The 72,089-nt window shown below is 41.0% G+C and overlaps 1 protein-coding gene across 1 annotated transcript; it reads left to right on the top strand.

Moving 5' to 3' along the window:
• The first annotated feature begins 44,694 nt into the window (after positions 1-44,694).
• Positions 44,695-71,382, top strand: LOC139307872 (astacin-like metalloendopeptidase). The gene is made up of 11 exons (XM_070931223.1): positions 44,695-44,766; positions 44,890-44,914; positions 50,361-50,501; positions 52,740-52,857; positions 53,712-53,890; positions 56,535-56,616; positions 58,287-58,414; positions 61,640-61,755; positions 65,717-65,942; positions 66,667-66,785; positions 71,155-71,382. Exons 1-11 carry the CDS (start codon positions 44,695-44,697, stop codon positions 71,380-71,382), a joined length of 1,434 nt encoding a protein of 477 aa, XP_070787324.1.
• The last annotated feature ends 707 nt before the right edge of the window (positions 71,383-72,089 follow it).

Below are 72,089 nucleotides of genomic sequence, written 5' to 3'. Positions count from 1 at the left end.
CAAATGTAACTTAAATAATGCCAAAACATGTGACACACCTATGCAAACTGATTTTCTTAGAAACAATGATGAATCTTCCCCTGAGTTTAAAGACAACACATTTTACAGATCAGTTATAGGTTCACTCCTTTATATATCTAATTGGACTAGGCCAGATATTGCATTACCTCTCAATTTATTGTCTAGATATGTTAGCAAACCAACCTTGTATCATTGGGAAGCTGTCAAAAGAATTTTAAGATATCTGAAAAGTACATTAGATTTTTGTTTAATATTGGAACCCAATAATGACAAAGAACCAAAAATTACTTGTTATGCTGATGCAGATTGGGCTGGTGATACATCATGCAGAAAGAGTACCTCTGGTTATGTTTTTCTATTGAACGATTGTCCAGTTTACTGGTATACTGGTAAACAAGAACTGGTAGCCACCTCTACCACAGAAGCAGAATATGTTTGCTTGTCTAAAGCTGCAAATAACCTTGTATGGTTCAATGATTTGATCACAGATGTTTGGAAGAAACCTACTTTACCATTTATTATGCATGAAGATAATAAAGCGGCCATTGAAATTTCTAGATCCGATGCAATTGGACAAAGGTCCAGGCATATTGATATAAAATTTAAACACGTGAGACAACTATCTCAAGACGGATTCATCAAAGCAATACATTGTGATACTTCTGAACAATTAGCTGACATATTAACAAAACCCTTACCTTCTAAACAACACAAATATTTAACTTCTAAATTATATGTATTATATTGTCCTGAATCTGAATGTAACTGGCGTTGTATAACGAACCGGCATTTAGAGGGGGATTTGTCAGATGTAAATGCCTTATTCTCTAATGTGTAAATAATGTATATATGGAACATCAGGGGTTAACTTATTACTTGAGCTTTAATGTATTCATATTTTACCACTCCCATTCCTGGCTCCGCCCCTTGTATATAAAAGGAGCCATCCTCCCCATTTTCCTTGCTTCTATCTTGAATATTCAGCGAATATAGAATGCCTATTATGATTAAAGAGAATTATATTTAAACCTATAACTTCTATTATCTTTATTGAGTCTGATCCTGAAAATATTGCAACACTCTTATTAGTGTGCCAAATGGAGTCTAACGCAGCAGACTCCTCTGGCCTGCCTAAAGAATTATACTTGTCTATCAGCTGAAGATTGAAAAAGATGGAATGAATTTCCGCAATTAATACAATTGTAAGTAAGTAAGGTGAAAATTGTCTTCCATGTTTGCTGTCGATATAATACTTTACTATAACTATGGCATTCTTCAATAAAATCTGAATGGGTCAGTTTACCATTCTGGTCATTGCTTGCAATTAGCCAGCCAGTTTTAACAATTTTTAATTTTTGAAAGGGAATTTTTGAAAGGTTAAAATCTGGGTTGAAATAGACAAAGAGGTGCTACTGTCAAGTCCATGATGCCAGATCTTGGTTGCATCAATTTTCCATCATAAACTCTGGAGCATTTTTTCAAATAATAGTGAAACGGCAAGCACAAATTTAGCACCTACAAGTGCTAAAGTGCAAGTGACTAATGCACAATGCTGTGTATGGTCTACTGCAGGGGTGGGTTCTAATTTTTTTTACTATCGGTTCTGAGGGCGTGGCTTATTTTGTGGGTGTGGCTTGATGGTCATGTGACAATTCTTTAGGATTTAGCAGAGGTACTGGTCTAACAGGCTTTTAACTGCTTGCAGAGCTGTACCGGTCTACCCATTTGTTTTTGGAGGCACTGGTCTACCCATTTATTTTTGCAGGCACCCATCTACTCATTTGTTTTTGGAGGCACTGGTCTACCACCACACTGCCTTTTAACACTGATCAGCTGTAGGGCAGCCCTTTGAAGCCACGTGGCAAGAGTTTAAACAGTTATTTTCCTTCTAGCCAATCAGCTAGGACTTAGGAGGCAGCAATAGATTAGGGGTGGAACCAAATAAAAGGTAAGAATAATGCAGGGGGGCAGGGGGCCCAGCTCCCAAACAAAGAACTGGTTCGATGATGTCATATTGTCACCGCTACCAGCTCGGAGGAACCGGGAGGAACCCATCACTGGTCTACTGAAAACATATACTACAGATTAAATCACATAGTAAACAGGAGTGTAGTGTATCCTAAATAACCCACTAAATCCAAGATACCATACCAGTGGTGAAATCCAAAAATTTTTACTACCGGTTCTGTGGGCATGGCTTGGTGGGCATGGTGTGGTGTTGCTTGGTGGGCATGGCTTGGTGGGCGTGGCAGGGGAAGGATCCTGCAAAATCTCCATTCCCACCCCACTCCTGTGGGAAGGATATTGCAAAATCTCTATTCCCACCCCACTGTGGGGCCAGTTACCGGTTCTCCAGAACCTGTCAGAACCTGCTGGATTTCACCCCTGTACCATACCCCCTTTCCCCCCACCATAAAAAAAAAGCTCCCAGAAAGAACTTGATGATTCACATGCTGGTTTGGACTCTTAATGGATTTCTTCTTATGAACAGAACAATTCTTTTAACTAATCATAAGAATTTCAACACAGTGACCTTAGGCACATTAGTATCAGGTAGACCTGATGGATAGCATGGGCAATTTTGTTTAAATGCAATGACACATCTATGCCCCATGCCAATCTGAAGAAAATAATAATAAGTTTTACTAACTTTGTTGAAAGTCACTTTGTGATTCAAGCAGTCTTGTGACTCAATCAGTCTTGAGATTTAACCAGTCACAAGACCAACCAACCGCCTAGGACCTATATAAACAAACACAACACTTCACCCCAAAAAACCCGTCTGAAGATGTTACCTAGTTTGGCAATGAAATGTCCATAAACCAAACAGCAAGCTCGGAGGACAAACCTCTGCCTAAATCTATAACCCAAGTTACAAGTATTCTCTACAATTTCTAGTCAGTTTGGTGTAGTAGTTAAGGCACCAGGCTAGAAACCAAAAGACCAGGAATTCTAGTCCTGCCGTGGTTATTAAGCCAGCTGGATGACCTTGGGCCAGTCACTTTCTCTCAGTCTAGCAAGGAGACAATGGCAAACCACTGTCTGAAAATGAAAACCCTGGCCAAAAAAACCCAGCAGGCACTTGGCTAGGCAGTTCTCTGAAAATTGGACAAAATTGAACAGAAGAAAAAAAAAATTACTACTTTGTGCCTTTTAAAAAACTAGTGAAGTAGAAAATGTAAAGTACTTAATCTCAATTTAAGCAACATCTTTTAATGTCCATTAATAAGTATCTTCAAGCTTGTTCTTTTCGGGTCTAACTGAGAATAGCAGTAACTTTAAACATTTCCACATGCTCCCTTTACTGTTTTCTTGACTTAGCAGTATAATCTATGGGATGATACACATTGTTAGTCTTGAAATGGACCATACCGAGAAGCAGAAGAAGTAGGATTGTAGAAGCATAAGCAGCACTGCAGATGTCAAGGAAACAGGGAGGGCATCTCTCAGATGCCACCAAACAGAGCAAGTTGTGTTCTTTCCACAACAGTTGGTAAAAGTCCCTTTCTCACTAAACTGCTGTATACCACAACCATCACTGCCTTCTTCACTAATTATAAAATTTCCTGAGAAATATCCCACGTCCCACAGGGCAAGTTAAAATTTAAAAACAATATACAAGTGGTCCTTGACTTATGGCCATAATTGAACTCAAAATTTATGTTGTTAAGCGACACAGTTGTTAAGTGAGTTTTGCCACATTTCATGACCTTTCTTGTCACAGTTGAATCACTGCAGTTGTTAAGTTAGTAACACAGCTGTTAAGGGAATCTGGCTTCCCATTGACTATGCTTCTCAGAACGTCGCAAAAAGTGATCACATGACCATGGGACACTACAACTGTCGTAAATATGAGTCAGATGACTGGCATCTGAATTTTGATCATGTGACTCTGGGGATTCTGCAATGGTCGTAAGTGTGAAAAACAGTTGTAAGTCACTTTTTTCAATGCCATTGTAACTTTGAATGGTTACTAAATAAACTGTTGTAAGTTGAGAACTTACATTGTAGTGTAAAATGTAAATTAAACCCATTGGAAAGCTATAGGACAAAGGTAAGTGTTGAAAATGGTGATATAAAGGAACATTATCTGACACTTCCATACTGGATTCTCCAAATTTGTCAAAGCCATGATGGCTGGGAAGCATGGAACTGCAGTTGATGATTGATTTGGGAACAGGGACATAAAAGTGGAGAAGTAAGAAATAAAGTGATCAAAGCATTAGTAACTTTGCCACATTAGGTTTTTGATTTGTACATGCCATTCATTTTTCATCACATATAACACTCACCCATTCTTTTGTGATTAATTCCAACAATTTTATGCCTCCACAATTTTAATATAAAAGAAAACCAAAAAAAGGGGGTGGGAGTGGATAAATTTATTCACAGCCAGTATGAGAGAAAGCAGAGGGAAGAACCCATTTACTTCCTTCATCTTTGCCCTTTGAAATGAATTAATTATGAAAGAGAAAAAAAATCACATTTTAATGCCTTACACTTTAAACTCAGGCGAGTTGGAAATGTAAGCTCAACAATCTTTTAAAGAAATGCCAATCTATTATTCTAAGCATAACTGTCTTCATATCTTAAAGGCAGCTATGATGGTTAGACTTGCAATGGTCTACTTGGCTTCTGCTGCCCTCTATCGGCCATTTTGCATGATGGTCAGTGAGCTGAAAAAGAAGGGAAAACTCCGATGAAATTCAAAGGTGCTTTTTCAAAAGGCAACTGGACTGTTTTTTCTTTGAAGAGGAAGAAGAAGCTTCTTGGATGAGAAGTGAAATATTTTCTTCTTCTTCCTCAAGGAAAAAAAATCCAGTTGCCTTTTGAAAAAGCACCTTTGAGATAACTATGATCTGGATGACAGAATCTCCACAGACATCAGGGACGGAAAATTTTTACCATCAATTTATTATTTAAAATTGAAACTTTAAAGAGGTAGCTCACACTGCATTACAAGTCATCAGTTACTTTCTTAAAGTCTGATAGTGAAGTTGATAATAAAGCTATCAATAAAAGGAGAAAAACATATCCATTTAAACAAGCTGTTGCTGGGGGTGGAAGAAAGGATCTGGAGCCCAGATTGCCAAATTTCACTTTTGGGTGACCGACAACAGTGACTTGGTTGTTAAAGATGAGGAGGAGAGGACATAGCAGTGAGAAAATGTTCCTCAGAATTCATCATTGCTAAAAATCCAGCTTTTCTGGCTGAGACACCTGGACACAACTTAATCAATGTAACACACAAATCCAGAGATATCATGACTATAACTAAGACTTATCATTGAAAATAGTTTAGGCCTATGGCCTTCAAGAAATGAAATTTATGGACATAATATAGATCGTCTTGCCATTTTTCATCTACAGATAGATCAAAGAAATCAGAAGGAGATGCTTCCTCATTCTCATACTCAAATTATCCTCCTTCAGACATATTTTGCAAAGACTGAGTTCTACGAACAAGACTCTAATTATGGAAAAGATAAAAGAAAAGAGAAAAAGAGGTGGACCAGCAGCAAGGTGGATGGATTCAGTTACACTCACAATGCATATTTATTTTATTTTATTTATTTGTCAAACAATTTGTCAAACAAAAACGAGAACAAAAATAAGAGAACAAAAATACAATGACAGGTATGATAGGCACATTAGTGCACTTATGTACACTTATGTACACTCTACTGACCACTTAAGTATGAAGTAAGGTTCACGGAAATCAATTTGTGACTGAAACTGTGAAAATTTGTAGCTGAGACAATTGACTCAGGTAGGGCATTCCAGACTTTGACAACTCTATTACAGAAATCACATTTTACAGTCAAGTTTAGAACAATTTACATTGAATGTAAAGTGATTGTTCGCGCGCGTATTATTGCGATTAAAACATAAAAAGTCATTTACAGGTAAAACATTACTACGTATAATTTTGTATGCAATACCTAGCTCTGACTGCAAGTGACACAGTTCTAAGTTATCCAAACAGAGAATTTCGAGCATAGTAGCATAAGGAATTCTACTGTGTACAGAAGAGTGCAAGACTTTTCTCATGAAGTACTTCTCAACCCGCTCGATTGTATTGAAGTCTGATATATGGTGGGCATTCTAAACAGTTGAACAATACTCTAAAATTGGTCTAAAAAGGGTATGCCATTGGAAGAGCTGAAGGAGCATCATGGAGAAAATACATGTATGTGGTGGCTAAGACCCAAAGGTGCTTTTTCAGGAGGAAACTAGACTTTCTTTTTTTTTTCTTTTGAAGACATTTCACTTCTCATCCAGGAAGTTTCTTCAGTTCTGACAGGATAGTGGGGAATGGAAGGATTTATATTCCTTGCAGACAGCTGATAATTTGCATCCTTTTAGAAGGTCATTGAAGCACTTGGAGGTTTATCTGTGTCCTTAGGGTCACCTGAGTAGTGCTCCTGGTTCCTGTATGTTATGTCCTTATAAGGACATCCGCCCTGATTGGCTGCCAGCCATCGGGCGGGAGATTTGAATCCCTGTCTAGGGGCGGTGCGTCTGCCGGGAGCGAATATAAGGAGAGCTCCGGCAGCGCGCCAGCAGTCTTCTTCTTGTTACATTGTTCAATAAAGTTGTTACATGTATCGAGCTGGTCACGTCTTCATTTCCTGCGCCTGATCTAACACTGGCGACGAAGGACTGAGAAGAGAACCTGAGAAAGACTCACGGCACGATCGCCCACCGAGCTGAAGTCACTACAACACAGCGACTTACAGAATGGCAACTCCGCAAGCCCCGATGACCGCGCTGAACCCATTCGACCCATCCCGAGAGAAGTGGAGGTCGTACATGGTCCGATTCCGGCAGTTCCTGCGAGGTAATGGCTACCAGAACCTCGACGATGAGCGGAAAAGAGCCCTCTTCCTGGCTCACTGCGGATCGGATGTCCTGGAGATGGCGATCGACCTCGTGGCACCCAGGGACATTGAGGAGATGTCCTGGAACGACCTGCAGGAAGTCCTACAGGAGCACTACGCACCCACAGGCACCCCAATCGCAAACAGATTCACCTTCCAGCAAAGAAACCAGTGGGAAGGTGAATCCATCAAAGAATTCGTGGCAGCGCTCCGCCAAATCGCTGCCAACTGTGAGTTTGACAACGTGGATAATGCTATCCGAGACCGCGTTGTGTTTGGAATGCGAGATGTGGGTCTGCAGAAAAAGTTCCTCAGCCGAAAGAGGATCCCGCTCAAAGACGTCCTCGACGAGGCAACAGCGGCTGAGACATCGGAGCAAGCAGCCGCCGCGATGATAAAGGCAAGAGGGATCCACAAGATCCACAAGTCGGGCCTGACCTCATCAGACGACTCATCCACACACTCTGAGTCTGATGAGGAAAGAACCGTCCACAAGGTTTCCCGCACCCCCAAACGGGAAAACCCACAGCATGGCGACCGGGGAGAACGATGCGGCAGCTGCAAAGGCGACCACCCCAGGGCAACCTGCAGATGGAGGGACGCAACCTGCTGCCGATGCCTGAAGAGAGGGCACATCGCCGAGGCCTGCAGAGCCACAGATCCAGCCCCGGAACCATCCAGACCACGATTCCGGGAGAATCGCAAAGACAACCAGAGGACATCCAAACGGTCCTCAAACCAGTCCCGGCGCGGAGAGGAAGAATACCCCCGAAATAGAACAGTGCACCAGACCACCATCGCTCACACAAGCAACGAGGGAACCACCAAGTTCCACGTGACGCTGCTAGCAGAGGGGTCACCGTGCAAGATGGAGGTAGACTCCAGATCCGCCTACTCCATCATGGACTGGCAGCACCTACAGCAGCTGAAGCCATCCTACAAAAAGGCACAGCTGAAAACCCCAAAGTCGAGGCTTGTGGACTTCAACGGGAACCCCATTGGAATCCTGGGCAGAGCCACCATCCACGTGAAGTACAACGACTTCAACGGAGAGCTGCCCGTCACCATCGTGGAGCACAGCCGACCGAACCTGCTTGGTGTGGAGTGGTTTAAGCTGCTGGGGCTTTCCATCGAGGGCATCCACGAAATCCACAGGGACGAACTCGACACCATCATCGAAGAGTTCAAGGAAGTCTTCGATGGTAAGCTGGGGAAATTTGTGGGGAGGCCAATCTCTTTTAATCTGGATAAGGGAATCACCCCAATTAGGCTCAAGCCCCGCCGAGTTCCATTTGCCCTGCGGCCTAAAGTAGACGAACAGCTGGATAAGCTGATCGCCCAGGGCGTCCTGGAACCGATCGATCATGCCTCATGGGAGACTCCCATTGTGACCCCACTGAAGCATGATGGGTCTTTGCGCATCTGCGCCGACTACCGTTGTACCATCAACAAGGCGTTGGCACAGAGCGCATACCCAGTCCCAGTGGTGCAACATCTGCTGCATTCCCTGGGAACTGGCTCAATTTTTGCGAAACTGGACCTGGCCCAGGTGTACCAGCAACTGCCAGTGGATGAAAAAACGGCGGAGGCACAAACAATTGTCACACACAGGGGGGCATTCAAATGCAACCGTCTCCAATTTGGAGTCAGCGCTGCCCCCGGCATTTTCCAATCAATGATGGAACGCCTTCTCCAAGGCGTTCCAGGGGTGGTGCCATACTTTGACGATGTGCTCATCTCCAGTGGCTCAAGAGCTCAACTCCTTGAAAGGCTCAGGCTTGTCCTGCAGCGGTTCAAGGCCAAGGGCTTGAGGGTCAGGCGGGACAAGTGCATCATAGGAGTACAGGAAGTCGAGTTCCTGGGCTATCTCATTGATAGCACTGGCATCCACCCCACCAAATCAAAAGTAGAAGCAATCCATGAAGCTCCAAGCCCAAAAAACAAAACGGAGCTCCAGGCTTTCCTTGGGTTGCTCAACTTCTACGCCATTTTTTTAAAACAGAAAGCCACAGTTGCTGAGCCACTTCACCGCCTGCTGGGGAAATCGGCTTCCTGGAGGTGGGGCCAGGAAGAGGAGGCAGCATTCCGGGCCATCAAAGGACTATTGACGTCCAAGAGCGTACTCATTCAATACAGCGAGATGCTCCCCATCCAGCTGACCTGTGACGCATCGCCATACGGAGTGGGGGCAGTCCTCAGCCACAAACTGCCCAACGGCACGGAAGCCCCGATCGCCTACTTCTCCAAGACGATGTCCGGCGCGGAACGGAACTACAGTCTGCTGGACAAAGAAGCCCTGGCCATCGTGGCTGGAGGAAGCGCTTCCACGAATACCTCTACGGAAGACGCTTCACCATAGTCACCGACCACAAGCCACTCCTGGGACTCCTCGCAGGCGACCAACCCACCCCGACCTTCATGTCTCCTCGGATGACGAGATGGGCCATCTTCCTAGCCGGCTACTCCTATAGGCTCGTGCACCAGCCAGGCACAGCCATAGGAAACGCCGACGCGCTCAGCAGATGCCCGTCGAAGAATCCAGTCGAAGACCCAGCCCCCACGCTCCACCTATTCCACATCGACGATGACGCCAGCTGTCCAGTCTCATCCGCAGATGTGGCCGTCCACACCCAGAAGGACCCCACACTCCGACAAGTTAAGTCCTGGATCCTCAGAGGGTGGCCATCGGAAAAGACGGAAGAGAAGTTCAGCCCGTTCGCCAGGAAGCAGAAGGAGCTGTCCACCATAAAGGGCTGTCTTCTATGGGGAGACAGGGTGCTGATCCCAAGCACTCTGCAACGGCGGACTCTAGAAACATTGCACAAAGGGCATCCGGGCATCGTCCGCATGAAGGCCCTGGCACGGAGTTACGTCTGGTGGCCCTCCATGGACAGAGACATTGAGCAATGGGTCTCCAGATGTGACCCGTGCCAAGAAGTCCGCCCAGCACCGCCGCAATCCGAAGTCGCGAGGTGGGAGACCCCCAGCAACCCCTGGTCGAGGATCCACATAGACTTCGCGGGTCTGATGCAGGGGCGACACCTCCTCATCGTGGTAGATGCCTTCTCCAAGTGGCTCGAGGTGGTACCCATGGCATCTACCACAACAGAAGCGACAATCCGAGCCCTGCGCCGCCTTTTCACCACACACGGGCTACCGGACGTGCTGGTCTCAGACAACGGCCCCCAGCTCACATCCCTGGCCATGGAGTCCTTCCTGGCAGGACTGGGCATCCGCCACGCCCTGTCCGCCCCGTACAGGCCGGCCGGAAACGGACAAGTGGAACGCATGGTCCGCCTCACCAAGGAAGCCCTCACCAAGATGGGCCCGGGGGACTGGCAAGACCGCATCGACAACTTCCTCCTCACCCAGCACATCACGCCGCATGCCACCACCCACAAGAGCCCGGCCGAACTGCTGATGGGCAGAAGACTGAGGTCACCCCTGGACCGGCTGCACCCCCAATACAGCCCGGAAGTGACCGCAACCGCCAGCCGCCCGCTTCGCGCCTTCAGCAAAGGAGATTCAGTTTTTGCGCTGAATTTCAACGGCTCTCCTAAGTGGCTGAAGGGGAAGATTGCCAGCACAACCGGCCCCAAATCCTACACCGTCGAGTTGGAAGATGGACAGGTCTGTAGACGTCACATCGACCAACTCCGGAAAAGGTGGGGGGGCACACGAAAACCAGCCTGACGAGGGAGGCCTACAACACCCAGACGAGGTAGGCCTCCAACACCCCGGCGAGGTAGGCCTACCCCACCCAGACGAGGTAGGCCGACGACACCCCGACGAGGTAGGCCTACCACACCCCGACGAGGTAGGCATACCATACCCCGGCGAGGTAGACCTACCACACCCCGACGAGGTAGGCCTACCACACCCCGGCGAGGCAGAGCAACGCCATCCCGACGAGGTCGGCCCGGCACACTACCAGGTACTGTCACATCAGCAGTTCAGCGAGGTAGACCGGGGCCAACCACACGGGGGATGGCAACACCAACCCAGCCAGGTGGGCACCCGGCTCTACAGGGCCAGGGACCACCAACCCAGGCCGCAAGTAGACCGGGACCTGCCCAAAGGAGGAGCGGAGCACCCCACCAGTGACGGCAGCCTACTCCAGCCCAGCCAAGGAGACCGCAGTTCCAGGCGAGTAGACCGGGACCCATCCAAGACGGGCACCCCTTGACCCATGGGCAAGGGTGGCACACGACTCCCCGGCGAGAGGGACCCCCGCCCATCTCAAGAGGCAGCCAGAAAACAACAACCCGACCCGGATGAACCCAGGCACCACCCGACGGTAGACCAGGGACTAGGGGGAAGGGAAAGCCGCAACAACAGCCCGGCCAGGTCGACCACCACCAACCAGATGGGGTAGACCAACGCCAGCCCGACCTAGCAGACCAACACCACCCCTGCGAGGTCGGACAACACAACACAAGCCAGCACCACCCGCAGCCAGCGGGCCGGTCCAGAGGGCACCGAGCGGAACCACCACCCACCCGGCACCAGGCTGAACCGCAACCGAACCGCAGCGCCTGGGAGACCAGGGAGGAGCAAACGATGGACTTACCGAGACTCAGACGCTCTTCCCGGGTCGGAACCGAGCCACCGAGACGAGGCGATAGAGCCACAGGCCAGGAGGAAGACCATCAGAACCAGCCATCCAAAGTTTGCGGTCCGGCCGGAGGCGCTGGGGGTGACCCCGCTCACTCGACAGCCGAACCAAGCCCGGTTCCGGAGAGGGAGCCGGGAAACGAAAGAGCCCCGTCCATCCAGGCCGGAGACGGAGAACAAGTGAGACTGCGCAGGTCAGCTAGGGTGCCGAGGCGTCCTACGTACCTGCATGATTACGTGACTTTTGTGGACGAGATTTGACGGTCCAGACTAAGGGGGGAGGAGTGTTATGTCCTTATAAGGACATCCGCCCTGATTGGCTGCCAGCCATCGGGCGGGAGATTTGAATCCCTGTCTAGGGGTGGTGCGTCTGCCGGGAGCGAATATAAGGAGAGCTCCGGCAGCGCGCCAGCAGTCTTCTTCTTGTTACATTGTTCAATAAAGTTGTTACATGTATCGAGCTGGTCACGTCTTCATTTCCTGCGCCTGATCTAACACTGGCGACGAAGGACTGAGAAGAGAACCTGAGAAAGACTCACGGCACGATCGCCCACCGAGCTGAAGTCACTACAACACAGCGACTTACAGAATGGCAACTCCGCAAGCCCCGATGACCGCGCTGAACCCATTCGACCCATCCCGAGAGAAGTGGAGGTCGTACATGGTCCGATTCCGGCAGTTCCTGCGAGGTAATGGCTACCAGAACCTCGACGATGAGCGGAAAAGAGCCCTCTTCCTGGCTCACTGCGGATCGGATGTCCTGGAGATGGCGATCGACCTCGTGGCACCCAGGGACATTGAGGAGATGTCCTGGAACGACCTGCAGGAAGTCCTACAGGAGCACTACGCACCCACAGGCACCCCAATCGCAAACAGATTCACCTTCCAGCAAAGAAACCAGTGGGAAGGTGAATCCATCAAAGAATTCGTGGCAGCGCTCCGCCAAATCGCTGCCAACTGTGAGTTTGACAACGTGGATAATGCTATCCGAGACCGCGTTGTGTTTGGAATGCGAGATGTGGGTCTGCAGAAAAAGTTCCTCAGCCGAAAGAGGATCCCGCTCAAAGACGTCCTCGACGAGGCAACAGCGGCTGAGACATCGGAGCAAGCAGCCGCCGCGATGATAAAGGCAAGAGGGATCCACAAGATCCACAAGTCGGGCCTGACCTCATCAGACGACTCATCCACACACTCTGAGTCTGATGAGGAAAGAACCGTCCACAAGGTTTCCCGCACCCCCAAACGGGAAAACCCACAGCATGGCGACCGGGGAGAACGATGCGGCAGCTGCAAAGGCGACCACCCCAGGGCAACCTGCAGATGGAGGGACGCAACCTGCTGCCGATGCCTGAAGAGAGGGCACATCGCCGAGGCCTGCAGAGCCACAGATCCAGCCCCGGAACCATCCAGACCACGATTCCGGGAGAATCGCAAAGACAACCAGAGGACATCCAAACGGTCCTCAAACCAGTCCCGGCGCGGAGAGGAAGAATACCCCCGAAATAGAACAGTGCACCAGACCACCATCGCTCACACAAGCAACGAGGGAACCACCAAGTTCCACGTGACGCTGCTAGCAGAGGGGTCACCGTGCAAGATGGAGGTAGACTCCAGATCCGCCTACTCCATCATGGACTGGCAGCACCTACAGCAGCTGAAGCCATCCTACAAAAAGGCACAGCTGAAAACCCCAAAGTCGAGGCTTGTGGACTTCAACGGGAACCCCATTGGAATCCTGGGCAGAGCCACCATCCACGTGAAGTACAACGACTTCAACGGAGAGCTGCCCGTCACCATCGTGGAGCACAGCCGACCGAACCTGCTTGGTGTGGAGTGGTTTAAGCTGCTGGGGCTTTCCATCGAGGGCATCCACGAAATCCACAGGGACGAACTCGACACCATCATCGAAGAGTTCAAGGAAGTCTTCGATGGTAAGCTGGGGAAATTTGTGGGGAGGCCAATCTCTTTTAATCTGGATAAGGGAATCACCCCAATTAGGCTCAAGCCCCGCCGAGTTCCATTTGCCCTGCGGCCTAAAGTAGACGAACAGCTGGATAAGCTGATCGCCCAGGGCGTCCTGGAACCGATCGATCATGCCTCATGGGAGACTCCCATTGTGACCCCACTGAAGCATGATGGGTCTTTGCGCATCTGCGCCGACTACCGTTGTACCATCAACAAGGCGTTGGCACAGAGCGCATACCCAGTCCCAGTGGTGCAACATCTGCTGCATTCCCTGGGAACTGGCTCAATTTTTGCGAAACTGGACCTGGCCCAGGTGTACCAGCAACTGCCAGTGGATGAAAAAACGGCGGAGGCACAAACAATTGTCACACACAGGGGGGCATTCAAATGCAACCGTCTCCAATTTGGAGTCAGCGCTGCCCCCGGCATTTTCCAATCAATGATGGAACGCCTTCTCCAAGGCGTTCCAGGGGTGGTGCCATACTTTGACGATGTGCTCATCTCCAGTGGCTCAAGAGCTCAACTCCTTGAAAGGCTCAGGCTTGTCCTGCAGCGGTTCAAGGCCAAGGGCTTGAGGGTCAGGCGGGACAAGTGCATCATAGGAGTACAGGAAGTCGAGTTCCTGGGCTATCTCATTGATAGCACTGGCATCCACCCCACCAAATCAAAAGTAGAAGCAATCCATGAAGCTCCAAGCCCAAAAAACAAAACGGAGCTCCAGGCTTTCCTTGGGTTGCTCAACTTCTACGCCATTTTTTTAAAACAGAAAGCCACAGTTGCTGAGCCACTTCACCGCCTGCTGGGGAAATCGGCTTCCTGGAGGTGGGGCCAGGAAGAGGAGGCAGCATTCCGGGCCATCAAAGGACTATTGACGTCCAAGAGCGTACTCATTCAATACAGCGAGATGCTCCCCATCCAGCTGACCTGTGACGCATCGCCATACGGAGTGGGGGCAGTCCTCAGCCACAAACTGCCCAACGGCACGGAAGCCCCGATCGCCTACTTCTCCAAGACGATGTCCGGCGCGGAACGGAACTACAGTCTGCTGGACAAAGAAGCCCTGGCCATCGTGGCTGGAGGAAGCGCTTCCACGAATACCTCTACGGAAGACGCTTCACCATAGTCACCGACCACAAGCCACTCCTGGGACTCCTCGCAGGCGACCAACCCACCCCGACCTTCATGTCTCCTCGGATGACGAGATGGGCCATCTTCCTAGCCGGCTACTCCTATAGGCTCGTGCACCAGCCAGGCACAGCCATAGGAAACGCCGACGCGCTCAGCAGATGCCCGTCGAAGAATCCAGTCGAAGACCCAGCCCCCACGCTCCACCTATTCCACATCGACGATGACGCCAGCTGTCCAGTCTCATCCGCAGATGTGGCCGTCCACACCCAGAAGGACCCCACACTCCGACAAGTTAAGTCCTGGATCCTCAGAGGGTGGCCATCGGAAAAGACGGAAGAGAAGTTCAGCCCGTTCGCCAGGAAGCAGAAGGAGCTGTCCACCATAAAGGGCTGTCTTCTATGGGGAGACAGGGTGCTGATCCCAAGCACTCTGCAACGGCGGACTCTAGAAACATTGCACAAAGGGCATCCGGGCATCGTCCGCATGAAGGCCCTGGCACGGAGTTACGTCTGGTGGCCCTCCATGGACAGAGACATTGAGCAATGGGTCTCCAGATGTGACCCGTGCCAAGAAGTCCGCCCAGCACCGCCGCAATCCGAAGTCGCGAGGTGGGAGACCCCCAGCAACCCCTGGTCGAGGATCCACATAGACTTCGCGGGTCTGATGCAGGGGCGACACCTCCTCATCGTGGTAGATGCCTTCTCCAAGTGGCTCGAGGTGGTACCCATGGCATCTACCACAACAGAAGCGACAATCCGAGCCCTGCGCCGCCTTTTCACCACACACGGGCTACCGGACGTGCTGGTCTCAGACAACGGCCCCCAGCTCACATCCCTGGCCATGGAGTCCTTCCTGGCAGGACTGGGCATCCGCCACGCCCTGTCCGCCCCGTACAGGCCGGCCGGAAACGGACAAGTGGAACGCATGGTCCGCCTCACCAAGGAAGCCCTCACCAAGATGGGCCCGGGGGACTGGCAAGACCGCATCGACAACTTCCTCCTCACCCAGCACATCACGCCGCATGCCACCACCCACAAGAGCCCGGCCGAACTGCTGATGGGCAGAAGACTGAGGTCACCCCTGGACCGGCTGCACCCCCAATACAGCCCGGAAGTGACCGCAACCGCCAGCCGCCCGCTTCGCGCCTTCAGCAAAGGAGATTCAGTTTTTGCGCTGAATTTCAACGGCTCTCCTAAGTGGCTGAAGGGGAAGATTGCCAGCACAACCGGCCCCAAATCCTACACCGTCGAGTTGGAAGATGGACAGGTCTGTAGACGTCACATCGACCAACTCCGGAAAAGGTGGGGGGGCACACGAAAACCAGCCTGACGAGGGAGGCCTACAACACCCAGACGAGGTAGGCCTCCAACACCCCGGCGAGGTAGGCCTACCCCACCCAGACGAGGTAGGCCGACGACACCCCGACGAGGTAGGCCTACCACACCCCGACGAGGTAGGCATACCATACCCCGGCGAGGTAGACCTACCACACCCCGACGAGGTAGGCCTACCACACCCCGGCGAGGCAGAGCAACGCCATCCCGACGAGGTCGGCCCGGCACACTACCAGGTACTGTCACATCAGCAGTTCAGCGAGGTAGACCGGGGCCAACCACACGGGGGATGGCAACACCAACCCAGCCAGGTGGGCACCCGGCTCTACAGGGCCAGGGACCACCAACCCAGGCCGCAAGTAGACCGGGACCTGCCCAAAGGAGGAGCGGAGCACCCCACCAGTGACGGCAGCCTACTCCAGCCCAGCCAAGGAGACCGCAGTTCCAGGCGAGTAGACCGGGACCCATCCAAGACGGGCACCCCTTGACCCATGGGCAAGGGTGGCACACGACTCCCCGGCGAGAGGGACCCCCGCCCATCTCAAGAGGCAGCCAGAAAACAACAACCCGACCCGGATGAACCCAGGCACCACCCGACGGTAGACCAGGGACTAGGGGGAAGGGAAAGCCGCAACAACAGCCCGGCCAGGTCGACCACCACCAACCAGATGGGGTAGACCAACGCCAGCCCGACCTAGCAGACCAACACCACCCCTGCGAGGTCGGACAACACAACACAAGCCAGCACCACCCGCAGCCAGCGGGCCGGTCCAGAGGGCACCGAGCGGAACCACCACCCACCCGGCACCAGGCTGAACCGCAACCGAACCGCAGCGCCTGGGAGACCAGGGAGGAGCAAACGATGGACTTACCGAGACTCAGACGCTCTTCCCGGGTCGGAACCGAGCCACCGAGACGAGGCGATAGAGCCACAGGCCAGGAGGAAGACCATCAGAACCAGCCATCCAAAGTTTGCGGTCCGGCCGGAGGCGCTGGGGGTGACCCCGCTCACTCGACAGCCGAACCAAGCCCGGTTCCGGAGAGGGAGCCGGGAAACGAAAGAGCCCCGTCCATCCAGGCCGGAGACGGAGAACAAGTGAGACTGCGCAGGTCAGCTAGGGTGCCGAGGCGTCCTACGTACCTGCATGATTACGTGACTTTTGTGGACGAGATTTGACGGTCCAGACTAAGGGGGGAGGAGTGTTATGTCCTTATAAGGACATCCGCCCTGATTGGCTGCCAGCCATCGGGCGGGAGATTTGAATCCCTGTCTAGGGGTGGTGCGTCTGCCGGGAGCGAATATAAGGAGAGCTCCGGCAGCGCACCAGCAGTCTTCTTCTTGTTACATTGTTCAATAAAGTTGTTACATGTATCGAGCTGGTCACGTCTTCATTTCCTGCGCCTGATCTAACACTGTAGTTTGCAATTTTTTTTCCTCTGGAAATCCATTCCTACTCCCACACCATTCAAAGGGTGTTCAACCCAAATTGTATAGCTAAAAGTCTGTAGAGATTCTCAAAAAGCACGTTTGGGACAACCATGACCTGGATGACTGAGAATCTCTACAGTTGACAATAACTTGATAGCACATAATCAATCAATCAATCAACCAATATTACACTTACTGAAGGTCAATGCCCTAATCCTATTCCATATTAAGAATTGCATTTGGTATTCAGTAACCATAATTTCATTTTAATTAAGCTAGCATAGCTGAACTCTAGACGTTTTTTTTCATATGAAATCTGGAATTGAAATATATCCACCTTTAGAAAAGTCCAGATTTCACATTAAAAAATTGCTGATATATGAAAAATATTTGTGGGGCTTTCTCAGGTAAAAGAAACAATACTTTCTGTCATATTGAATTATTTTAAAACGAAATGGTGGGTGGTGGACTGAATATCTTTCTCTTCCCAACTCCAGGAACAAAATTTTGCAGTTATTCAGCTTGCTTGAATATAACAAAAATCATATTCATGAGTTGCAGCTTTTCTGCTTTTCCTATAGCATTCCCTCAATTTGCTCCTGGGAGATTAAAAGACCCTTGAAGTTGTGTGGAATATATTATGGAAACTGAAGATGGAATTGGTGTAAACCCTTTTTATATTGAAAAATTTTATGTTGAAAAAAAAGAAGAGCTGACTCCAAGTTAATGGTGGCTTTAACAATTTTACTTGGTGGAACACCAGCAGAGGTGCTAAAAGTTTAACTAAGATGTTTTTCCTTATCTCACGTTCTCATACAAAGTCCTTGATATGGCAACTCTAAAGGCAGAGTAAGGAACTAAAATGCTTGACATTGCTTAAAATATTGGTTTTGATATATCTTGAAAATGAGCGTGAAGGTCAAGTACTGAGGCCAAAGATACTATATATTGGCATTGATTCTGGGAGAAGCAATATGTATACAATACTTTAAATTTGATCTGTAAACTTGAACTTCAGTGCCATATACCAGCTAGAGATCTAAAGAACTCAAGAGACCCTGTAATTAGAGCTATATATTTTTTTACCAATTTCTCAATGATTCTGAAAATTTTTATTAACTCTGTGTTAACTTTATATTTCTCTTGGATAAGACATAAGTCCTATGGAAAGGAAATTTAAAAATTTATCATCCAGAGGAAGAAGCAATTATGAAAGAGAAAGGACATCTTGAGATAGTGAAAAGTCATTCCCTTATACTAGGGGTGGGCAAATGTGACAGCTTGGTTGTCTCAGGAATTCTGGGAGTTGAAGTCCACAGGTTGTAAAAGGGCCACATTTGCCCACCCCTGCTTTATACAGTACAATGAGAACTCAAGATTTGTTTGTTTGTTTGTTTGTTTTATGGTGTTTGTACATTGAGAGCCAGGGAGTCTGCAATGTTATTACAGAGTAGTTTGGCTGCATAAGATTGCATCATCTGAGGTTTTTCTCCACCAATTTCTCCTCGCATTTGGGTAGGTCCAGCCCCGATTGGTTTCTTGCTACCACACAAAGGGCCATTAGCTTCCCACCAAACTGGTACCTATTTACAGTATCTACTTGCATTTTTGCAAGCTTCCAAATGCTAGGCTTATGTGGAGGTGAGTGATAGGAGCTCAATCCATGATACAGTGTAAGGACTCAAACCACTGGAGTACAGAGTTGACTTTTTCTGGCCAGCAAATCCAGCATCTTTAAACCACTGACCCATCATGTCTCCCAGAATTCAAGAAATAGTCATACAACCTGATCATACTGTACTGTATACACAGCTATCATACATAAGTTCTGCTGTCTCTCCGTATTCAATACCCATTTCTTACAAAGGAGTATGTAAAGTCAATTGGAAGATCATTGGGCAGTGATGGCTAGCCTTTTCTGGACCAAGTGCCCAAAGTGCACACACGGCCCCCACGTATGTGCCCCCCGTGCATGCCCCCAGTGCATGCACATACGCCCCCTCGTGCACCCAACCCCCATGCATGCGCATAACCCCTCTATATACCCCCTCCCCCCTGGTGCATGTGCGGCAGAGACCCAAAGACCAGTTGGCCAGCAGGAGGCACACACACATGCACGGCAGAGCTGAACTGGGGTAAAGCTCGAGTGCCCACAGAGAGGATGCTGTGTGCCACCTCTGGCACGCGTGGCATAGGTTCGCCATCATGGTCATAGGGAATATAAGTCTTGGGAAAACTCTTGAAGAAAGCTTTTGCTGGAATGAATGAAGCTTACTATGTCTTACTTAAGAAAGGAAATAATCTATACCATATTATATACTCATAACCTGATTTGGTCATGTTTATTTTTATAGTCTGTATAACTGAAAGGAGAGTTCTGTTCTCAGATTGCGTTGATGTTTTCATCAAAGCCCATGAAGCTTGAATTTATATTAGCAGAGAGCAGGAGCTCTATACCCCAAGCTGCCAAAAGTTGTGTTTTGACATCTGCATTATTTATTTGTACATTTATATCCCACCTTTAGAACAACATAACATCAATGAATTAAAACAAAAACAAAAACAAAGCAATAAATATGATCAGTAGTAAAATAGCTTCCACACTAGCAAACCAAAGATTCCTTAACTGGAGTTGGAAATATTGTTGCAGAAAAATACCTAGGAAGAAAATGCTTGATGCTTTTCATTGATTCTTCTCTCGCTGAGCTTTTGAGTGTTGTCTCCAAAGTTGGCTTCTGAAACTAGAACTACAGAGGAAAATGATTGAAGAGCCCTAAAGTGGGAAGATCAGCAAGTGCAGAGAATAATTCAATAACCCACCAGTTGATTTTCTCCTACAAATGTCACCACTGTCCATATCCTTTTTACCTCGGCATATATAATTTGCCAAGTTAATGGGCAGGTACACTTTCATCTCGTGCTATTTTCCTGAGACAAAAAAAACCTCTGAGGGGGCCTCACTTTTCTGCATGCAGGTACAGGTTACCAGTTTGAATAAGATGAAGAACAGTCATGGAATTTTGTAGTATTTAAAGGAATGTTACACACATATATTAGCTATAAATTTTGAGTGCATATGGCTTGCATTTTCAGAAACAGATGGACTAATGTGTCAACCAGCTTCTAGATTCATGCTTGCCACTGTGCAACAGAGCAAACCTTCCAAGAATTTTCTGTGAAACAGATTTAAAAATCACATTTCTTTCTAACATGTTTCCCCAATTGGCTCTAAAGATTATTTATTTTAGTCACTACAGCAAGAGATGAAAAAAATATGTGCATGCACATATACTAGGTGTGTATTCGTAAACAGAGGTACTGTACATTTGTGGTCATTAGCATCTTACAACAAGCAAGAGGATTATTTCTAGTGTCCAAGCAACATTCAAAATGAAGTGATTACATTATGTGAAATGGAAATATGAAGAATAAAATGTGGTGGGTGTTACTGTTTCAGCTGTTAAACAGCTGCACTAATTTATAGGAAACGTGACTTCATTTCAGATAGAAACTGGAACAAACTAGGCATCTTTCTGTCTACAAAGCACATATAGATCTTATAATTGTATGTTTAATGCTAGGCATCTGTGATCATGTTTGGACATCGAATTACCTCAGTTTCAAAAACAAATCAACCAAATTCTACCCAGGAACCAACTATCTTTGATACTCTGTGTTCTCCAGTAAAAGTACATTGTAATGTACTTTAGGTAAGTGGCTAAAGGTGCATTTTAAGTATCAAATTTAGGCAGTGTTTTGCATTTACTTATTAAGATAAAAGATCTTAATAAGATCTTTTATCTTATAAGACCTAAGTCTTAGGTCACTAAAACACATTGCACCAGCTACAAAGGCACCAAGATTTAGATCTGGTTACATTTCAGTGGGAAAAACCTGAGCTTGGAAGTTGAATTAAACTTCCTAAAAGAAGTCATGGGTAGTGACCTCCATATTGCCAGCCTTAGAACACATGGAAACAGCCATCTCATCCAGTGCTGGCTGAAGACTTCTGTGAGTTGAACTACATGCATCTTAAACTTGCCAATTTAGAAAAAACACAGATTTAGTCATTGCTACAAGTTCAGCTTGAGTGAAGGAAATATTTTTATGCAGGAAAAAAAAACTGTGTACTAAAAGCTTTGCAAGCAGAGTCAAACTAGAATCCAGAGCCTTTTAGAGCTATATGCCAGAAGAAGAAAACTTTACAATATATAAATAAAATACAGTAAGTTTGAGAGCCAAACCTGCCTTTCTTAAGGAATGTTGTGAATGCAATTTTCAGAATCATGCTAACAGTGAGGATTACAGACAAAACATAATGCAACAACCCTTGGTAAGGAGGGGTTGACTGCTGTAGGTCAACCTTTTTTGTCTGAAATTCATTTGTCTCAATGTGAACTTGTACTCATGTTATTGTTCTTCTTTGCTTTGGGAACTTCTGGTTCCAGTAGCTTCATTCTCACTCTTCTGAATCTGAAGAGAAAGAGGAGCAAATTCTCTCACAAAAGAAGTGAGAGTGCTTCCTCTCCTTTCTTCTCAATCTTCTCCAAAAATTGGAGCAATATGAATTTAATCCTTGACTAGAAAAAGGTTACAAGCAAATCAGAACTACAAAATATTATATTTTTAATTTGAAGTTTAACCGTAGAACAGTAGTTTCCCTTTTTATTTAAACTTTCTTTCATACACCCCAAATATCATTATGAAAGATACAGCCTTTGCAGTGGTGGGCTCCTGCGGTTCGCACCAGTTCTCCCGAACGGTATGTTAATTTTCTGAGCAGTTCAGAGAACTGGTTGTTGGAAGAAATCTTTTCCCACTTTACAGCGCTAATCCTGCAAGGAACGCAGGGAAGAAACATTCTATGTGCCTGTATTGCTAGCCTAATCCTTATGTTAATTGTTGCCCCTGCTGCTTTAAGTCTTTTCAGAAACTGCCTCTGGATTAAGCTTTGTGACACTGTAATAGCCTTAATGGTTCTTGGCAGTATGCCCAGACTTTCTGTCTGTAACTGAGCTTCTCCGGAGTTCCCCCCTCCCTGTGTGTGTTTTTTTTTTTTTTGGTGGTACTTTTATTCCTGGGTATTGAACAGCAATTAACAGAAGGGTTGGCATAGCCATAGAAGAAATGGCTAAGAGACAGGATGCAAGCTTGGCATTCAGTCTGATTTTTTTACTGCATTTCTGAAGGCATGTGATTTTTTTCTTAAATCTGGGTGATTACCTTAGGATATCTTGTGAGGTGAGTGAGACCAGCTGATATCTTTAAGTGGTGCAAATGAATCTAATGATTGCTTCTCCTGGGTGCTTTGTCAGTTCACTAAGCACTCTTATCTATGGGGATTCTTCAGTCATCCAGGTCATGGTTGTCCCAAAGGTGCTTTTTTCAAGAGGTAACTGGACTTTCTTGGTTTCCAGAAAGTCCAGTTGCCTCTTGAAAAAACACCTTTGGGACAGGAGTCTCTTGCATTGCTTCAGAGTGGCCAAGCTACATGATTGCTCACTGATAATAAGTGGATCCTCCTTCCAATTTGTTTTAGTTTGCTCTCATGATAATATGGCATAGTAATATGGCATCAATTGTAGAAAGTTAGCACTCACCCCTCTCCTAGAAGAATGAAATATTTTGAGAAATGTTAAAAAGAATATATTTCCCTGAATGAGAAATGGAGAAACATGTTTTTTTAGAAGGAAAAAGCAGCCCCCATCTTCCTTAATAGCCCACAGCAGATGTCAACACTTAAGAGATAAAGAGATAGATAGATATATTCATAGGCAAAAATTCCCTGCAGCAAGGTCTGAACAAAGACAGAATGGAATTAGCTCAAGATGTTAATTTGTTAATTTGTCATTTTGTAGCCCAAATATGCCCACTCACTTTCTGGAGAGCTTAAATGACCTCTGTGCTAAAGGGTTTCACTTTATGAGCAACATTTGGTTGTATTTTAACTATTTTAATTCCTCAATGTGTTCTTGCACCCTGCCTGATTTGTAACTCTGGGTTGCAGGTATTGCTGAGGAAAAGGAAGGTATTCAGACAGAATGGTTTAGCTTTCCATGACAGCTGTGACTCATTGATCTTCAGTGTGTATTCTCCCATTTCTAATCTAATGATTGGTATTTAGGACAGCTTTTTGCAAGCAAAGAAACTTTTTGTATTTTTGTACAGGTAATCCTTGACTTACAACAGTTCATTTAGTGACCATTCAAAGTTACAATGGCACTGAAAAAAGTGACTTATGTCAGAGCGTTTGCAGCGTGACTACTATTAGGAAACAACCAGGAGCAAAACACAGCTCACAGAGACTTAGGCATTTGACAGTGGTTTATATATAAGACATACAGAAAAAACTTTTGTGTTCCCCTTTCTAGTCTACAACCAGCAATACCAATGCTGATTCATCTTCATTGAATCAGCCTTACATTTCATCAGCTTTATAGTTGCATCAGCTTTACAGTTGGTCAGTTCTTAAATCTCGGTACCTTAACAATTTATGACTGTTTTTCACACTTATGACCGTTGCAATATCCCCATGGTCACGAGAGGTCGGGCAAGGCTAAGCGCCCCTTGACGTGAGTGATATCAAGTGGGCCACACCCACTCAGTCACATGACCACCCAGTCACGCCTACTCAGACTGTCATTAGGGCAGAGAACTGGTTGTTAAATTATTTGAAGCCCACCACTGAGCTTTTAGTAGGGTAGTGAGCAACTGCATACGACTGTTTTGGGCCCTTAAACCAGACTATGCTCTGGTAGATATGCTCAAGTCTGGATATATGGTTATGACTCTCCAGACAGCTGCAATATTTGCATCTTGTGCATAGGAAAACCAGAATTAGATGATGCATGATTTTAGAGGTGCTTGATGACTGACTAAAAGTTAAAAGAATGAAAGATTGGCTCATAAAGCATGATCCAGATACAGTTCCAGTGTTCCTACTTACACTGGAACTGTAGATCAGAGTAGCAGTAAGACTGAGCAACATTTAGTGATATCAGACTCTTTAGTGGTTAGATAGGGCATCACCAGGAGATCCCAGGACTGTATGGTAAACTAGCAAGTCAAGAAAGCATTTCAGGTAAAGACAATGGGCATTTTCATATTGTTGAAATAAAAAACATCACCAAGAACTAAACTCAACTTTAAAAATATTTATTTGGCTCATTGAAAAAATATTTGTATTCTGACTTCTTTGTCTGTCTATATTACATGTAACTACCCAGTTAACGTCCAGTATCAGAGATTTATAATTATCACCCCTTCTGCTTAGGAAGAAAGAACTCTATTATGCTACAGAAAATATTTTAAAAAGATAGGCACAGAAGGTAGGGTTGTGTTTTTTTAGATATTCAACTTTTTGGGGGGGGTAAATGATACAGAAATCACACTCACACATCTGCTCAGATAATCCCTCAATCCTATTTCTGGCAAATCATTTTTCTCCTCAGATTTCTAACAGCAGGTACTTGGAAATAGTCTCATATACACAGCAAGTCGTCAAGGAAGGGATTCTACATTTCTGTCAGAAATCCAAGTTGTAATTTTGAGACTTCCACTTAGGCAGGCGCAAGAGGTACAGTGAATATGGTTCACTTCAGATTTAATCAAAATATATCCAAAAATAGATACCTCAACGGACCCTATAAGATGATGTGTAAGTATCAAATCTGGAGTTGGAAACTATGATTTTGATGTTTTGAATCTACTAGTGACAAGATAAAAAAGTTGCCAAAAGAGTAAAGGTACTTACAAATAAATTTAAAAAGAGTGCTTTTCAAACTTGGCAGATTTAAAATGTGTAGTTTAATATGGTAGCTAGGGAATTTTGGGAGTCAAAGACCACAAATTTTCAAGCTGCCAAGTTTGAAAAACATTGATTTATGCAAACATTTCCATTGAAAGGAAATTTTTTAAACCTGTTTGTCTTGACTTGTACGCTTATAGGTGGAAATAAAAACTATTTATTATTGCAATGAACCCATATTGATTTTGAATTATATAAACTATTATACGCCAGTGATATATTTTAAAATGACTAGTAATGTCATTTGTTTGCACTGCAGAGTTTTATCTGCGTAGAGTTGTGGGAAAAGTTAATCTAGGGTTGCTTAAATCTAATGATTTTCAGCAATTGAATTTTCTAAAAGGTAAAGGCCAATGAATAAAGCACCCCTGAGTAAATTTATTTAGGATCAAGTTACACACATGAAGAACTTTCTATAGGCAAATTTCTGCACAACTTTCTCCAATTCAATTTTTATGGCAATACCCCTTGAATAACAGAGCCATCACATGTAACTAATATGATATATTTGGCTGAACCTCTGGACATACATGATCCACATAGTCTAACAATGGACACTGCTAAGAGTAAGTGAAGCTTTCTGCAGCCAAGTCTTCTGATGCAACAATAAGGGTCTGTAGGAACCTTCTAATAGAAAGTTTATTGTAGCAAGTAGAGAATTTGTTTGAACTACATGACTGAGTTAGTACTGTCTTCCCCTGGCTCTACAACCATGTCTCAGAGGGCCTGCTTTAAAGACTAATGCCAGTGGAGGAGACTGTGCTCTGCCTTTCAATGAGTTTCATTTGTAGGCCTAATCTACTGCAATATTCTGCCGATGGGCCTGACCTCATTTCAGCCTCTGTGCTCTTCCTGATAAGGTTTTCTTTCTCCATTCTCCAGGATATATTAAGAATCAACGGGTGGTGTATGTGTTAAGACAGCAGGTAATAGAGTCATTTGTCACCATGAGCCAACATAGAACATCTAAGAGTCACCTATCACAATATGATTCAAGGCAAATTAAAAACAAAGAACTCAGGACTGTGTAATGTGCTGTAATATTAACTCTTCACAGGAAATATACAAAGAGAGACAAGAAGTGGAAGGGGGGTAATCCATTCTAAATCACAAAGCTAGGCACAAGTCTAGCTTTGTTCCTGTTCTTTACTTTTGTCTGTTGCTAATCCTACTAGAAACAACCCTTCAGGAAGGCAGCACATTAGACGATACAGGCTTCTAAAAAAAAAAAAAACACCCTATCCAAAGTTGTCTAAAAGCTTCAGTTCCTGCTATCATCTACTCATGATGTACTCATTTAAATTAACGATGCTCATGTGCATAGGGAAAAGAGACGTACAACCAGGCAGCTCCATCCTAATGAATGATAACATCTAAAGGCACAGGAGTAAAATATAAATGGAGTTCAAGGCTTTCGCGTATAGAAGATCAGACTACAGTTTTATTACTTTGGAACAAAAAAGATAACCCCCTGTAGAGAGTGGCCTTTCCTTTTATAGCAGATAAGGTGTCATATGCTGCCAGCTCCTCTCTCCCAAGGAGCTGATGGCCTGCGCACCGCAGAATGGAAATGTGATGCCATTTCACCATTTACAGGAAGAAGCTAGAATAGCTGGCCCTCTGGAGACCCAGCTGTCCCTCGGCTCCTCATTACAGGAAAGTAAGAGACAGTGTTTCCAATTGAGAGATCATAGAAAACGAGAAGACAGCACGGCTGCAATCACATTGTTTATGTGAGTTTTATTTCATCTGCAAAGCGTTTGATTTTATAGGGGAAGGCCTATTAAAGGGAGGGAACCCTAATAAAAAGTGAAGACAAAAAAGAAATATGTTTAATGGTATGTTCTATTAGAAGAACTTTAGAGATCCATTCTCATTGCAAACCACTCTGTTTTAATGATTTTGGTGTCGTAGTTTAGAATCTGGTGCTGTAGATCTTATCGCTTTGTGTAAAAAGAAAATGCAGCCTATCAATTATCGAATTTTATGAGGTTCTTTGCCAGACATGTGTATAGCTATCAGTCTCCTCATCCTGCCACAGATGCCATATCTGTACAAATCTATGACATCCTTTCATGGATGTTCTTGCATTTAACCTAAAAAAAAAAAAGATTTATTTATTGTAGCTAGTCAATATGAAGAAGGTCAATGCTAATTCAAGCACTAACCTTTCCCTACTCTCTCTCTCTCTTCACACACACCGTTTTATATCAGTAATAGCAAAAAGAGCTAGGGAAAAAAAAAAGAAAGATTAGGAAATCTACAGTCAAAATTGTTAGTGATATTCAACTTTCCAATATGAACCTTGACAAATAAATGTGTGAGAGAAGAACAGAGAGATTCTATTTCCTTGATTCTGGATGCTTGATTGAGAGGTGAACTTGTGCTTGAACTGATAGTTTATGCAACATGAAAGAGGCCTAAAGCTAACTTTCTGGGAATAATCCCATTCAGTATGGCCCTTTGCTTTTCCCTTCCCTTCCCAAACAATCTTTGAATTGGATTTGATGAGTCCCTGCACATCTTTGACAACACTTTGCAAAACTGAACCATTTGTATCCTTCTGATGGTTGCCCAAATCATTCACCTGGCTTCCATGCATAAAGCAGGATTACAATTCAAGGCTTCCTACTTCATCATTTTAACCACTAAACTGTCTATCATGCATTAGCAACAAACAAAAATCCCTCCCACAGCATTATATTTGTTTTAGACCAATCACCATTTTTTAAAGTTGTAAGTAAAGTTTTGAGTTCATTAGGCATAATATTAACCACAGCAAGGATTAGGTCACGAGGTTGTCTTTCCAAATAATGCTAAACTCCTTAAAATGTGGCTTGCTTTTGTTTACTCGTGGAAATGTAAGCAAAACTCATCCAACATCATGATTATTCAGCATATTATTCATTTAACTAAAGTATAACCTGCTTTAAAAGCAATTCACAAGTTACATACACTTTAAAATATCAAATTAATCAAAAGTATTTCATCACAACATTTCATCATCTTTTGGCAATGTTAAAGTACCCAAAATTTATATATTATACCTAACTTGATACAATTAGTGTCTGAAAAATACAAGCTAAACATTTTATTTCACCAAATCTAATAATCTCAGTCTACCAAGTATTAATTTGTCACTGATATGTGTGTGAACTAGAAAGTTCATATACTCATATGAGGCTAGAGTTGAACAATATCATTCACATCTTTGTTCTTAATCTTGAAGATGTTATCCTTACTCTTTGAAAACTTGTTTAGTACAATGTCATAGAAAAGAAGTTTTATTCACATAATTTGGGTTATAAACCTGGAAAAATATCTTTATTTCTTCAGCTCAGAATCTAGATTGAAAGACTTCCTTGCCTCACATACAAAAGTAACAGAATTGAACTCAGGTGAGTCTTAACCAATTCAGATAGACATTTGTCTTCATCCTTCTTCTATTTATGTAGACACACAAGCATTCATTTATACTCTTATTAATCCAAAATCAAACCTCTTTTTGGTCTGTTACTATCCCTGTCACGAATTAGAATTGCAACAGAACATTTACATATGAACATCCACCCTTCTGAATTCTGCCTCTATTATGTATTTCCATGAAGTCAGGTAGGGATAAAATGAGTTGAGAGAACCTAGGAAATGCAGGAAACAGGGAATAAAAGATGTTGGGATTTCTGAAGACTGTATTTGACTTGATATACATGATCCCTCTACATGGGGCTCCCCCTGGGGTGCACCCGGAGGCTCCAGCTGGTCCAGAACGCGGCCGCGCGGGGGATCATGGGGGCGACGAGGCGCTCCCACGTGACACCTCTCCTGCGCGAGCTGCACTGGCTCCCGGTGGTCTTCCGGGTGCGCTTCAAGGTGTTGGTGACCACCTTTAAAGCGCTCCATGGCTTAGGGCCGGGGTACTTACGAGACCGCCTTCTGCCACCAATAGCCTCCCACCGGCCAGTACGCTCACACAGAGTGGGCCTCCTCAGGGTGCCGTCCGCCAGGCAATGTCGGCTGGCGACCCCCAGGGGGAGAGCCTTCTCTGTGGTGGCGCCTACCCTCTGGAACACCCTCCCCCCAGAATTACGCATAATAACAGACCTCCGGATTTTTCGTCGGGCCCTAAAAACCTATTTATTCCAACAAGCTGGGCTGGCTTGACCAAATTTTTTAATTTTTTAAATTGATTTTAAATTGGAAATGGTTTTAATTCGGCCAAAACATTTAATTATTTTAAATAGTTTTTTAGATTCACCATGTTTGTATATATGTCTTGTTTTTACCTTGGCTGTGCACCGCCCTGAGTCCTATTTTGGAGAAGGGCGGTATAAAAATTTAATTAAATAAATAAATAAATAAATAAATAAATCCCAAGGAGTATTTTCAATAGCAAAATGTAATCCCATTTAGAAAGTGAAGGGAAACAATAATAAGGATATAATAAATAATGCTAGGATATAATATACTGGTATACTAGATTCTGTAACCATTAGGTTCTTGTAATACACATATGCCTTTATATTTGTATCTCCTGTAACAAACATATTCTGTTATTAGGCCTGTAATGTATCTGGTATTTGTTAGACATCTGTCCCTGCCATTTGACTTGAACCCATATTAATCTTCTCCCTGTTTCTTTCTTGTGCCATCTAAGAGCATGGTACTATCTCAGTCTTAATTTATGTTGATCTGGATAGACTCCTACTTTCCAGGGCCAGGGGGCCTAAGTGGCCAATTGAGTAAACAAAGAAATGCTCAAGATGACTAATTGGGAAGTTTCTATTCCCCCTTGCAGGGCAACAAGGAATGCACGGGCCTGGATTGGGAGGCCAGAGTTGGGTACTAAGCTGACGTCTCTGAGGGTATAAAAGGACGCCATACCTTCCCCAAGGTGTGGCTATCTCCTCGCATGCATTGTATCTGTATGTTCTGGATATAGTTCCACCCAGTATTTTGTTTTTGGCCATAAATAAAATCTGTTTTTTTGCAAGCCTCGTCTTGAGTCTCTCTCTTTGGCATTCTGGTGACTCAAGTGTATTTTGGGACCTTACAAAAGAATAAGTTATTTGACATAACTATAAAGTTTAAAGGAAAGGAAGCTTTAACTAAGTCGCCTGATACTGGAACTCTATTATTAATAAAGCAGAATGGACTATTTTAAATCTATGTTATGGCTGGTTGAGAAGTCAAAAGATTAAACTGAGATTGTTTAACAGGAATCTTATTAAAATATATTTAATCTTAATATTACTGTAAAGCGTAATTCCTTCACTCAGCTGGAAAGCTTTGAAGTTACTTGAATTCCTACAGGGCAGTTAAATGAAATGGTAGTCCTCATGAAAGAATCTTAGCAGTTGCACAAGCCAGGTTTTCCTTGAAAATTGATGTGATATTTGTGGTGCTAGTTTGTGCACTTTCCAAGTTCCTACCTATCTGGGAAAGGTGTTCTCTAGCTGTTGTTTCTGCTTTGCTTCCCATCGTTGATTCTTCTGAGTTGGGACCTATAATATGTAAGAAGATGATTGCAGATGGTGGGGAAAGAAAAAACAGAAACAACATGGAATTCTGTAGCAAAATTAAACTTTGTAATCCTTCTTGACTAATTATTTTAGGCAGGAGTTATCACTTTTTGGCTAAGAAGCTGTTTTGGGGTTTCATGTAGCATATCAAGGGGTCTCTCTCCCAAATCTGGTATGGACAAGACAAAGAAAGGAGGACTAGGCAAAAAGTATACTTGATTCACTTCAATTTAATCAAACATAAATATAACTAATTAAGTAGGATACATAACTTCCCATCTTATTGCATTAGATATTATGATACAATAGGGCAATAAGATTAGGACGAACTTCAAAAATTGTCAGACGTTTATGAGAGATTTTCATCCTGATTTAGGATCTGGCAATCAACGATCCTGATTTGGGACCATTACCAATCCACAAGTAGCTTCTTTTTTCTTTTCTACCCCCTGATGGAGAAGCTACAGATTTAATGGATATGATTTGGCAGTAACAAGATAATAAGTGGTCTGCCAAGATAGCTGGAAGTTACATAAGAAATGACAAGGAACAATTCTTCCCTGATGTATTTGCTTTGTATGGGTGGGAAAATACTCTGTACAAATAGTTACCCAGTCAAAGGTATGCAAAAAGGACGGGTCACATGTTTATGTATGCCACTAACTTTCCTCTAACATAAACATATGAATTTGCTTTTATAACTATTGACTTGACTTACGAGCCTGTCACAAGACCACTTTTGCATGAAATAGCAAAACAGACAAAGGGAAGGCAGAAAACATACTTATGAATAGAAACTGAAATCCAGACAGTTCATTTCAAGCCAGAAAGCTGAACTAGTGCATCCACTGTGACACAACTAGATTAAAAATCATTTTATCTTTTTTCCACCCAGAGATATGAAAAAGGAGAAGGAATACTTAATTTTTATAGGCTATAGTGACATTTCAGGAGGAAGAAATGAGAACAAGCTGGAAGAAAGGAAAGTAGCCTATACATATGTTCATATATATAGGAGACTCTGATATAGTTCAATAATAATGCACACTTGAATTCTTTGAGGCTGCTTTGAAGAGAAGAACCTACTATTTTAGTGAGAAGTGCCTTGATGTCACAATATTAGATGTTAAGAAGTACACATACGATCTGAAAAACCATGAAAAGTGCTTGGAAACCCACAGCATTCCTAAATCTTTATTATTTTCCTTGCTTTTGATCCGTTCATTTTGTTTAGCATATTTAAATGTTTAATGTTTAATGTCTTTCATATTTAAATGTTTCTGTAGAGTAACTGTGTCCATTATGAAAAATAATTTGTACATTCTTCATCCTTGATGGTGCACTGACTACAATTCTCAGTAAGTCAGTAAGATAGAATACAGATAGTCATCTATCACTGTGTATCTACAGTACTCTACCAATGTCACAAGCTAAGAAAGAACTTTGAGAAAATATTTTTTCCAAAATATTTGTTTTGATAGAATCACCAGGTTATTTCAAACCAAAGACAAAAGAATGCACCCATCACAGTCAGCTTTGTTTGAAGTAATTATCCAGCACAGGATAAAGATACACTCACAATCATATTTTCAATATAATACTTTAGAAATACATTGTATTTCTAGTGCATATTCAGTGAAGGACATTTTCTGTTATTAGATGCTCAGTTTACACAAAATTTGTGTGACTAGAATTCAAACACATTACTTCCTTCAAATATAATGAGGCTTATTTGCATTTTTTTAAAAAAAAAGACACATATAAAGTTCAGTATAAATTGTCTTAGGTTCATGAATATTATTTTCTCCAAAAAAACATAATTTACAAGCATTTTTATTTAAAAGCATTTTTATTAAGCAAAAGGATTCTAAGCAATTGTCATAAATCCATCGAAAAGAGGTCATTTCATATAAAAATGTGTTGAAATCAAAGCCTACCATACTGCCTGCAGAGCCAATCTATTTCTTGGAATAACAACACACTGTAATAGCCAGGAGTGTCCTCTTATATGAAGAACCCATACATTATCATGTATATTATGTGATTGGTTTGAAGAAAAAGGAAGGTAAAAAAGTAAAAAAATCAAACAGGGAAATGCAAGTGAACAAGAAAAATGTGTTTGTTTTCCCTCTGTATATGTGTATGAATATAAAGAGCTTTATATCTATCTATCTATCTATCTATCTATCTATCTATCTATCTATCTATCTATCTATCTATCTATCTATCTAAATATAAAGGACCCTAATAAAATAGAAACATGGAACTCTTAAAATACTATACAATATTTCAGCTTCTCATAGCAGAACAATCCAAAAAAGGAGAAACAAATATTTTGCATTTAAATTCTGTTTATTAGTTACTATCAATAATATGTTTCTACTTCGTAACTGAATCCGGATATCAAGGAAACAGTTATTTGAAGTACAGTATGCAAGTAGTTTATATAAAGGAAAATAAATAAATAAATACTATAGCAGAACCAGAAGGCTGAATCCATTAAGTAATCCCATAATTATTTCTGTTTAATCACACATTTCCATCTTGAGGACAATTTAATGTTCCACATAAATGACCTAAAAACTCACTTAGCAAACCAAATTTACAAATCTCTTGGGAGGGCTTTTGTTCTTAATTTTGCACAACCCAGTCTTTTAATGAACACTTTGCTGCCTGTATTTTAGTCCTGCGGGAATGCAAGTACTAGAGTTCACATGCCAGACAAACAAAAACAGAGTTCAGTGGAAAATATTTCAATTTTAATAAAAAGTGCTTTATTAGCATGACGGAAAAGCGCTAACACATTTCCCAATTATAGATGCATTATAATCCTCAAAGTAAAATACCATAGCCATTAAATTAGTGAAAATTATATAAATCAATGTAATTCAGGGCCAATGCTTATGGGTCATCCTCAACTTACGACCACAGTGGAGCCCAACATTTCTGTTGCTAAGTGAAACATTTGTTAAGTGAAACATTTGCCCCATTTTATGACTTTTCTTGCCACTGTTGTTAAGTGAATCACTGCAATTGGTAAGTTAGTAACACGGTTGTTAAGATTTCCCCATTGACTTTGCTCCTCAGAAGGTCGTAAAAGGTGATCACATGACCCCTGGACACTGCAATCGTCATAAATATGAGTCAGTTGCCAAGCATCTGCATTTTGATCATGTGACCATGGGGAAGCTGCAATGGTTGTAAGTGTGAAAAACAGTCATAAGACATTTTTTTCCGTGACATTGTAACTTTGAACGGTCACTAAAGGAACTGTTGTAAGTTCATGTGGACTACCTGCATTTATTTGTTTAAATCATTGTTATGGATGCCAATTTCAGAGCAATGACTCTTGATTTTTGCACCTCTGGCTGGGAGAACCAACGACCTTCAGTTTAGCAATGTTCCATTCAGTGCAAGAAAGGGAAATAGGGTCATGGCTTGGAGCCCCAATTACTACCCAAAGAAATATGGAAAAGAATTCCTGATGTTCCTTCGAGCCAATGAAATCTGTCAGTGGCTGCATACAGGGAAAAGTCAACCAGCTGCTTTTACTCAGCTATATCCTAACTCCGTGATGGTGAACCTATGACACGTGTGCACAAAGTGGCACGCAAAGCCATGTCACCTGGCATGCACGGCGTCACCCATTCCTCTTCCGGGTTTCTGGCTTGCATGTGCACACGACGATCAGCTGGCCTTTTTGCATGTGGCAGTGCCAGAAACTGGAAGAGCTGGTCTTCCATTTTCCTGCATGAGAATGTGCATGGGCCACCTGATCATCACAAGTGCAATGTGCGCCAGAAACCCAGAAGACTAGCTGGTCGGCATGCATGTGTGCACCGGAAATCAGAAGTTCATTTTTGGGCACGCGCATGCACCATTGGCAGCTCCTCTTCCAGGTTGCAGCCCAGACGAGTGTGTGAAGCGCATGCACGCGCACACGCTCCCTTTTTGGCACATAAAGCATCTCGTGATCTTTGTACATGGGATGTGGAAATGTTCCTAGTTTTGTAGAATTGACCATATATATCCAATAAACTGCATTATGAAGTCAGGGCACTGACACTCTTATCACTTTGAAACTCAAAAATAATCTTGAAATCAGGTTCCAGACTTATATAGCAAACAGAAAGCAGAGAAGTATATAGGAGTATTTCTGCCTCTATCATTGAAGTTCTGTATGAAAAGATTCAGTTTCATTTATTTTCCTTGAATAAATGTTACAAGGAAAATCACATTTCAAAATAAATAAGTAAAATCACCTTCAAATCCCTCTATACAATAGAGAAGTCTAAAAACTGCCATACAATTTGCACACACACAAAAAAGAACCTATGAAATATACAAGGAAACATACATTGTGCTTAAGCATTCGTGCCTGTTTAGATTTTTATTTTAAAAAGCAATAAAAGAGTTGATAAAAGTACGTGAATATATGAAAAGAAAACTATATGGATTGTGTCTGACCTCTTTCATATATATCAACTCAGACTTTTACCATTAATCAGATCCCTAGCACTCTTAAAAAATTGAACAAGTTTATAGTGTAATATGCACAATCTGCCACAAGAGTGCAACAACTAACCATGCTTTGAACTGCTCTTATAGGAAACCAGTTACATAAAACAGTGAGGAAAAATAGAGGTGGTTTTTTTTCACAGAAACAACTTCAGGAGATCAAAAGCTTGCCTGAACTTGCTTTTATTTTATATGTTCCATTTACATAATATTTAAGCAGTATTAGCTCACAGACCAATTAAAAGTAGAGAGAATAGAATAAGCAGAATAACAAAATAAACTACCTAAATACAACTATACCTCTCATATTGCCTTTTGGAGTAAGCAGAGCCCAGGAAAAGTATAATTCATAGTAGAGTAAATCAAGAAAATATTAACAACATGAGATAAAAGAAGAAATATAGCTAAACTAGATGATCCCAGTTGCAATGTATGGCTGTGAAAGTTGGACCATAAAAAAGGCTGAGTGCCAAAGAATTGAGGCCTTTGAACTATGGTATTAGAGAAGACTCCTGCAAGTCCCTCGGACTGTAAAGCGATCAAACCGGTCAGTCCTAGAGGAGATCAACCTGACTGCTCTTTAGAAGGCCAGATCCTGAAGATGAAACTCAAATACTTTGGCCACCTAATGAGAAGGAAGGACTCACTGGAGAAGAGCTTAATGCTAGGAACGATTGAGGGCAAAAGAAGAAGGGGACGGCAGAGAATGAGGTGGCTGGATGGAGTCACTGAAGCAGTGGGCATGAGCTTAAATGGACTCCAGAAGATGGTAGAGGGCAGGAAGGCCTGGAGGAACTTTGTCCATGGGGTCACAATGGGTCGGACATGACTTTGCAACTAACAACTACAAAGATGATCCCAACACTATTGATTCCACCTGTTATAGTGAAAGGCATTCCCCCATTCCACCTTCCCCACCCATGTTTCTCTCTCCCCCATTCCACATTCATCAGGATCACCATACACTAAAGCTACAAAATCTCACTGAACAAAGAACAAGGACTTTTCCCCAGCCATTTTTTGCTTGAAAAATGTGTGATAACTAATAGATGGGATGATTGATACTCAAGTCACCATCAACTCTCTTTGGGCTCAGTTGTTTTTGGAATCCTGGCAGAAGGAAGGGAAGGGGAAAAAGGGGATCCTTCCCTGATAAAATCCAAAAGTCCAGCCACACCTTTTCTGGTGGAAGGCCTTGGCCTTGAGGCACAAAGGAGAGAAATTGCATGGAAATGGCAATAGGTGCAGAGCAGTGGTGAAATCCAAATTTTTTTACTACCGGTTCTGTGCGTGGCTTGGTGGGCATGGTGTGGCTTGGTGGGCGTGGCTTAGTGGGCGTGGCAGGGGAAGGATACTGCAAAAGAGCCTGTAGTACAGTGGACTAAAGCACTGTTATTAACAGATTAACATCTGCTGCCTGCAATTACTGCAAGTTCAAATCTCACCAGGCTCAAGGTTGACTCAGCCTTCCATCCTTTCAAAGGTAGGTGAAATGAGGACCCAGATTGTGGGGGCAATAAACTGACTTTGTATAAATATACAAAAGTATGAAGGCTATTGCTTAACGCATTGTAAGCCGCCCTGAGTCTCCGGAGAAGGGCGGCATATAAATTAAAGCAAAAAAAAAAATCTCCATTCCCACCCCACACCAGGGGAAGGATACTGCAAAATCTCCATTCCCACCCCACTCTGGGACAATCCAAGAGGTGGTTTTTGCCGGTTCTCCGAACTATGCAAAATTTGCTACCAGTTCTCCAAACTACTCAAAATTTCTGCTACCAGTTCTCCATAACCTGACAGAACCTGCTGGATTTCCCCCCTGGTACAGAGGCCCAGTGCAGATACAGCCTTGCTGAGAGGACTGCATAAGCCCCAGTCAAAGCTGATCTTGGAAAAGCAATGGATAAAGCTAATGCTCAAGAGAGACTAGGATTGTGGAATGGAGAACTTCATGAAGCTGCAGAGGCAAGCTGATTTCTTGGGTAGCAAAGGTGAAGAATAGAGCTTTAGATTAGAACCTCTGAAGCTCCTGGTTGCATAGAAGTAATTAAATTGCTCCTAAAGCTCCATTTAAGCATGTTATATTTATTTTCTGTGGGTGGATTTGCCTGATTGCTTGGGTAATTGCCTTTTCTGTTATATATGAAGTTTATTGTATTTGTGCACAGTAAACTGAATTCTTGTCTGTTTGTTCCAATGCAGCCATTTTTGAGCCAGAGAGCCCATAGATCTTTACCCAGTCTCACAGTAGAATTTTAGGAGAGATTAATGTTTAAGATTCTGTGATTTCATCAATGCTATTGTTTCTGTTTTCTTATGGCTACCTCAAGTTCAAAGGAAATCTAATTTTTCCTCGATTTTTAAATTGTATCTTTTGTTCCAGATCCCCAAAATAGATGGGGAAGCTGATTTCTCTGGTCACAGAGACCAGGAGATGGAGATAAGAATTACATATATCTATTGCTGCTTCTGCTGCTGTTATTATCTTCTTCTTGTCCAGCTACTGGCAAGGATCACTGTTTGGCATATGAGATTTCTCTGAGTATTAAGGAGGAAGAGTTTGGATTGAGGCAGTCCCACCAGATACATGGTAAGGTAAGAAGTACTACCTAACAGCTATGCCAAGACATAAACAAGGGACAGGGAATATAAAACTAGTTGTAGGGACTAAACCAAAGCCCCCACTTGTAGAGACAGAGAGAAACAGATGCAGCCAGGAGGCCCAGCTCTCCTGTGATATGGCACATTCCTGTACCTTCTATGTTGGTAAGCCATCCTTTCCCCCAAGTCCAGAATCACTTCAGCACTGCATTTTCTTCTTCAAATTTTTCATCTTCCTTTTCAGGGATATCATCAACCATCAACTCCAATTACAATTTACTTTGTCGAATGAAGGCGAATGTACTATGTGTCCCAGGATAACAGGACACATTCAATTTTGCAGCTACTAAGATTGTTGGATGAGCAGGCATAAAAACAGCCAGGGAAGTGATTGAAGCCTGGGAAACAGGCCCCTCATCAATCAAAGGAGTGCTGATTTACCACAAGCCTATCAAGTACTTAGGTGCAAAAAATAGAGTAAGTTTAAGATGGGCAAATACTGGAATAACAGTTATGTATTGTAAGGAATATAGGCTTATTGAAATAAGTGAAAATAGCTCCATATAAGAGTTATTTATTTGTTATATGCTATTTATATAGCACTCATCTCACTGTTGCAGGAACTCTTGGCACCATATTGGGTTAGAGATTTTCTGTCTGTGAGTTGTATTGTGTTGGGGAGGTGCACTGAAGGAGCTCAACCAATCTCATTGTACATATGTTGTGCACTGACAATAAAGATTTGAATTGAATTGAACATTTAAAAAGCCACATACAACAGGCACTATAAATACAACACACAAAACAGTAAATACTCGGCTAGAGAGAAAGTCCCTGAAGATGGGCTCCAGTACAAGACCGAAAGCTCGGAAGACAACACCTCTGGTCCTGGTGACCAACCCAGATTTTACCCTGCAATTTACATTGCCTTTCATTTGTTCCATTTACTCTTAAACCATTGACAGTTTGTTCTTCGATTTGTTCTCTCTATAAAACCAACCCTTCTTACATTCTTCTTTCATACTGGTCAGTAATATTTGTATCCAGTCCACACTCATTTAATATCCATACAGAATTTGTAACTTTTTGTTGTATGCCATACCCTTCATAAATCCCGCTGTCATTTCCACCTAGCAAAAGATTCTGCCAAGAGGTTTTTTTTTTTGTTTTTTTTAAATTTGATTTATATGCCGCCCTTCTCTGGGGACTCAGGGCGGCTTACATTGCATTAAGCAATAGCCTTCATACTTTTGTATATTTATATAAAGTCAGCTTATTGCCCCCACAAACTGGGTCCTCAATTTACCTACCTTAGAAAGGATGGAAGGCTGAGTCAACCTTGAGCCTGGTGAGATTCGAACTTACAGTAATTGCAGACAGCTGGTGTTAATCACAATGCTATCAGTCTGCTGAGCCACCAGGTCCTAGTTGAGTTTCTGCAACAGTGAGATGAGTGCTATATAAATAGCATATAATTAATAAATAACTCTTATATAGAGCTATTTTCACTTATTTCAATAAACATTGAACATATATTCCTTGCAACACCTAACTGATATTCCAGTATTTGCCCATCTTAAACTTACTCTATTTTTGCATCTTTAGTACACCTTCTATCATAGTAAAAAAGATAAAGGTTCCCCTCGCATATGTGCTAGTCGTTCCCAACTTTAGGGGGCGGTGTTCATCTCTGTTTCAAAGCCGAAGAGCCAGCGCTGTCCAAAGACATGGTCATGTGGCCAGCATGACTAAATGCCAAAGGTGCATGGAACGCTGTTACCTTCCCTCCAAAGGTGGTCCCTATTTTTCTACTTGCATTTTTTACATGCTTTCGAACTGCTAGGTTGGCAGAAGCTGGGACAAGTAACAGGAGCTCACCCTGTTACACGGCACTAGGGATTCAAACCGCTGAATTGCCGACCTTTCGATCGACAAGCTCAGCATCTTAGCCACTGAGCCACCATGTTCCTTATCTATCATAGTACACAATGTCATTTACTTCTTCAAGTTTTCCTCCCTATGATGTGCTATTTGCTATTGTTCATCTCGTTTTCCCCTATCAAGAGACAACTTTTTGGTCATTAATATATTCATTTGCAAATCCTTGTCTCTTACCTCATCATACATTCTATCTAACATTCACTGCAAATTATTCAAATTCTCAGTCAACAACAAAGCATTCTCTGCATACCAAGGTACACATTCATGACACCAATAAACAAACCTTTAACATTCCTACAAGCCTTTCTTATACATTTATCCATGAAAGCAACAATGAACAAGCCAAGCTTTTGCCAAAATAATGACTTAAGCATCATGATGCCATTGTGCAATGATGTGATTATCTAATTTGTATCAGTCACATCAACCTAGAACTTGCAGAGACATATGGGGAAAGACTTCAGATAATAATTGAAAAGAGCAATGTGAAATCATTTACTTGGCCCTTAAGCCATTTAACACTTCAAGGGTAAGCCATCAATCTGAACTGAGCTTGGAAACCTAGCAGAAACCTCTGGAGAGATATATTAACCTCTTAAATTAACATTAAATTAACATTATGGATACGAAGAGACATAACTTGTTAGAGGACATGGGAATGTTCCATGATCTTGTTCCCAAAGCTGTGCAACTCTTCTGATTCCTGTCACAGATGAGCTAGCAGGTCTGATGCAGGGAAGTCTGCAGGCAGAAATGTCTAAACATGTGGGCTTCATCATATATTCTGATGATATTTATCAGATATCAGATAGCTCCATATCTCATTTCTATCCTCTAACATCATCTTAACATGTGATTAACATGTTTCTTAAGAGGTCCCTAAGAGGGGCGTGCATAAGTGCACCAGCGTGCCAACCGTCCCTGTCCTACTGTCCCCATTTATATGTACTCATTTTATGTGTTGATGGCTATGTTTTGCTTATTTATATCCATTTATTTGTGCCATTTTTTCATGTGTCCATGTTTATGTCTATACTGATACTGTTTCCTTGTACTTGTGGACAAATAATTAATTAAATAAATAAATAAAATAAATCATCTGGATCTTTGTAACTTAGATCTGGGATTCCCTAGATGACCGGGTATTTTACGTTATCTGTACTTTTACAAGAAGGGAAGAGTCTATTTAAGGCTTGTTTGTATTTTTACTGGTAAGACTTATTTTATTTGTTTACTGTTTCTGATTCTAAGCTTCTCTGGCATTTGGCTGAATTACAATATCAGGATAGACCATTGTAAATAAATCTCTCTTTACTTACTGACTATTACCATGACAAAATTTAATTTGGTGGCTAGCAACAGATGGAATTAAATTGGATGCTAAATATATTTAGCATTGCTAGTCTTAGCCTCTCTTTCAAAATATCTGCTGGCATGATATTTTTGGACCATTACAACTATTGTCTCTAGCTGTTTGCATATGTGAAATAAGCATGCAAAAAATTGAATTGGATTCTATGCTTTCTACACTAGTGATCTAAAGACAGAGATAGGTAGATGGCCAGATTTACCACATCATAAACTATGCTGCTGTCAAAACAAACCTGCTGAACAGCTGTAAGATGATACCTGCTAAAGTGAGGGATCAACAATCCCTAACTCCAGAGATCAGCAGTTTGACAAATTTGAGGAGCTATCAAACTTAAATTCAGTTACAAGTAAAGATATAATGGTGCAGAATTGGGTGAAAGATTCCAACTTCATATTGCATATGCTTATAGGATTTAAGGTAGCAATGCCTATTAAGGAAAGGGATCTTGGTAGAAATATTGCCCCAGTGATGGACAGTATTGATAAATGGTGTGTCACAGTGAAAAGAATGAAAACTATACAAGTAGTGTAAAGAATAAAACAAACATTATACTGTACAAGTCGATTCCAGCAATTACAGCTGGAATACTCTGTGAAACTGTGGTCATTATGTATCAAAAAAGATATTGTGAAAAAGAAAATGATACACCTGAGAACAGATCCTTAATGCCTGGATTTTTAGTTTAGGAAAAGGTCGTGTACAATTATGATTGCTGTGGAGAAAGTGGACAGACAGATTGTGCCTGATGGAGAGATTTTTTTAAAAAAAGGATTGTTATGTTAGGGACATAACAATAGCCATCAACATGGGCATCTTTAGAGGAGAGGATATAACTACATGAAGAATGAGACTATTGACAGCCATTAGCTTGAGTTAGATTTGAAGTAAATTGAACACTGAATCCATACTATTATTTCCTATTTTAACAACTGATCAAATCCTTTCCTGAGTACCTGTGATAATTAAACAAGCAAAGAGAAGATTATGCAAGGAAGGTTGTTTGGGGAAAATCTGTTTTATTTATAAGACTCTAGTTAAAACATGTCTAGAGTTGCTGTCATTCAATTAGATAACCCCATTGTTTTGACGTTATTTCATGCAATGATTAAAGTGCTTATGCAATTCCAATTGTTTGTTCAGATTCCATTCCACCACCCCCTCCCCAGTCAAACAGAGACAATAGAAGTCTCCAAGATTCATAGATTCCTCCAAGGCAGAAGTCAGAAATTCCTTTCCCCTTATTCCCCCAGCTGGAAAGAGTCATCTAAGCTGTGTTCAGTGCAGTGACCTCTTCCTTTTTTTTTCTTTTTTTTTCTTTTTTTTTTTTTTTGCCTTTTCCTTGCCAGATAAATTTGCAATTGGCTAGTCTGCTATTTTATAACCTGCAGCTGTAGAAATAAGATTCCCTGTTTCCTTTTAATGTGATTCTGAGTGGCATACTGAGCTGGACATTCTTACAGCTATCAAAATAACCAGAATCTTAGTTCTTTGGTCATCACTTTGAACTTACTTTTACATACGGAGTTGAATTTGATAGCAATAGTACCGGGAGAGCAAATACATGCTCCCTATCACTCTTGTTACTTTAAGAATTGGAGATATACTAGCTAAAATGTAATACAATTAACTCCCTTTTAAATTTCACATAGAAATGTATCCATTTAAATGGAACTTGAAAATCATTGTTTTGTAGGGAACAAATTAATAACTGTTATTATTCAATCATACTCAGTATGATTCTAAAGCAGCTCAAAGTGATATCATCTGTTTTCCACAACACAAACGATATGCAACATTGTCAGATAGGGACTTGATTGAATAGTAGACAGTAGTAGATGAATCATAACAATTAAGTAGAAAGTGATTGATTGATTGATTGATTGATTGATTGATTGACTGGCTGGCTGATTAGTTAACTACGTGTCATCAAATAGTCAACCACATAGATGGATTTTCTCTAAAAGAATGTGTCCCCAAAATTGTCCTTCAAATCTTTGAAAGATGCACTCATCATAGCTTCAATCAAATCCATTCACTTTGTTGATGGTTGTTCTCTTGTTTCCTTTCCTTCATCTTTACCCAGTACTATGGGCTTCTCAAGAGAGAATGGCCTTCATCGAAGATGCCCAAAATATAGTCATTTGTTCCTTAAATGAAAATTCTAGTTTAATTTGTTCAAGGATTTATTTATTAATTTTCTCGACTATCCATGGTATTCTCAAGAGCCTTCTTCAATACTAGCATTCAAAAGCTTCAATATTTCCATCCTGCTTCTCAAAGTCCATCTTTCACTTCCATTGAGGGCCACCAAGGAAAGCATTGCCAGCATGATTCTAAACTTTGTAGGTAGAGACAAATCACAGCATCTGAGTATTCTTCCTTCGCCCCCAGCCCTTTATTGCTGCCCTACTAAGAGTTAGTCTGTGGCATATTTCTTCTTTAATAGTTGAACTGAAAAGGTAGAAGTTATCTATTAATTCAATGTCTTTGTTTGACAGTTTGGTTTTCTTTTTGTTCAGTTGTAGTCACACCTTTTTCATGCACTCTTTGACTTTCATCACTAGAGTTTTCAGATGATTTGCATTTCTAGCTTGCAGAAGTCATTGATGTATAATTCTCTAATTTAAAAATATGCATATCTTCTTCCAATCTAGCCTTCCTTAGTACTAGGGATGGGTTCTACTTACCTTTACTACTGGTTCGCAACGGGATCGCGCGCGCTCGCTCACTTCGCTTGCCTATGATGACATCCAGGGCGGTGGCCGGAGCCTCCCGCCAGTTTTACTACCAGTTCTTGCAAACTGGTTCGAACCGGGGGCAACCCACCACTGCTTAGCACACATAAACTAGAGGTCCCCAATCCCAGGCTGCAGAGTGGCACTAGTCCACATCCCATCAGGAACCAGGCCACACAAGTAAACAAAACCCCATCTGCACACACATGGGATTCAGGCAGTGCAGACCGTACCCCCAGTTCGTGGAAAAAACACCCTCCATGGAATCATCTCTGGGACTCAAAAGATTGGGGGCCGCTGTCATATAGTGTTCATATATTATCACTTTAACTCCTTGTCTGGCACTATACTTTTCTTGCAGTTCTTGTAGTAATCTGCACATTTTTATCCCCATGACAAACTCTGTTTGGGTTGTGAACTTGCAAGCTGGAATACTGCCAGCTACCAGGAGAAAAGCACAGTGCTATGGGTGCATGGTTGAAGAGTGGGCTCATGTTCCTAACACTTTTTTCCTTCTCACTTATGTACCGATTACTCACACATCTCATTATTAGTTACCCAACAGTTAGTTTTGCTCATATTGCAACATTCCTTATTTTTGTTTCTTATGATAAAGTAGCACAAAATGATCCCTGGCCAATTCTACTGGGAATTCTCACAGCTTGTTTCTTTCTGCGAAAATACATCTTGCCATCTAACTGTTATACAATGATTAAAGCCAGCAGTCTTCACTGAAAATTGAAATCCAATGAACAAATACAGCCACTAGATCTGAAGAAGCGGAGCTGCTTGTAACTTACAAAAACCTGTGGGGAAAAAAAATTCAAAGATGAACCTTCTAGCACTATTGAGCACCTTATTGTTATCCTTCCATAGGTTTACAACAAGTAAACCTGTCCAGGTACGTCCTCAATGAACTGAAGACAGCTATCTTGACTTCTGCTTTGAAGAACTCTTTTTTTTTTTTGTATCTCTGCCATAGTAATACATTATATACATTAAAAAGATATTCTTTCTTTTTCAGGGAATTCTGGAAACCAAGGACTCAGGTAAGTTGTTATTTATAATTATTTTATTATAATTATTTTATAAATCACTGTTACTAAAAAGAAAAAATCCCTTCTCACTCCTATGGGTAGAATGTGTCTTTCTCGGCTTCAGGTCCTCTGCCAAAGACCTGAGAGTTTGAGAGTTCTGTTTGAGAGTTCTGTTCCTAGCAATGCACTGTTCTGTGCAGAGCTCTGGTGGTGTTCCTTGGATCCATTGAAGTCAGTTTCCCAGCTTAGAAGTCACAGCTCCCTGTGCTCCTACCACCAATGGAACCACTTTGGCCTTCACTACCCACAATCCACAGAACTAGTTTTATCTAGTGGTTAAGGCACTAGGCTAGAAACAAGGAAACTGAATTCTACTCACGCCTTAGGTTTAGGCTACGTGAAAGGTTTAGGCTACGTGACTTTGGGCCAGTCACTCTCTCTCAGCCCAACTAAACTCACAGGAGAAAATAGGAGGAGCAAGGAGTATTAGGTATTATTATCATGTTATTGAGTTATTTATAAAAATTGTAAAGGAATGTAAATAAATAAATAAAACCTTTCTAGTTCCTCCTTCAGGCTCTGGTACTCTCTCTCTTCCTTCTCTTTTTCCTTCTCCTTCTCTCTTTGTTTAAAAGAAGCAAGATAAAAACTAACACGGATTTCAAGGGAAAAGAAAAGAGGTAAGAAAAAGACAAAGGCAAAAGTGCAGAAAAAAGGAGAAAGAAGAAAGAAACACAATATAAAGAAGTGACTTCCAATTACAGTTGTAAATAAATTACTTTTTGTTTACAACATTACTAACATTTTCTATAATTTGGTTTTTTTTTTTTCTAATCATCAAGACTACAAGTCATATCATGATTTCAACTTTTCGGTTTCATACACAAAAATCAGTAAGAGGTTCCAGTCAACATTAAACTTAGACAATGTCTTTTCTCTAATCAAAGTTGTGATCTTGGCTGTCAGTTATCAATTTTGTACTAATGTCCTGAATTATAGCATATTGTTTCTGGTGTATCCAGATAAGAGGAAAACTGTCAAATCTTTGAGTTTATAAAACTTTCCTTAATTTGACATCTGGAAATAGAATTCCTGTCACATAATTATACATAGGAGGCTTGCTTCCTCCCTCTTCAAATTAAATAAGTCAGTATGTTAAGAAAAAATATTTCCACTTGAGGAAAAAGATGGCTTATGTCCTTGGTTTTGGACATCTCCTATCAAACTGTCTGGTGTATATATTTTTCATAATCAAAGGATCATTTCTCTTTTTCATTTTCAGTAACAACATGATTAATAAAATTTACCAATCATCTGTACCCAATAGATTAAAGGCATATTGTGTCCTATTTATTTTCTTTCTCAAAAAGAAGATCCCTTAGAAGTTGCAAATACATACAGAAGAACTATAACTCTTCTTCCCAGAGTAAATAATGAGCTTGGGATCCAATATTATGTATTTCCAAAAATGCTTTCCTAATTTCCTAATCAGCCTATTATTTATAATAATGCTGCATCCCCTATAGTAATATACTTTACTCTGTAACATCAAATTTCATATCACAATTTTATTTTTTCTTAAGACTATTCACCTGCCATAATACAATCTTCAGTAGCAATCCTTTGTGAAACATGCATTTTCAATATTAGCGAAGGATTATAGACCTGATCTTGGAAAAGAAATAGGAATGAGTGAGCCATTAAGGGGATACTTTCAGAAAATATTATTCAGAGCTAAGCAAGTAGATTGCATGAGAAGGAACCCCCAAATCCACTTCATTTCTTTTTGGTATAAGCAGGGCCAAGTCTAATTGACTTTTAAGATTCTCACATTCTACATAACAAGAATAAAAAGCATCCTGCTGTGCTGTTTTGGCATGTCAATCAATGGGCAATTGGTAGAGTGAGAAGACGGCGTTTTACAGTATTTTGTCTACTCCATCCTCCTTCCTTGTGGCCTCCTCAGGCTGCAGCATCATACAATCCATGCAAACAAGAAGGATAAAAAGATCCTTGTCTGCAGCAGAGAAATGAAATGAAATGAAATGAAAGTGAGATCTTGGTTTTTATTTTTACTGTGGACCTCCAGGACAATTGGCCATAGCTTGACCTTCTAAGATATCTTCTTCTGAGGTGGCTAGAAAGTATCACAGCTTTAGGAGGACTGTGCATTACCTCATAAGTAAAAGCACAAATCACCTCAAAGCCATGTTTCAAAAAAATTCAAGGCTCCCTCTCAAGAGCTATGCAGGAAAGCCTTCAGACAATTAAGAGGAGCTCAGACAGCTGACAGCAGCAAATGCATTTTATTATTCCTGTTACTCTTCATATCCCCTCAAGCACAAAAATACAGCTGTTTTAGATTCTGGTGTAGCAGCTAATTTCATAGAAGACATTATGGTGCATTTGGGTTATCAGATAATCCTAGTAGCTGAAATAACCGACAAAAAAAATGTTTCCAGCTTGTCCTATTTTGTAATGTAAAACTCTATGAGAAAAAAAAAAAGAAACAATCAAAATAATTCTTGCCACTCCAGACCACAGCTTCCTTCTGTGTCTCCATAATACTAGGCATAGACTGGCTATAAAATCATAAGTCTAATAATATCTACTGGAAGCAAGGGACTATATTTTTAATCTCAAAAGTATATGCAGTAGCATTTTCAGGCATCCCATTCTTTTCTTTCTCTCCTGCACTCCTGCTTGAATTCTTTTCCTTACAAGAAAAATACAAAGATTTCATTGATACTTTTCCAGAAAAGGAAAAAGCCACTGAGCATGTGAACATACTGTCAGTGTGAAACCAGGAGACCATTTCCAGCTAAAAGACACTATTCCATATGTATTCTAAGAGTTAGCTATTTAAAAAGACTTCCTGGATGACAATCTGAAGAAAGGATTTGTCTGCCCTTTGCCTTCATCCGCATCTGGATCATTATTTTTTTATTAAAAAAGAAAGATAATTCTTCTTTGAAGCCTATTCAAGCCTATAAACTTCTTAACCATGTGTCAATTGGGAACCACTACTCATTGCCCCGCATATCAGATCTATTGGATAGCCTCCAGAAAGCAAACATCTTTATTGAATTGGATCTGAGAAGAATTTATAATTTGATCCAGGGGTGAAATGCTCCCGGTTCGGACTGGCTTGCCCGATCCAGTAGCGATGGAGGCGGGTGGTTCGGAGAAATTCCTGCCCCCCCCTTCCCCCCCCCCCATTGCTCAGCTGAGCCGCGCAATCATCAGAGGCTTTTTTTTTTATTTTTAAAAGCATTTTTTCTACAACCTCTTTGGCCGAAAAAATGCTTTTAAAAGTTAAAAAAAAAGCCTCTGATGATTGTGCGGCTCAACTGGGATCCTCAAAGGCTTTTAAAAGAAAAAAAAAACTCTTTTTTTCTTTTAAATGCATCACAATTGCCTAAGGGACTCCCATAAAAGCTAAGAATGGGGAGACAATAGATTTGTTGATTAGATTTGCTTGCAGCAAGAACAAGATCCATACACCAGGGCCAAGAGTAAGGGCTGGTGTCAAGGACTATGTTTCATCCTGTTACATCTGCCACAGGGCTAAGACTTTCATAACAAAATCCACCAAATTAATTCAGCTGCTCTCATCTCTGCTTGGTCTATGGATTCTGGTCTCCTGGATGTTATTATTAATCTTCCAGTTGTACAAAGGTATACCACAATTTTGGTGGTAGATTTGTTTACCAAGGTGGCTTATTTTAATCTCTGTAAGGAGATACTAATAACTCAAGAGGATGCATAACTTTTTCTAGGCCATATTTATAGATATAGAAGCTGAGTCAATTGTGTGACCTCAGCACTCAATTTACACCCAGGGTTTAGAAGGCTGTTCTCCACTTCCCGGACATTTATATTCATTTATCATCCTCTCATCACCCTGAATTTATTGAGCAATCAGAGAAAATAAACACTTGATTAGTGTTTGCATTGCTATGTCTCTTACCAGCAGGAAAATTGGATTGAATTACAGTATTGCCTCTTGCAGAATTTTCCTATAACATCTTGCTGCACTCCTCTCTCATCATACCTCCATTTCAAGCAATTTATGGCTACAATCTCCACATATTGATGTCCAGAGTTCCTGCTTCCATTGTTCCTTGAGCAGTTTTTTCCAGAGAGAAAGGCTGCTCAACTCTTCTTAAAGGAAAAGGTATATTTGGCTTTTGTAAACAAATATAACAAAACGTCAAAGACAAAGTTGTGTTGGGGGATTTGGAATACTTCTCTCTAAGTTTTTTACATTCTTCTTACCTAAGAAATAAAATTTATTACGTTCTTATTATATAACTGCTCAGTGGCCTTGTGTCTATAGTTGTCTATAGTTTTCACTCAAGATTCCTTTCCTTGTTCATGGGGAGTTTCCCTGTCCCTTGCATTTTGCACCTCTTTCCCCACCTGATCCCGCAATGTTTCTGGCAGATGAGGAAGAGTAATAGCAGCAATAGCACTTAGACTTATATACTGCTTCACAGTGCTTTACAGACCTCTCTAAGCAGTTTACAGAGTCAGCATATTTTCCCCAACAATCCGGGTCCTCATTTTACTGACCTCGGAAGGATGGAAGGCTGAGTCAACCTTGAGCGGAACTTCTGGCAGTCAGCAGAATTAGCCTGCCATTCTGCATTCTAACCTCTGTGCCACCACAGCTCTTCAAGAGAAATGCAAAGTGGAATATAGTCTAGATTGTAAACACAGAATGGAATTCTTAGAATATCATAATTACTGGAAGGGTTAGTCTGAATTAGAGAAGTTGTGGGAAGAGCTAAAGATGCCCAAATTGTCTGCCAGTTCCCTCTGGAATTCTTACACAAGTTCTGTTCCCACAAACTGCCATCAAAATCACCCAATGATGATCTTCAAGCCAAAGGAGAATCTTTGTCTCCTGCTACAATGGATCCTCCAGTTGCAGGTGCTGTATCACAGGAGAGAGTGGGTACTTACCAGCTCTATCTACTCTTCTCTTCTGGATTTACCTGCTGACTTTGGCAAGCTGGAAGGCCCATCAGTTAGTCAGATAGGAGGTATTATTATGTATCGATTGCCACTGATGAATTTCCATTTTCATAGATGGGGAAGGGCAGGGATTCTGATTGGGGAGGTGGTATGAAATAATATAGACTTGACCTTTGAATAGGGGATGAGAAAGCCATTAAGGGGGGACTTCTAGAAAAGGTTATTCGATGCTGAGAAAGAGGAAAGCATGAGAAAAAAATCAAAACAACTCCTTGATCTTTTTGTAGCATAATAATGGGCAGACAAAAACTTGGTCAGGCTTTCAAGATTTCATTATTCTATCTGACTATAAAAAAAGAATATCTTTGGAATCTCTACCATGCTTGTTTCTTGACTCTGCCTACCTCCAAGGGCTAGTAATATAATTGCTCAGGAGCTGATAACATTTTTCAGTTGTTTCTCTCATTTTTCTTTGCAGGGGAAACTGACTTTCACCAAGATGATATTGTTTATAAAAGAAGAACACAGAGAAGTGCTATGAGCTGTAGTGGAAATTGTTACTGGCCCAGATCAGAAGATGGCCTGGTCAAGATCCCAGTTAATATCTCTACTGAGTTTTGTACGTCTAAATCTCTTCAAGGAACATCCTTTCATTCAAAAGAATTAAAGAACCATTTTCAATAGACAGCAACAAATAGGAACTGTTACTGATTTATTGAGGTTATTTTCCTATTCCTGCTAACCAAGGTTATAGCGGGCCTGATCGTGATGTGGGTTATTAATAATAAAATAGAATTCTTATTCAGTCAATAATAGGATAATTTTATAGTATTGTTTTTAATTTTCCTATTTAAGTTCTGTTAGTACGTTTTTAAACTGAAGAGCTGTATTCACATTTTAAGAATAATTCCAAATGAAGAAAATGTCTTTAGTTAAGGATTGAACTGTGGAACTTTTGGTGTTCTCTGAGATTGGCTGTTTCCGTACAGATGTTTCCTTACTGACCTACGTAACATCATCAGTACCTGCAAACTGCAAGCATCAATAATATTAGCTGTAGTACTAAAGTATATTATATCAGAGGTGGTATTCAGCAGGTTCTGACCAGTTCTGGAGAACCGGTAGCGGAAATTTTGAGTAGTTTGGAGAACCAGTAAATACCTCCTCTGACTGGCCCTGCCCCCATCTATTCTCTGCCTCCCGAGTCCCAGCTGATTGGGAGAAAATCGGGCTTTTTCAGTAACCTTCCCCTGGAATGGGGAGGGAATGGAGATTTTACAGTATCCCTCCCCTGCCATGCCCACCAAGCCACACCCACATAACCAGTAGTAAAAAAAAATTGAATCCCACCACTGTATTATATACAGTCCAAGTTAGGTTCAGGTGATAGCAAAGACTACTGGAATTCTTTTATCTCCAAATGGGTTTTGATGATACAGCTAAGACTGCAAGGGATTCCAAATGATAGCATTTGACCTGGAATCAATAATAAAATATTATCACATAAGAAGCCACCTTTATACAGAGTCAAACCAATGGTCTATCTAGCTCAGTACTATTAACACTATAAGGCAACAGCTTTTGAAGGCTGGATCACTTATAAAATAATTCTTGATGCCTACAGCAGGTCCGTCTCAAAAAATTCTCTGCAAAAACTCTTCCACTTTGTATGCATTTGTAGGAAGCAAGTATGATCATTGTTCCCCACAAAACTTCTGCAATCTTCAAAACCCGTACCAAGGTTGTTAATTTGTAATTTCATTGCAACTGAAGAGTACAATGATTAAACACATGGAAAATAATCATTTGAATGCTATTAAACTAATTCAATTAAAGAAAATTCAGCTTTCAGCATGCCTGAGCCCTTCCTTTGTCTGGCACACTGAAACGCTTCTGCAGTGTGATCCCTGGCATACCATTCACTGGCTAAGTATTGTTGTGGCTTTAAAAAAAAATTGCAAATCCTTAATCAGAAGGTCCTTTTGATAGGATCTCATAGTTTGAAATGCTTAAACAAAGAACTGCTTGACAAATATTTATACCGGTATGAAAAGATTTTAATCTTTATTGGATGCTTGAAGTGGTAGCAAAATACTGAACTGTTTTTAACATGGACAGGCTAGGATTTATTTGCAAAATGTTTTCATGACAAATAAAATGTACATAAACTTAACACAATTATTAAATTGTTCACATGGCTTATGCAAATGGAACTCATCCTCTCCTTCACCTCCAGACTGAATTCCTTAGGGTAGTCTTTAAAAAGAATTAAGTTTTGTGGACTTTTCTAGATCTATCCTGTAGTCTTATTCTCTTTTGGTGGTGGAGATATTAACTCAAAAATCATCACCATCACCCCACATTCTTTTTCTCAGATACTTCTCTGATAATTCTGATAGAGTTTTTTTCAAATTATGGACTTTTATCTTTCTAAGTACACAAAAAACCTCATGCAGATGTAGCTACACTTGTATGTGAGGTGAACATATATTTCAAATATGTTGTAACTTTCCCCTCTATTAGCCCAGCAGAAAGGCCCCAAAGTCATAATGGTTTCCAATTTTCTAAACTTCCTTGAAATTGGAACCCTTAGCCAAACTGGAACTACTTCCTAGCTGCGCAATAATAGAGGTTAAAAAAAAAAAACCCTGCTGTTTGAGTGGAAGCCATGTAAATAATAATAACATTACAGCAATCTTTTATCAAACATACTTTATTTTTGAGAAGCAAATGTATTTACTATTAGAATAATCTCCAGAAGTGAGCAGTTTTCCCATATCAGCAAAAATGATTTTCTTAGAACTTAACATAATGTACTGTGTATGAGTGCATTCATTTCTATAATCTTTTGTTTCAGCCGTGGAGCACAAAGCTGTGATAGTTAAAGCAATAGAAGAATTTGTCACCCTGACATGCATCCGGTTTATCAAACACACAGTAGAATACGACTACATAAACATTGTCCCTGGAGACAGGTAAGGAACATTTATCCTTCAAGAATTAACAACATATTCCTTGAATTATCTCTGCTGTTGTATTTCTGCATTAAAATGAAGATTTGAGGTATAAGATATGAGTACATATTATATGGATGAAGCTCAATATATTTCTTAACAAAGATAATCATTCTTCAACCCATTTCCTAGAGCACCCATGGGATATTTACTTTTAAATTACAGACCCTCCCCCACTTGTTAAAACTGCGATAATATTGCATTTCTAGCCTGATGCTTTAACCAGAACACAAAGTGGCTCTCAGACCTGCGTAGCCTTACCTTTTATAGACAATGATTTTCTATTCCTTAGAACTGTAATGGAGAACCTATGGCACGCATGCCACAGGTGACATGCGGAGCCATATTGGTGGGCGCACGAGCTCAGTTTGCTGACTTCTGTTTCCAGCCTCTGGAGGGCCTCCGGGGGTGGGGGAGGCTGTTTTCATCCTCCCCAGGCTCCTAGAAAGCTCTGGAGCATGGGGAGAGCAAAAAACGGGTCTTCTGGTCCCACTGGAAGTCGGCAAATGGGCCGTTTCCAGCCTCTGGAGGGCCTCAAGGGGGATAGGGAAGGCCGTTTTCACCCTCCCCAGGCTCCTAGAAAGCCTCTGGAGCCTCAGGAAAGTGAAAAACGGGGCTACCATGCCATTTCGTGCCAAAAGCGAGGGGGACACATGCACATGCGCAGGAGGGCGGGCACATGGAATTATGGGTGTGGGCATATACACAAACCCCCCCCACTCCCACGCTTTTGGCACGCGATGGCAAAAAGGTTAGCCATCCCTGCCTTAGAACATAATTTACATAATGACTGCATTCCCTTTCTGTATTATCAGATGCTGGTCCTACTTTGGAAAGATTGGAGGCAGACAGCAACTCAGTTTGTTGAAAAATGGCTGCATGTACAAAGGATTGATTCAGCATGAGCTCAACCACGCACTAGGTTTTCTACATGAACAAACCCGCAGCGACCGAGACAATTACGTTAAAATTAACTTGGAATATGTTGCCAAAGGTAGGTGTGTTGGCACTCAGATAGCATGTCAACTGTTGCCTGAATTGATTGACATTTCTATTTCTTATGACTGTCTATGCATCAAAGCATTCTGGAAGGAATGTGCATTAAATCCATTTAGAATTGAAACAGCTGTACACATATGCATATGTACATATTAAATGACCCAAGGCGATTTCGCCAGAATCAGAGAATGGTTTCCAATGAAGATTTAATTAAGCCTAAATATTTGGAAAAGTTCAAACTAGATGCCGAAGTTTTCAAAGCAGCCAGAGTGTGACTTCAAAATGAATCTTCCTCTAAATGTAGCCCTTGACTTAGGACCATAATTGGGATCAGAACTGCTCTCATTAAATGATGCTGTTGTTAAGTGAGTTGTCCCTGGTTTTACAACTTTTCTTGTCATGGTCATTAAGTGAATCACACAGTCATTAAACAAATCCAACTTTCTTATTGATTTTGCTTATTGGGGTGGCCAGAAATGGTGATCACATGGCCCCTGCAATTGTCCTAAATGCATGCCACTTGCCAAGTGCCTGAATCAAATGTACAAGAACCGGTTGTAAAATAATTTTTTTGAACACCAGTGTACCTTTGAACAGTCACTAAACAAATAGTCAGAAATAGAGGGCTACCTGTAGTTTTTCCAGGTATCTGCAAACAATAAATACAGTTAACAATTTGTGTTAAAATGTACTGTAGAAGCTATGCAACTATGCTTTTCTTTGTTTCTATATGGTCTTATACTAGAAACTACCCTGATTTGTATTGGTCTGAGCATCCTAGAGACTTCAAGGTTGCTTCTTAAATGAACCTTTAGATTCTACATTAGCTATGGATCAGTAGGAGGCACTGCATAACTTGTTTTGTCCTTATTGGGAGTTTTCAGAGCTAGATATACTAGAAGCTTCACATTCAATTCTTTAATGAGATTTTAACCTACAATAGTATGGAGGATACCTAGCTTGAAGAGGTTCAATAAGGACAAAATTGGACATGGGGGCAGTGGTGAAATCCAATTTTTTTTACTACCAGTTCTGTGGCCGTGGCTTGGTGGGTGTGGCTTGGCAGGCGTGGCAGGGGAAGGATATTGCAAAATCTCAATTCCCATCCCACTCTGGGGCAAGCCAGAGGTGGTATTTGCCAGTTCTCCGAACTACTCAACATTTCCGCTACCGGTTCTCCAAACTGCTCAGAATTTCTGCTACCGGTTCTCCAGAACCTGTCAGAACCTGCTGGATTTCAGCCCTGCCTGGGGCGCATCTATTGGTCAGTAATTAATACTGTATAACATCCAAAATGTGGGTAAAACTTAGACCTTCAGTTGTGGTGGGAAAATACAATGCAAATTAATACTACTTCTGATTTCCAGAAAGCATAATAAAGACAAAGACGCTTTCAGATGTCTCCAGGGATAAGCTCCTTAAAGCATGGGTGAAAGCTTTTCTGATCTTTTTCAATTTTTATAAAATAAAGGCTTTACTCCAATGTTTGAATTGAAGGATTCAGTCCCACCCTGAGAAATCATGACTCCAGAGCTTAGATATTCCTGCTTTCTTTTTATTTTATTATTAAACGATTAGTGGCCATGTAATAAAGCTTACTTTGTCTTGCAAATCACCCATGACCTTTTTTAGCGGTGGTTGAGAAGCAAACACAGCTGTAATGAAGCAAACATGGCAGTTGTAAAGAGCATGTGATGGTTATAAAGCAAATTTGGCAGTCATTAAGTGAATCCATTGTTTGCATTGATTGTTTTGTTTTGTTTTTTTTTGCTCGAAACCAAAAGTAACACCGGTTTCAGAGAAAATATGTTGTACTATACATTGCAGTCATGTGGCTATCAGATGCTGCAAACAACCATAAATGTGAGTCAGTTGCCTATACCCAAAACGATCACATGACCATTTGGGGCCCTTTGGAATTTCAAATCTGGGTTGTAAGTAGCCCTGGGGGGATGGGGTTTATGGTAACTTCAAATGATCACTGAGTAACTGGACAATCATTTGACTGAGATGGCATAAGGCTCCTGCCTGCCTTGAGAAGGGGGTTGGACTAGAACAGGGGGTCTCCAACCTTAGCAACTTTAAGCCTGGGGGACTTCAACTTCCAGAATTCCCCAGCCAGCAAAGCAAAGAATTCTGGGAGATGAAGTCCTCCAGGCTTAAAGTTGCCAAGGTTGGAGACCCCTGGACTAGAAGATTTCTGAAATCTCCCTTCTATCCCTATGATTCTATAACATAAGTTAAGCACCATCTATTATCTTTATCATAATGGCGGAATTCTCTCATCTATTTTATATATATATATATATATATATATATATATATATATATATATATATATATATAGTATTAATTCTATGTTTTATTAACAGTTTTAATGGCTAATTGTCTGATGTGAGTCTGCTGTGCTAATATGCTAAGATTGAATTAGATTCCATTAACAAAATCTTCTTACAGGATAAAGTTTAAAAGCAATCTGGAATTCACAAAGTGACAGTTAATTGACATATTGCTACACTCACAAATCCTTAAATCTAAAATAGGTGGATGAAAACCAGCCTTACTCATTTTTTTTCTATTTGTGTTTGCATGAATTTGTGTTTGCAAATCTGTTTATTATTTACTTTAATATATTTCAGGAGAACGGGGGAATTTTGAAAAAGGAAACACCACCAATCTGGGTCTTCCATATGACTATGATTCAGTTATGCATTATGGCGCGTAAGTTTATTGACTGAGTAGTTGACTGAATTTATATAGTCACCCAACTTCAGCACCATAACTACTGGCACATACAACAGATGTTAAGCAAAACAGAAACAGTTTCAGTTAACTCAGTTTGACTCAGAGCATTTTCTCTTTTCTGACATAATTCTTTGCAATTATAGGAGAAGGAATCTACATTGTTTTCAAATAAGAACCCTTCTTTTAAAATCAGAAAAAAAAATTATTTATGTTTTCTTTTGAGAGCAGTGTTTAATTTCTAAAAAGGAAGGAAGCAGAGAGAAGGCTAGAGGTTTAAATCTGAAATATAGTTATGTAATGTCAAAGTGTGCACAGTGTGACTACTATTTTGAGACAAACCAGGAGCAAAATACAGTACACAAAGGTTTTTCAAACAGTGGTTTATCTACAAGTTATATATACATACACATGCTAAGCAAAGCCAGGCAATCAATCGATATTCAACTATAACAGGAAGCACACACGGAGAGAAATACACGGAGAACTACAATGAAGATAGAACATGAGGAGAGAGAGAGAGAGACGCCCTCACATGGCCTCCCCTTTAAAGACAGCTTCTTAAAGTGGCAGTAACCCTGCTAATTCATTCTCATTTCATCATCTCGGCTTACAGACTTACAGCAGCTGGTCAGCTATTAAATCATCATTACCTTAACATGTAATTCTCTCCTTGCTCAACCATTCAACCGTCATGCTTGGGACTTCGTTCTTTTTTGTAACAACTCTAACGCAGCAGAGTCATGACTGAGAGCCTTCTGCCAAGTTATTCCAAGAACTCAGTTAAGGGTTAAGTGTCTGGACATCAGTGGTTTGTTACCACTCTTGGGTATGGGATTAGCAATGTATGAGAACCAATAACACAATTGTCATTTGGGGGGTGGGAGAGCCATAAACAAAACTATAAGGTTTCATGGAACTTTTGGCTGAAAAGCATGATTAAGTGATAGTTGTTTGATCATTATTCAATGGCTTTATGAATAATTTGCCTCAAGTTAAGGAAAGACTCAAAAAAACTGAAACCAATAGTTTCTCATCTAATTCAACAAATCTCCACCCCCCTCAAAAAAAAGCAAGAAAAAAAGGAGAACCAGACCAATTCCATTGGCTATGAGGAGTTTTTTGTTATCTAATTAAAGGTATTTGGTAATCTCTGAGTTTCAGTAGCTAAACTAGATAATCAATGTTATCACTAGCATTACAATATCACTGATGATGTTACCTAGTAATGAAACATCTGCAAGAAAACAACCAGAGGAAGCACCAAGGACCCCTCATTTCCTCCCTGAGCTACAAATATTCTCCTTTATTGTTGCCTAATTCGGCCCCTCCTTCCAGCTCCTACTTTGGCTATTATTTTTTGGAAATTCTTATTAAAACAAGAGAGAGGTTTTCTTCCTGTTTCCAATAGAAGGGAAAAACTCTCATTGCCACATTGTTGTCTAATTTAGTCCTCATGCTTATACGTGACAAATATTATACGTGACAGATATTATCCTAGAAATTAATGGGTTTGTTTTCTTGGATTTTATCTTGATCCTGGTTTTCCAGGATTGTCATTCATATATTATATTAGATACGGGCTGTTAATAAATTTGCCAAATTAGACTTTGTAATTTGTACCTGGGTTTTTTTTTTTTTTTTTGCAGGTATGATTTTTCTAATACTGCTGGAAAACCAACCATTATCCCCATTCCTAATGGATCTGTACCAATTGGTCAAAGAGTAGGGCTGAGCAACTTAGATGTGAAAAAAATCAATAAGCTCTACAGCTGCAGTGAGTAATAAAGTCATATATCACAACACACTTTTCATCTTAATGTGAATTTTTATAACATTGAATTACAAGGCAGCCAAATTTAATAAAATAATTGGACATTGCATGACATTATTCAACAAAGTGCTTCAAACATAGGGAATAATTTACTGTGCATCTGTTAATTAAGAGAAAGTTTAAGACAGTGTGAACTGGCTCAAAATATGGAGTATTTTGTATAAGTATAAAGTTGAAGAATAGCTGCTGAATGTGATAAGAGCAATATGTGATGGAAAAGAATGCATCCCATCTTAAGGAGTGATTCTGGAAGTAAAATAAGGATGCATGATATCATCTTGATTATTTAATGTGCTTATGATTTTTTATATATATAAATATGATTAAAGAAATGTACAGACTTACAACTAAGTCACCAGACTTACTGGTGACTTAGTTGGGGACATGAATATTTATGTACTTGAGAACTCAAATAATTTATAGCAAATGCAGGGGAAAATATGTATGCATTAAAGATAAAATAGGTGAAAAATTAGAGTGCGTAGATAAATTGGTGTACCTAGGGAGAATGTTTACCAAAGATGGGGAAATGAAAGGAGAAATGTTACAACATGGAAATATTGGTAGGAAAACAGTGATTTATTATAAAGAATTAATGCTTATTGAAAAGTAAAAACAGCTTGATATAAAAACGTGCTTCTGTCCATTTTGATATATGGAAATGAGCATTGGCTATGTTACAAGACATGTAAAATTAAATATAATGTAACAGGAATGGGTTATTTAAGAAAAGCACATGATAAATAAGAAAAATGGAGCAAGAATGAATGGGTAATAAATGAATGTGGATAGAACACAAGACTGAGTCACCGGTTTGTTCACATAAATTGAATAAAGATCAAATCTTAAAACAAATATATAAAATAAGAGTGAGCTAATTGAAAAGATGGGAACACTGAAAAAGTGATAATTCAATGAAGGTGAAGAGATCCTGAGAGAAGAAGGGTGAGAAATTTTAAGGAATAAGGAACATATATATGAAATAGTGTATGGTGGAAACAAAATGTGCTTATTTACATAAAGTTCTTCCATGCATTTGCATAACACTTCTGATTTGTAAAAGAGAGTAACATTATACATAGGCATGTATTTATGTATGCCTAGTTATGAAATCTCCTTATAGATCTTTCAAACACTGAGATGCCTATTGCATTGATTATTGCACTACATAGGTTACTATAGATTTCCAATCTGAAAATAGTTATAGGTGGGTGTGTAATCCAATTGATTCTTTGGGCTTGAAGTAGCTGGAAAAAACAAGGGATCTCTGGAAATCCAAATAAAGCATGCCAAAAAAGGTGCTATGCATTATGGATCTCAATTAGAAATAAGATGGACAAACAATGGCTCCATAAAATTTATTGAATAATGGAGCTATTTCAGAAATGGTGTGGCAAAGAGGTATGCCACTGTTAGAATGTCATCTGATCTCAGGGAGATATACTATACACTTCATACTGAACCAAGAAGATAATTTCCTTGGATTCCAGTTATATTTCTCAGACAAGGATGTGAGTTTTCTGGCATTGGAAGATTATGGCTGACTCAAATATGTAATCTGTAATTTAATTCTCCTCATCATTTCCCTCTATTTGTCTCTAATTATGGAAGTTCCAGATAGAAAAACCTCATATGATGCTTCCAATGGAATTGCAATGGATTCTATTTTCATGTTGGAAGCCCTGAGGCACTTTCGTAGTGAAAGGATTAGCCAGTGACATTTCCATTGCCTGAGGGTTGCCCAGTTGGAGTCTTCTTTCATGTCCCCATTAATGAGCCCCTGAAGTGGTACCTATTTACCTGCTCATGTTTGCATGCTTTGGCAGGAATAAGAACAAATGATAGGAACTCATCCCACTACACCGCAGCATTTCAGCTTTGAACGCAGGCTTGCAAATTGGGAACCAAGTGGTCTAACCACATGAGCCACTGTGCTCCCTTACTGTAATGGAGCCTTGTTGTCCCCACTTACATTTCCATATCCATTCACCCACTATACCCGTGATGGCGAACCTATGGCATGCATGCCACAGGTGGCACACGGAGCCATATTAGTGGGCACGCCAGCTCAGCTCTGGGGCGCATGCGCGTGCCGGCCAGCTGATTTTCGGGCCTTCTGGGCCCACCAGAAGTAGGAAAACAGGCTGTTTCCTGCCTCTGGAGGGCCTGGGGCGGGGTGGGGAAGGCCCATTTTTCTTTCTTACCTGGCTCCAGATCCTTTCTGTGTATTTGGGAAGAGCGAAAACAGCCTTTCCCACTCCCTTGGAGGCCCTAAGAAGGCTGAAAGGGCCCATTTCCCGACTTCCGCTGGGACAGGAAGTGACGTTTTTTCCTGTCCCCAGCCTCCAGAGACTCCTAGAAAGGCTCCTACGGACTCCTAGAGAGGCTCCTACAGACTCCTAGAGAGGTTCTGGAGGCTGGGGACAGCAAAAAATGTCACTTCCTGTCCCACCGAGAGTTGGGAAATGGGCCCTTTCAGTCTCCATCGCGCCTCCAAGGGAGTGGGAAAGGCTGTTTTCGACCTTCCCAGATGCATAGAAAGGATCTGGAATCAGGTAAGAAAGAAAAATGGGCCTACCAGGCCATCATGTGCCAGGAGCAGGGGTGGGTGGGGTTCCGTGCGCATGCACATGGGCATATGCATGCGCGACCCTCCCCCCACCCCCCCTCTTCTGGCACGCGATGGCAAAAAGGTTAGCCATCACTGCACTATACCCACTATACTGAAACCGCTACTGCTGCTTCTATGAAAGCAAAATCTATCCATCAGCCAAATATCAGAAGCCTTGCCCTTACCAACAAAAGGCCTGCAGAAGGCAGAGTAGAGATCAGTGCACATCCTAATGTTTCAAATAATATAAAAGCTATTCTTTTGCATTCTTTTCTGCCTCCCTTATAGTAATAACTATATTTTGTTCTTAACTGAGCTAAAAGTTCCAAATACATTGTTCATTGTTGAGTTGTGAGACCAGTGGTCATTGAAAGATGTTTCTCTGACATGGAATTTAATTACTACATTATTTTCTACAAAAGAAACTACATTTCTACTAAACTACATTGAAAGTTATTTAATAAACATGCTTTTTCCCTTGTGAATCTAGATGATTTAGCTGAATTTTCTGTTTAAACGTCTCCTCTTCATTGCCAACATGTTGTTCTGTCCTATAGATGATTGTAGCACTGTGCTACATAATCCAGATGGTCATTTCTGCTCTTATAATTATCCCCATTCATATCCCAGAAACATCACCTGCTTGTGGCTCATCCAAACTCTACAAGGAAAGGTAAGATGTTCAAACCTGTAGTTACACTGGGGGATAGTCAGTAATATCTAGATGCGATACAAAATGAAGCCATGGATAATACACGGGAGCCATGACCTCTTATTACTTGTAAACTTTACAGATGTGCTTTCTAAGGATCTTTGAAAGTAGATTTCTTCTAATTCATCAGTCCCAAGTCTAGGCAGAAACCTCATATCATAGATCAATGACCATAAATCAGTGGTGAACTCCAATTTTTTTTACTACCAGTTCTGTGGCCGTGGCTTGGTGGGTGTGGTGTGGCTTGGTGGGTGTGGCAGGGGAAGGATACTGCAAAATCTCCATTCCTACCCCACTCCAGGGGAAGGATACTGCAAAATCCCCATTCCCACCCCACTCTGGGACCAGCCAGAGGTGGTATTTGCCGGTTCTCCGAACTACTCAAAATTTCTGCTACTGGTTCTCCGAACTCAACATTTCTGTTACCGGTTCTCCAGAGCCTGTCAGAACCTGCTGGATTTCACCCCTGCCATAGATCATATATCATATCATCCATTTCTCATATCAGAATAGAAATATTTTTTCAGTCTGAGCTACACATTTTTTCATGATTGCTCTTCCATGGGCTCTCTAATCACAATGAGCAGGAACAAAGTAAAATGTAGGCAGAGTTAAAGCAAAAGCAAACAGGGCCAGGACACATTTTCACTCATTTACACATACATGCATACACAGGGACGAGACAGTCACACAAAAACACATCCTTGTGCATTCATATATATCCACGCAAACATACATTTGAATGTGGCATTCATATCTATTCACAGGTGTTGATTTCCTTAGGTGGGATGAGTAACAATACAGGGAATTGTTGGGAAAGGGAACTGTTGGGAAAGGGAGTTTTTTTTTTTTAAAAAAAAAAGTCATTTACTTTAAGGTTTTATTCCAGCTTTTCTCCCTTTATGTTTAAGTTGTCTGGAGGGTTAAACTCCAGTCAACACATTATATTTACCACTGTAATAGAATGCACTGCTTGAGCTTTCAAATAATATTAGCTGTATTTTATAATAATATACAATATTTGAAAAGAGAAAAAGACACTCACCCACATCAAATGTCCTCCAAACATTATGTTTAGATTTGAAAATCTTTCTTAGAGCTAAGCAGAAACTTTCCCAGATCTAACTATTGTGCATTCTTGAGGTGAAAGGACGCTTCAGAACAGATTGATTTTTAATTGTATAGCATTAAAAACTCTTTAATTCATCAAAACAATACTATACAGATTTAACAATACTATGCCTATTTTTGCTTTAAAATGTGTATTAAGCAAAAAAACACCTGTAAAAATGTGGATTCTTCCTCATAATTTCTGGGCAAGATACTTGCAAATCCATTGAATGGTGGTCAAAATCAGATAGAGAGAAGTTTTCTAAATAAAATAAACATTTTTACTGTTTTACTCCATGTCTTCTGAGGAAAAACACTTCAAAATATCAAGAAGCTAGAGGTCATTGGCCAATCTTCTTCAGAAAGAAACTGTGACAGTTAAGAAAGAAAACAAACATCTTGAATCACCTTTCTCCAACTTGACAAGTTCACTAAGCCACTATAATTTCCAAAATTATAGGGTGATGGGTTGGTAAAGGTTAATATATTCTAAATTAAGAAGTAAGTTGCATTTATCCAATTTTCATTTCTATCTTTGGGCTGGTGCCTTTTGCTGATACAGTTTTGCATATGAAGTTAATAAATCTTCATTGTATTTCATGTGTCAGTACTATGAACCATTCAGGAGGCCATTTCTCAGATTTAACAAGGGCTGCTTGAGAAATTTGAGAATTGGAGCTAACTCAAACTCCACTGCTGGCATGGAAATGTTTGAGAACATGTTCAAAGTTCTTAGTGTAGCAGCTGACGACTTCCAAACATTCCCATAATCAGAACAACTGGTGGAAAAGATCAAACAAGGAACATACATTTATTTAAAAAAAAAAACACTTGAAGATAAAATGTATTGCTCAGCAGTCTTATTTGCTCATTCTCCTATTTGTTTTCTTGATGTTGAATTAAATATGTCAGAATTCAGTGAAAACCATAGTTATTGGCACAGTGCTATGCTGTACAAATTCTTAATATTGCTTTATAATGCCTTGGTAAGATCCGACTTGGAATATAGCACCCAGGTTTGGTTGCCACAATATAAAAAAAGATGTTGAGTCTCTAGAAAGAGTGCAGAGAAGACCAACAAAGATGAGTAGTGGATTGGAGGTTAAAACATACAAAGAATATTTGCAGGAATTGAGTGTGTCTAGTTTAATGAAAAGAAGAACCAGGGGTGACATGATAGCAGTATTCCAATATTTGAGAAGTTGCTCTAAGATATGGTTAACCTATTTTCCAAAGCCCCAGAAGGTCAGACAAGAAGCAATGGTTGGAAACTAATCAAGGAGAGAAGCAATCTGGAAGCAAGGAGAAATTTCCTGACTGTGAGAAAATTTAATCGGTGGAGCAACTTGCCTCCAGAGGTTGGGGTGTTCCAACACCAGAGATTTTTAAGAAGAGATTGGACAACCATTTGTCTGAAATGGTATAGGTTTTCTGCTTGAGAAGGGACTTGGACTAGAAGCCCTCCAAGGTCACTTCCAAATGTGCACAGAACCATATTCATCATGATTGCTGATGATCTTTTGCTGTAATTTTTGCAGTGAATAATATCTAATACGTAGCATCTTCTTAAATGAATGTTATAAAAGAAATGGGAAATTTTAGTTAAAATATTTCTATTTCAGCCCTATGTATAACTAGCTCTATGTTTAATTAATATACTAGAACCATGATGGCAAACCTATGGCATGTGTGCCCCATATCTGTAGGCACACAAGTGTTGCCCTAGTTCAGCTCCAACATGCATGTGCGTGCCAGCCAAATGATTTTCAGGCCTTCCGGGCCCACCAGAAGTCGGAAACAGCTGTTTCTTGCCTCTGGAGGCCTCCAGGCTGTGGAAAAGGCCATTTTCGCCCTCCCCAGGCTCCTAGAAAGCCTCTGGAGCCTGGGGAGTGTGAAAAACTGGCCTTCCGGTCCTACCGGAAGTTGGGAAATGGGCCATTTCTGGTCTCTGGAGGGCCTCTGGGGGGGTGGGGAAAGCCGTTTTCACCCTCCCCAGGTTCCTAGAAAGCCTCTGGAGCCTGGGGAGAGAGAAAAACGGGCCTTCCAGTCCCACTGGAAGTCAGGAAGCAGGCCATTTCCAGCCTCCAGTGGGGTGGGGAAAGCCGTTTTCACCCTCCCCAGGCTCCTAGAAAGCCTTTGGAGCCTGGAGACAGTGAAAAACGGGCCTTCCGGTCCCACCATGCCATCACATGCCAAAAGCGGGGGGAGTGCGGGGAGGTTGTGCATGCATGCGCGGGGGACGGGGCACATTAAATTATGGTACATACACGCGACCCCCACTTTTGGCACATGACGGCAAAAAGATACTGTACTAGAAGATAGTTGACAGTGGAGCAATACTCGAAAGAGTATGTTGTAATTAGAAATAAACAATATGTTTTTATGCCCAGAATATAAAATGAAGCAGAGAACTGTGATTAAATGCAGATTAAAAGTGGAAGAGCCTTTAGAAAATGATTTTTTTAAATAGAAAAGTTAGATAAATGAAGTATAGAATTAATTATTAAATATATTAGTTCCATCATGTTCAACATTTCTGTATCAATCAGTTCTTAATTCTCATGCAGAATAAAACATATTACATACATAGCACACACACAAAAAAGCAACCCTCTATAGTATGGCGGAGTGACATTGAATTATACATGACAAGAGTTTTTTTCTTCCCAGCTTTCTTGTGGTATGTAGCATCTGCTATATCAATTAAGGTATAGTGAATATAAGAAGATACATTTTACCAAAATCAAGATACACTTAATAAGAAACAGATTTAATAACTTAAAGCTGCTTATTTTTTCTTATTCTGCTTTAGGTCTTCCTGAATTTTCACGTCCTTGATCTCCAGAGTTCTCCAAACTGTTCCTCTGATTACATCCGAATTTATGATGGAAGCAGTAGAAAAGATCGGATTCTCATTGACAAGTGTTGCAGGGCAGGGCAATTACCTGCTGTGTTGGCTTCTGGGAACACAATGCTTATAGAATTTGTAAGTGACGAAGATGAGACTGCAACAGGGTTTATGGCCTCCTACACACATGGTATGAATGGTATTCAAGTCTCATTACTAGTTACTTGTGAAATGACAAAGCAGATACACACAAAATAAATCACTTGCAATGGTTAAATGTATCTGTAAGGTCAGTTAATTTTATAGCTTCCATTGGAGAATCTCAATTAAATTCTCTAAATGCAACTTTATGATTCATCCAACTGCATGACTTCTAATTTGGTGCTTATCTGAAAACCAGTTTCAATTCCAGTTTATGCAATTCCAGTAAATACTGGTTCCATTGAGTTCAAAGTAGCTCAATATCTTCAACCCTATCATCAATAAGAGGATGATAGCTCTAGGATGAAGTCATCTGCTTTGTCCTTTGTCATATATTTCTGAGCTAGGAATTGTCACAGAATTTCAGACTTTGTCATTGTCTGCCAATCGTAAAGCATGTTATAGGTCAATAATTGGCAGATATTTCACATGTCAGCAGCCATCTTCTCTTTTACCCTTGGCTTCTTTGAGCTCATATTTCTACACTAACAAGAAAAAAAATGAAAAAGGAATAACACTTTCCAATGCTTTCCAATGATTATTTTGCAAAGTCTTGCACTCCTTCTTAGAGTCTCAAGAAACACACAAGAAAGAAAATCTTTTTAAAATGTGTAGGTAATAAGATAACCCATTTTATCTAGTCTAATCTATTTTATTATTATTTTATTATTATTACTATTACTTCCATGAAGTTTTCTTTTTCTTAACCATAGTAAAGTGTGGAGGAACGTTCACTAATACTTCGGGAGCCATTACTACTCCAAACTTTCCTAAAAAATACCCTCCAAATCAAGCTTGCCTATGGATTATCAGTGCTCCTCCAGGAAACAAGGTAAGACACAATGGGGCAAGGGACAGAGGAAGATCAAAAAAAGGGAAGATGGGGACTGGGACTGTGTGTTAACCTCATGAGGTGTTCCAGACAAAAAGCATAATCAGTACTAGCTTTATTGAAAGATTACATCAACATTCGCAAGACTGAAAGTATTTCTCCTTCCTTTCTTTTTTTTCTTTTTTTCTTCTTCTTCTTCTTCTTTTTTTTTTTTTGCTTTAATTTATATGCCACCCTTCTCCGGAGACTCAGGGTGGCTTACAATGCATTAAGCAATAAGCAATAGCCTTCATACTTTTGTATATTTATACAAAGTCAGCTTATTGCCCCCACAATCTGGGTCCTCATTTTACCTACCTTTGAAAGGATGGAAGGCTGAGTCAACCTTGAGCCTGGTGGGATTTGAACTTGCAGTAATTGCAAGCAGCAGATGTTAATAACAGTGCATTAGTCCACTGTGCTACCAAGGCTCTTTCCTTTTACTCTCCATAAAACTAGGGATAGTCCCTTCTGAAATGTTTTACATGCCTCTGTCCTTCTGTTGGCTGAGACATATTTTACATGCTGATTGCCCAGTCTGTGGGTTTTCCTTCTGTCTCCCAAGGTTATTCCCACATACCATTACACTGTGTGATTGAAGCCCTATCCCTTTTTATATGTGTCACAATGTATGCCAAAAGAAACAGGGCTTCATTTATGTGGTTGTTACCACTATTTTGAGGGTTTCTTTGGCCCCCTCCTGCACGGGCCTCTGAACAGAGATTAAATTTCCAGAAACACAATTGGGTGCAGATTACAACTTTTCTCAGAAATATATAGTGTCATGAAAGTGAAATGAGCCCCTGATTCAAAGCACAGCAATAACAAGGGAATGGTTCATAATTAACCCAAAACATCCTTCTTAACTTAAAAAATAATAAAAAACTTAAAAAAAAACCATCCTTCTTAATTTATCCTTGAAGGCAACAGACATCCTCCATATCAAAGACAAACGATTTCCACCATCACTTCCCAATGTAGACTGGCTAAGGTTAATAGCAGTTGTAATAGGTTAATAGTTGTAATCTGAAAGGTGGCAAGTGGTCTACCTGGACAAGTTGGGCTCTTTGGGCAAAACAATATTAGTCATGTGCAAGAGAGAGAGTTAAGTGGGATTGGATTATGAAGGGTTTTTAGAAAAGGAATCATAAATGGGTGGGTAGAAAATTGAGTACTGTTGCCATTAGAGATTACAGATTAACAGAGTTGGAAGGGACATTGTAGGTCATCTAGTCCAACCCTCTGCCCAAGCAGACCCTACATCATTTCTGACAGATGGCAGGCCAGTCTCTTCTTGAAAGCTTCCAGTGATGAAGCTCCCACAACTTCTGAAGGCAAGCTGTTCCATTGGACAGCTCAAGTACTTAAGGTTAGCAGTGTTCCAATATCTAAGGGACTGCCACAAAGAAGAGGAAGTCAACCTAGTCTCTAAAGCACCTGAAGGCAGGACAAGATGCAATGGATGAAAACTAATCAAGGAGACAAGCAACCTAGAACTAAGGAAAAAATCCTGAAAATTAGAACAATTAATCGATGGAACAACTTGCCTCCTGAAGTTGTGGATGATCCAACACTGGAAGGTTTTAAGAAGAGATTGGACAACTATTTGTCTGAAATGATATAGGACTTCCTGCCTGAGCAGGGGGTTGGACTAGAAGATCTCCAAGGTCCCTTCCACTCTGCCATTCTGTTATTCTGTTAAGTACCAGTTTAATCACATATGTGCCTTTGAGTCAGTGTTGACTCTGACAACTGCCTGACAAGTCCTCTGAAGTTTTATTGGGAAGACTTAAGAATAGGCTTGCCATTTCCTCCTTCCAGGGACTGAGGGAGAGTGACTGGCCCAAGGTCACCCAGCCGGCTTTGTGTCTCAGGACGGTGCGGGGGAACAGAAGTCATGGTGTCTTGACATGGTTTCACTACACCGAGATGGTTCTACCAACATCATATAGAAAAAATATTTATGTATATAATATAGTTGTAGAAAATGTAGTATCAGTTATGAAATATATTTATAGTCAAACCTGAACAGTTTTAAAGAATTTAATATCATCAAAATTTCCATATTGCAATCATGTTCCCTTTTTAAGTCCTCTTCAATATTTTTTAGTCTTTCAAAAGAGCCTGTTGTGATAGATATAGAAATACTGAGTAATGTTCAATATATATTTCTTTGACATTAAATGAAATAGATTTGAAGCATTTTTAAAACATTGTTGATATTCTTCAGTGGTAAGTTGTCGTGAGTTTAAAAAGAAAGTATTATAATCATTTCATTTAAAAACAACTCAGAATTTGCAATCAATTTTTTTCCAGTGTACGCTCAGCAGAAATAAGTCTTTTAAATAATACTCAAGTCAATAAAAGTAGAAAGCCCTTGATCTTGCCATTTCTTGTAACTAATCCTATTTAACCATGACAAATGATAAATTATGAGAGAAAAGGGAAAGGATCAAAGGGCAGAATCTCTATTCATTTTTATAAATCTTTGTAAATATGGGTTTATGACAGTAAATAGCATTTTTACCCTGAGATATTGAGAGTGTAATATTAACTCAGCTTGTAGCATCTGACCATCTTTCAAGCTCCAAATAGCATGAATTGTTTAAATTGAAAAACATCAAAATAACATTTCAGATTAACTGACATCATACATTTCTTTATACAGTTTATGTAATCTTAGTCACCATAATTATGCATTAAAAAGCATTTTTCCAATATGTAAACCCAAGTAAGCGATAAGGGAATTTTAAGTAGATATAAAAATTAGGAAAAAACTGTCATTTTAATTGCAGCTATTCTGTCAAGCGTAGATAAGGAATCATGTTATCATGACTTCAGTTCCATCTTAATGTTTTGAAAGAGAATCATAATTACCGTACATTTTTAATTGATGCCAGTCTTTTGCTTTAACTACCTAAATCTACCCTTCTAGTGTAAAGCCAGAAGATTCTTGATAGCAATTTTTGTGATTATTTACTACTAATGATAAAAATAGCCAATGGTTTATCAAAATCGTCTTTAGTCTTGCTACTGCATGACCTTTATTATATTCCAATTAGAGACATCCTACATCTCTAGTAGGATTCTGAAGAGAAAGTATCATAGAATCTTCAAGTTATTAAAGAATATTCTACTTTATATCAAAACCTTGGATGTTATTTTTTTTTCTCCAAACTGTCAGTGGTAACATTACAAGGAGATCAACAAAAGAAACTGGGTAGGAGAACTCTGAAAAGTATTTGAAATGGGCACTTTGCAGTGTATTTTAGAGCAAGTAAAATATTTGAAGTACCTGGGCTTCTGGGTATATTGGTATATTGATGTACCTGGGCTTCTGGGTATATCGGTTCATCCACATGCTTCTCTGGTAAATGTCTATGGAAATTATCAGTCATCCAGCTGAAGAAGCTTCTTGGATGAGAAGTGAAACATCTTCAAAGAAAAAAAACAGAAAGTCCAGTTGCCTCTTGAAAAAACACCTTTGAGGCTTCCCTGGTAGTAACAGTAGAACAGTAGAACACTCAAGCATGCTGTTGTGGCCCATCAGTGGTCTGTGCGGATTGTAGCTGATTCTGACAATGAAGAGGCTGGTGTGGTGCTGCGCCAGCAGCCTGTGCAGCTGGCACTCGAGTCAGACAATGAGGAAGCTGGAGAAGATATGGTGCCAGAGGCAGGGATTCAGCCAGGGCCTTCAGAACCTCCAGAAGCTCCTTTAAGTGAAGAGGACGAAGAGGAGGAGCCTCTTCTCGATGCACGGGCATGCAGAGCTGCCAAAAGGCAGGAATGGCTCCTCAGGAGAGTAAGGCTTGGGGCTAATTGGCCACTCCCTTAGCCTATTTAAGGAGGAACGCCAACTTTAGTTCACTCTCCTTCGTGTCTGGATTTCTGCAAATTGCTTCTGGGCTTCCTGCCAACCATAGTAAGATTGTGATTACTTTATCTTTGGTTTCTTGTAGGCTGTTAAGAAAGTTTATTAACAGCTTTTGTTTGAAGACTGAGTTATTTTAGTAAATTAAGTTTTGTACAGATTTGGTGTGTGCTGTATTCTTTGGGGTCCATAGCTGGGGCAGAACACATGCATGCACATGTTCGCATAACCAGGGACAGCATGTAAAGCAACAGGTTATTCCCAAATAATTTATGGGTTTGACCAGTTTAAAAAAAAAACATGGTGATTCATTTCACATAACTGATTTATATAAAAAAATCAAATCCAAATTCTGATTCTCATTGTTTAAACTTACTCTATACTGTGATGAATTTAGAGTAAATGTTATGTTATACAAACTCACACACAAAAAGTTGTACCTTTTTCTGGATTCCTCAGATATCTTTGACCATGATCTCTTTTGAGCTGGAAGACATTGATGGCTGCAGATACGACAGACTTGTGCTTTATGATGGCAGTCAAAGCAGTTCTTCCCTTATTGGCACTTTCTGTGGAAAAATGGAAGTTCCTCCTTATACTTCTACTGGAAACTTTCTTCGTATAGAGTTTTACACTGACTTTGCTTTTCAGCTGTCTGGATTCAAGTTGGACTACTCGATTAAATAGAATGTCTAGAATTTCTGAACATCAGTTTGTGGGTTGTGTTATGAAAAATTGTCAAATACTGTATGCTACATAGTTAGCTTAATAAATAATTGAATTACTTATGTAATCAGAAGTTTTATTCTATTCTGTGCTTGCAAAACATTAGAGATTAAATGGCTGGATAGATAACATTAATTTAAAACAATTTCAAGAATTTATTTATGCAAAGCTTATTAAAAGAAAGACCATATATTTTATTATATTTAATTTGTGAAATTGATCAACACAAGAAATGGTGATCGCTCCTAATTTGGATAGGTAATTGGATAAAGTCATAGAGGACAAATCTTTCAAGGGCTATTTATCTCGAGACTTAGTATTGCCACTGGGTTCAAGACTTCATATCCACAAAACCATTTTCAGGGGGGAAATTGGCAGGAGAGCATGACTTCATTTCACTCTGGTGGGCATCCTGGAGTCATCTGGTTGGTCATTATAGAAAACAAAAGAGTATTTTCAGGAGTCTTCTTGAATACCAAAGTTCAAAGGCATCAATATTCTTCATATTCTGCTTCTTCAAAATCCAAATTTCAATTCCATAGAAAGGCATAGAAAATATTACAGCTTGACAGTTTTGATTTTTGTAGGTATAGACACATGATGACATTTGACTATCTTTTCCAGGCCTTTGAGGCTACTCTAACAAGTGAGAGTCTATGGTACATTTC

The sequence above is a fragment of the Pituophis catenifer genome, unplaced genomic scaffold (genome assembly GCF_029215685.1).
Source record: "Pituophis catenifer annectens isolate HBS135680 unplaced genomic scaffold, rPitCat1.0.hap2 SCAF_1, whole genome shotgun sequence".
Classification (NCBI taxonomy): domain Eukaryota; kingdom Metazoa; phylum Chordata; class Lepidosauria; order Squamata; family Colubridae; genus Pituophis; species Pituophis catenifer.
This window is presented reverse-complemented; position numbering and strand designations above follow the sequence as displayed.

Excerpts from the sequence above, each read along its gene's own strand:
- LOC139307872 (XM_070931223.1), top strand. The coding sequence starts at position 44,695 with ATGAACCTTCTAGCACTATTGAGCACCTTATTGTTATCCTTCCATAGG. Across the intron at positions 44,915-50,360 it reads TCTGGAAACCAAGGACTCAG|GGGAAACTGACTTTCACCAA; the intron begins GTAAGTTGTTAT and ends TTTTCTTTGCAG. Across the intron at positions 61,756-65,716 it reads TCCAAACTCTACAAGGAAAG|GTCTTCCTGAATTTTCACGT; the intron begins GTAAGATGTTCA and ends ATTCTGCTTTAG.